Source organism: Lathyrus oleraceus, chromosome 7, assembly GCF_024323335.1.
Source record: "Lathyrus oleraceus cultivar Zhongwan6 chromosome 7, CAAS_Psat_ZW6_1.0, whole genome shotgun sequence".
Taxonomy (NCBI): Eukaryota; Viridiplantae; Streptophyta; class Magnoliopsida; order Fabales; family Fabaceae; genus Lathyrus; species Lathyrus oleraceus.
In genome coordinates this window covers 239,420,309-239,492,397 of record NC_066585.1, presented here as the reverse complement: position 1 = coordinate 239,492,397, position 72,089 = coordinate 239,420,309, and the positions used below count along the sequence as shown (strand labels likewise).

At 37.5% G+C, this 72,089-nt stretch overlaps 2 protein-coding genes across 2 annotated transcripts; both read left to right on the top strand.

Moving 5' to 3' along the window:
• The first annotated feature begins 20,335 nt into the window (after positions 1 to 20,335).
• On the top strand, positions 20,336 to 55,986 carry LOC127107843 (uncharacterized). Its single transcript, XM_051045172.1, has 7 exons — positions 20,336 to 20,457; positions 53,475 to 53,570; positions 53,991 to 54,110; positions 54,233 to 54,311; positions 54,627 to 54,713; positions 54,927 to 54,989; positions 55,787 to 55,986. The coding sequence occupies exons 2-7, from the start codon at positions 53,515 to 53,517 to the stop codon at positions 55,862 to 55,864; spliced, it is 483 nt and encodes a 160-aa protein (XP_050901129.1). The 5' UTR covers positions 20,336 to 20,457; positions 53,475 to 53,514; the 3' UTR covers positions 55,865 to 55,986.
• Positions 20,650 to 21,432, top strand: LOC127103174 (formate dehydrogenase, mitochondrial). Its single transcript, XM_051040452.1, has one exon. The coding sequence runs from the start codon at positions 20,650 to 20,652 to the stop codon at positions 21,430 to 21,432; it is 783 nt and encodes a 260-aa protein (XP_050896409.1).
• Positions 55,987 to 72,089: the final 16,103 nt, after the last annotated feature.

Sequence of the window (72,089 nt, the reverse complement as noted above, 5' to 3'; positions counted from 1 at the left end):
TCTTCTTCAAATATTTATGTGCAGCCTTTTGTTCATCCGTGGCATTCTCCCCAATTGGTGTTACTCCATTCTTCCCAAGATCCCAAACGTCTTAATAACATAAGACAACCTTCACCTGCTTTCACCAATTATCATAATTCTTACCATTCAATATGAGAATATTTATTGGAAAATACTCATTCGGATGAGAAATCATTGTTCTATGCTTACCAAGAATTGCAACCAGTGCTCTAGATGCTAGATGTTGGAATTAAACCTCAATCTTGAAGATAATTTTAATTAATCTTGACGAATAAGAATTAATATTTCTGATTGATCCCGCCTCTCGTTCTTCACTCTTCACTTTAGTGATTCAACCACACCTTTGTTGCAAGATGATTCCGTCACACAAATATTTTAAAGAGGAAGGATTTTGAGAAGAAGAAGACATATATATATATATATATATATATATATATATATATATATATATATATATATATATATATATATATATATATATATATATATATATATATATATTATATATATATATATATATATATATATATATATATATATATATATATATATATATATATATATATATATATATATATATATATATATAGAGAGAGAGAGAGAGAGAGAGAGAGAGAGAGAGAGAGAGAGAGAGAGTTTTTTGGGAGAAGAAGATTCTTTATTGAATTCTAACTAAGTTGCTTTCTCTCTTACTTTACAAATGTATGGTATCTTCCTATTTATAACTCAGATTACTTACGCACTAAGTAATCTCTAACTAACTAACCTTATTTGACTGAGTATAATATGTGTCACACCTCGAAAAATGAGAACACGACGCTTGCGGAGCACAATCGCATGCTCGCGGGATGGACTGAATAGAGTCGTCACCGAACTTTATTTATTCCCAAAGAGGGAAGGGAAAATATCGATAAAACCCCTAAAAGAAAGGATAACATATGATCATCGCAACCAATATCTGGGTTCGGAAGTCGGTTACGCAAGGGGAAGATATTAGCACTCCTTATGTCCGTTGTATTCAACAGGAACCGTTTAGTTAGTTTCGATTTGAGTGTTAGCTTATGTTAGTTTCTAATATTTTACTTATTTGGGATAGAAATAAAAAAATAGAAGAGAAATGTTTTTTGAATTTTTATTAATTAGAAAGGACCTAAAAAGATTTTTACTATTAGGGGGCTTGAAAGAAACTAAACCTAATTTTTTTATTAACGGGTCTGACAAGATTTTGCAATCCTGCTCCTACGTATCTCTGGGTACAATAGATAATTCAAGACTTACGTAGTTCTGGGTAGAAAATGTTTGTTTGTTGGTTGATTTTAGCGAAATCTATCTTGTATTAATTGATGGGAAATATTATTTTACCCAAAACAGACGAGGAGATGACGTATACATCACATCGAATGGATTTACAAATCAACATTAGGAAAAATATCATTTATCTCAACTCAACAATTGTGGATGAAGCATTGTTTTGCATCATCTTAATACAATATGTCTTTCATTTATGAAAAGTTTTTGAGATCGCACGACGGCGAAAAAATAGTTTGATTGGTTGAATATTTTTTATAGGTGAATGATGAACATTTGATGAGAACGAGACATAAGTCTCGGGATCAATCATTTGGGGTTCCATCGGAATGCTAGATTCCAATGGTCCTTTTTCATTCGAATTAATTGAGAAAATTGTTTGATGGACAACGAACGCTTGATAAGAATCAATTGTTCAAAGAGTTGCGCCAGAATGCTTGATCTCAACGGTCCTTATTTTGTCCAAGTTAATTAAAGTGTTTTAGGGACAAAAGAAAAAAATGAACGGTTAACCCAAAACGCGAGGCTTGTGACCGAATATTCGAGGGTTCCCACCAAAATGCTAGATTCCAATGGTCCTCTTCTTTTGAGCTATTTGAAAAAAGATTTTAATATTTTAACTTAAATGATAAAACATTTGAATATTCTTTATGTTGGAAGGAGGAGATGGAGTAATAGAAACGATGTTGGATCGGAGTTTTATGGGTGGTGGGGTTCGCCGGAATGCTATGCTGTAGTGGTGGAGCGGAAACATAAGATGCACGATTGTGGCGGAGGCGTCGAGAAATGAAGGCTAAACATGAAGTGTGACGAAAGGAGTTGAGTTGTTTTTGGAAATGAAGGAGTCTTCTATACTTGATATTGAAGTGTGAAGGTTATAAAGATGAGGAGATGATGTGAGATAATGTAGAGGTTAGACATAAGAGGTTGGTGTTGGTAGTGCATGGAGGGATGGAATGAAGAAGATGGAGTTTGGATTTTTTTTTGCAGTAGATGAAAAGTGTCATTTTTCGTGTGTGGTGGTGAGTGAATAGTAGTGATATGTGAGAGTGAAGAAAAATATTTATGTTTCTATAAGGGAAATGGTTTTTTATGTGAGAGAGGAACAAAGTTCATTCTAACTCATGGTTTTTTCGCATGCGTCTTCCTTCTTTTTTTCTGTCTCCATGAGTTGAATAGTTTTTTTTATGAGAAAAGTTAGCTGAAAATGGGATGTCATGGTAACAAGGTGAGTCGGGTTTTGTTTCAAGAGAAAGAGGGAAGTAATATTCAAGAGGAAATTCTGAATGTTGCTTTTTTACTGAAAGCAAAACAAGAGAATGTTTTCATGTTTTAGAGGATAACATGTTTTACCCCATCCAAAAATCACGTGCGCCACGGACAGCTGTATGGATTTGCTTGGCTCCTCTCTCGTGCAATGCAATACACCATTTTATAAACTAAGATTTCTTAATTAATGAAAAAAATTCCAAAAATACCTCTTTTGATTATTATTTTTTGTGTGAAAATGAGTTATAAATAATTTAAACAACTAAAATTAAAAGAATTATAAATAATTAAAATAAAACGGAATCAAAAGCAAAGATAATCCTATTTATTTTCTATGAACCTTTTGACTAAAAGATAAAAATAAAATAATTTAAATTGAATAAAAAACGGGCACAAAAGTGCTTGAAAAAATAAGATGAATGTATCAAAATGATCAATGCGAAATAAACCTTTGGAAAACATACAGGTTTTGATCAGATTTTGAAATAAAAATGACCGGTTAAAACGCTCATACGAGTCAAAATATGACCGAAAAATTAGCTGAAAAATAAATCTAGCACACCAGGTTAAATTACGTAGATTAATAAAACTGATGTTTGCAAACTTGATTTTGAAATTTTTTCGCCCGCTGTTTTGACACATATTTGACAATTGATTCAATCGGTTTGCCTGTATATCAGAAAATTTATTTCGACTGATATTCTAGGTATTATGTGGTATGAAATGCATGTTATACTATGCAGATATGCAACATCTATGATGAATGTATCGAATTGAAGATTCGGGGTCAAAATCAGGATGTGACAATATGCATTTTGACTACCTATCGAATGCCCACAACTTCGACTCCCACTTAATAAATTCAATTATGTTAGACCATGTGGAAGTAAACTTCTTCTACAACTTCAAATAGATTTCGGCATCATCGAATACAATCATACTTAACACAAAAAAATTACATATTTAACATATAGAAATCTATTTCTCACTATCACTCTTGGATAACTTTTTTTTTAATGAAATGATGAAACTCTTCGCAAAATTTCTTATCAATAGAAAAAAATGTAACTTAGATATTTCAAGAAAGGTAGAAGATAATCAATACTTAGATTTATTAGACTCTGGATAACTTTTTTTTGAATGAAATGATAAAACTCTTCGCAAAATTTCTTATCAATAGAAAAAAAATGTAACTTAGATATTTCAAGAAAGGTAGAAGATAATCAATACTTAGATTTATTAGACTCTATAAATCTCATCTACACATTCCGTTTGAACGTGTAATCTGAAAGTTTAAAAAAAAATTCAAATTTTGAAATATCGCTATTTTCTTTTTCTATATGTTAGAATTATTTTAATGATTTAACTATAGTCTATCACAAATTAAAGAAGAAATACCAATATATTTGAAAATTTAATTTTTAGTATATCAATACAATAGCTAAAGATTTGGTTTATGCTATTTGAGTTCTCAAATATACTAGACAAATAATTTTTATACGATATTCAACTTATTTTAGTTTATTTGTGACATGAATCGTAAACTACTAGTATCATGTTTGTGCAATCTATACAAACAAATAAATTATCTATTCCTCCAATAGCATTTACCACTTTCGCCCTCCAAGCTGTTTGTTTTATTCAGAGATTTTATTGTATGTTTGGAAATATCAATTTGGACGGTGAAATTTTCAATGGCACTAATGCACGAATGAAGCCAAAACTTGAAAGCATGGAGGAAGCTTCTGTAAACGTTGCACCTATCAACATCACTTATCTTATCTACTTGTACAATGTAGAGGAAAAATGTTAAGATTGGTTCATGACGAACACTTTGGCCCATACTACAAGGGAGTAAAGTATAGTGTTTTCTTTTTCATTATTTATTTTATTATAAAAAAACATTCACCCATCATCATTAAAGTTATCCGTTGAAATGAGAATCACCCCAAAAATACACTAAGACAGTCTTTCAACAAAAACAACAATCTCGTCTCACAGTCGATTACATATATTAAATGAGGTCGTAAAATCTCATGTTATATTAATTTAATTTATTAATTTTTATATAGATTTTAAATATTTTTTCTCCATCTCTATAATTTAACTATTCTCTATCAAATATACTCTCTTTACATAGCAATCTTCTACCGTTTCTTTTTAAATAAGTTTAAATCATAAGTTCAAATATATATTTGATTTGTAGTGAAGAGTGCTTGAAATTTGTTCAAGAGGATATTTAGTTTTTCTGAATTCAGAGTGATATATTTATAGGTCATGTATATGTTATTTCACAAGGTTGCGATCCTTGATGAAACAAGACATTAAAACGAGGGCAATAGTGAGTCCTGCCGAAGGCCAGCTGCCTCGTTATAACGTTGTGTCGTGCCTAAGTGCTCAAGTGTCGCCTACAAGCCTCCTCTACGCCAACGCCCTCGGATCCGGTCTCGGAGTCGGGGCTGGTGTCTCCGGTGGCAGGTTGCATAATGCTTAGGACCACCACATTTGTCTATGTGACACTTTATCATTTTTTGTCATTTTGTTGAGTTAATGTTCTTAACTCTTTATAAAGGCTTTGAATGTGAGTAGATTTTTCTATGTGGGATTATTTGCATTAATTAACATTTACTTCATTTCATTTTTCTTATCATTTTGGGACATACACACATGAACATTTAATGTTCATGAATTTATAACAATCTTCCACTTGTTCCAATAATGACAAGACGAATTCCAAAAAAGGAAACAAAGAATGTTAGTACAGTTAGGTATCTTTCTATTTAAAACTTAACATGAGTAAAGACAACGCAAAGTCTACTCGGAATGTTAGGTAGCAATGCTTTTAAACCATTAATCCATGTGAATAGACCGACGTTATCTTAAACACATTCTTTAAGGATTCTTCGCCTATATTTCTTTCCTAGCACTTATGGCCATATGTTTTCCTGATTCATGAATTTTCGTGAGAGAAAGTCCAACTCTCACTTTGAAACAGAACTATCTCGAAATTCACATAGGTGAAGTTCATATTGTGTCATTTTCTATGAGACACATACCCTCAGTATTGAACTTCATTAAGAGTTTAAATAAAAACTCAACCCTCTTTTTTAAAAGTCAACATTATCACGAAATGTTCGACAAACATCCAAATCAACGACTTGTTGTTACCAATTGAATCTTGAGGTTAATATTCTGTTAACGTAAGATTGGGTTTCCGCCTCTGTCGAAACTCTTACTCAAGGAGTTTCAACCACATATGTCTCGAAGTTGTTTTTACTAAGTCTCTGGCTAGTGACTTAGTAAATGAACCAGCCAAATTATAGCTCGTTCGTATATAGGTGAGTGAAATGATTCCATCTTTAATCAGTTTTCTCACAAAAGAATGTCTAAGTCCTATGTGTCTAGACTTTCCATTATACACTTCGTTGAATGCTCTAGCTAAAGTGGCTTGGCTATCGCTGTGTATTAACATCTTTGAAACATTGTCTTTTGCCAATGGAACTTATAACAAAAGGTCCCTCAACCATTCCGCTTCTTGACCGACGAAAGCAAGAGCCAGGAACTCTGATTCCATGGTTAAAAGAGTAATGCACATTTTTTCTTGCTCTTTCGAGAAATTGCTCCTCCATTTAGTGTAAATATTCATCGAATTATGGATTTATGATCTCCAATATTGGATATCCAACTTGCATCGGTATATCCTTCTAGTATGGCGGGAAACCTTCCATAGTGAAGGCTAAGATATTTGGTCTTTTATAGATAGCCAAAAATCCTTGTGATTTCCTTCTAATGTTCTTTATTTGGATTACTAGTAAATCTACTCATTTTACTAGCTGCAAATGATATGTCTGGTCTGGTACTTTACATTAAGTACATAAGACACCCTATTGCACTTGCATACTCCAATTGAGCTACTACTCTTCCATTTTTCTTTTAAAGTTTGACGACATGATCAAAAGGAGTGATCACTTCCTTAAAATTTAGGTGTTTGAACTTATCAAGCATTTTCTCAATATAATATGTTTGACTAAGTTCGTAACCCCCATTATTTCTCCTTACTTTGATCTTTAAAATTGTGTCAACTAATCCAAGATCTTTAATCTTGAATGTCGAAGTTAGAAACCTTTTTGTCTCTAAAATTCCATCCACGTTGCTGCTAGTTATTAACATGTCATCAACGTATAGACAAAGGAATATTACAATATTTTTTTCTTACCTTTGTGTATAAACACTTGTCACACAAGTTAGGAGTAAATCTATTTGAAAGTAGGACATAATCAAATTTTCGATGTCATTGTTTTGATGCTTGTTTTAGTCCATATAGGGATTTGAAAAGTTTACACACCCTTTATTCATTTCCAGGAAGCACGTAGCCTTCTGGTTTTTCCATGTAGATTTCCTCATTGAGATCTCAATTTTAGAATGTTGTTTTAACATCCATGAACTATAAGTTCATTCAAAGAGGCTAAGTCGAACAATACTTGTTGTTGTTCTTGCTACCGGTGCATATGTGTCAAAGTAATCAACACCCTTTTTTTGTCTAAATCCCTTTGCTACTAATCTTGCCTTATATGTCTTTAATGTACCATCACTATGATAATTCCTTTTAAGCACCCACTTATATCTAATGGGTCTTGATCCCTTTGGTAAATCAACAAGTTCCCAAGTGTGATTTGACGTGATTGAATCCATTTCATCTTGGACGGAATCCTCCCAAAAGGAAGAGTCCCTCGAAGCCACTGCTTCCTTCTAAGGTATAGGATCATCGTCTACTTGAAGAATAATAGGAGTATTTTGTACATAATTATCACAGTTTCCTTCAACTAGATAAAGAGAAATAAGTTGAGAATCGATTGCATTTGGTTCTAGATCCTTTGTTTTCCGGAGTCTCTTACTTATCCTAGGCTCGGGTTGTGTTTCAATAATCTGAGAGGTACTTTCGGGTTGTATCTCGATACTCCGAGAAGAATCTTCTTCACGAGATTCTTTGTTTCGGGAGACTCGGATTCTTTATCCTTAGTAATAAGATTTTCAAAGAATTCTACATCTTGGGATTCAACAATTACATTAGACTCCAAGTTTAAAAGTCTATATACTTTACTATTTGGTGGATACCCTATAAAGGCATATTTTATCCCACGAGGACCTAATTTAGTTCTTTTAGGATCCATATTTTTATAGTAGGCTAAACACTCTCACACTCTGAAGTAACCGATATTTGGTGCTCTGCCTTTCCATAACTCATATGGGGAAATACCAGTTTTCTTCAAAGGAATTCTGTTAATTATGTGGCAAGCGGTTAGTAAGGCCTCACCCCACAAATTAAATGGAAATTTGGAATATATTAACATGGCATTCATCATCTCTTGATATGTTCGATTCTTCCTCTCGGCTACACCATTTTGTTGCGGTGTGCGAGGTGCAGAGCATTCGTGTATAATGTCATGTTCTTCACAAAATGTATCAAATTTTGTAGAAAGTATTCACCACCCTTATCACTCCTAAGGACATTGATACTTTTATTTAATTGATTTTCTACTTCTGCTTTGTAAAGTTTAAAAGTATTAAAAGCATCACCTTTATACCTTAAAAGATATACATATGTGAACCTATAAGAATCATCGATGAATATAATGAAATATCTGTTTCCCCCACGGGTTGACATGCCATTAAATTCGCATAAATTTGAATGTACAAGAATAATGAGATGTGTATTTATTTCAACACTTTTGTAAGGTTTCTTAATCATATTAGATTTAACGCATAATTCACATTTTTCGAAATCATTTATATTACATGAGATCAAACCAGATTTAGTTAGTTTCTTCATAGAACTAATACCGGTGTGTGCTAATCTATTATGCCATAAAGAAATAGACTCAAGCATGTAAGTGGAATTAGAAATTTCATTAATAATATTGTCGGTAGTACATAATTTGATCATTCCCTCAGCGGAATATCATTTTCCTATAAATACACCATTACAGATCAATATAAATTGGCATGATGCATATACAATTTTAATTCCCAGTTTACCCAACAAATCCCCACTAACAAGATTCCTATTCATATTGGGGACATGAATCACATTAACATATGTGACTTTATTCCCGGAAGTGAAGTTGAGTTCAACGGGTCTAGTTCCAACAACTTTAGATCCTATTTCATTTCCCATTTGTACTTCTTGTCCATCATTTGCCTCATAATAGGTTTTAAAAGTAACCCTGTCATAAGAGATATGCACTGTAGCACATGTGTCATACCACCACCCTTGCACTTTGTCTTTGATTTCCATTATTTTTCTCACCGTAGCGATTATGTCATCATTTACATGAACAACATTGATCTCATTTTTTTACTTATTGTGTCTGCAATCTTGAACATAGTGTTCGAGTTTTCCACGCACAAAACAACCGCTTTTGGACCTTTAGGACCACCAGAATGTTTGAATTTTTTATGTTCCTTTTTAGGTCCAAGATGACTTTTTATGCCATCTGTCTCCTTTTTTCCTTTGGCGGTCACAACATTGGCTTTGGAAAGACCAGCAAATTTTGAGTTCTCCCTTTCCTTCGATTCCTCATAGATTTGAAGGTGTTTCTGGATTTTCTCAAGAAAGAAGTCCTCAGAACTGTGCATCAATTTCTTTCTATATTATTTCTACGAAGTTGGAAATTTTGCAATGATTTCATCAACTTGAGAGGTTTCAGGAATGTCTATTTTCACGAATTTTATTTTATTCACGGGAACCTGTAACTCGTGCACTTGGGGAAGAATGGGCTTGGAAACTATAAATTTAAAATCAAAGTATTTAGAAATTAAAAACTTCCTCATGCCTTCCTCTTCGGCCTTGAATTTAAACTCGAGTGTCTTCCATATTTCTATTGCAGATCGAGTATTCGTATATAGATCGTAGAGACGATCAAACAACGTATTCAGAATATGTCCACGACATAGAAATTCGCCCTCTTTACGTTTCTTGTACTCTTTCTTTAGTTCATAAGATACATCCTCGGTTGTTTCAGGAGTTGGTGTTAGGTCAGGATCTAAGACATAGTGAACCTTAAGAGCGGTAAATAGGAATGTCATCTTATTTTGCCATCTGGTGAAATTGTTTCCATCAAAGCGATCCAACTTAATGAGGTCTTGGTTCATAACTTTGATGGTTGAAACTGCAGCGTTGAACTCAATTAATAGCGAATAGTGTTTGGAATTTGCTCAAAAGGATATTCGGTTTTTGTGATGTTTTTCTAAATTCAGAGTGATGTATTTATATGTCATGCATGTTTTATTTCACAAGGTTGCAACTCTTTATGAAACAACGTCTTTTAACAGTATTTCCACTGAAAGTTGCATCATTTCCAAGCGTTGCCTATTTTCATTTCGCAATACTTCACGAAGTATTGCTTCTTTTTGAATTAAAAAATCAAACACATGCATCGACCAAAACAAAAGCAATAGTGAGCCGCGAGTAGCCCGGTTGCTCTGATGCATCGTGCCTAAGTGCTCAAGTTCCGCCTACAAGTCGCCACTAACGCCTCTATGTCCACGCCCTCGGACCCGAAGTCGGAGTCGATATCTCCGGTGACAACACCGACGAGGGGTGTATGGAGGAGACAAGTTGCATAATGATTGGGACCACCACATTTATCCATGTGGCACTTTATCCTCTTTTGTCCTTTTATTGAGTTAATGTTCTTAACTATTTATAAAAGCTTTGAATGTGAGTAAATCTTTCTATATAGGACTATTTTCCTTGCATTTATTAGCATTTACTGTGTCCACTTTTCTTATCATTTTAGAAGATACACACATGAATATTTAATGTTCATGAATTTATAACATGAATACTAAAAGTCATCGCACAGTCAAATCCCACACATAAAAGGAATAAGACATTAAATAGCAGTAACTGTGAACATACTGCAATTTGCAAACAAGATTTGGTGTAGACAAAATGAGACCAGGTGGAGGCTTCATGTAAACTTCCTCATTAAGATCACCATGGAGGAAGGCTGTGTTAACATCAAGTTGGAACAGGGGCCAATTGTGAACAGCAGCAACAACTAAGCAAACTCTAACAGTGGTCATTTTAACAACTGGACTGAAAGTGTCAGTATAATCTAATCCTTCAGTTTGAGTGAACCCCTTTGCAACAAGTCGTGCCTTGTATCTCTCAATGGTACCATCAGCATGCATTTTTACTTTAAAAACCCACCTGCAGCCAATGGCTTTCTTGTTTGAAGGTAAGGGCACAAGATCCCATGTTTTAGTTTTAACCAGAGCCTGCAATTCAGTATTGATAGCAGTTCTCCAATTCTCATCACAAATAGCATGCTCATAAGATGTAGGTTCAGGATTGGAAGACAAGTTTAACATGTAATGTTTATGAGGAGATGAAAAAGAATCATAGGAAATAGCAGATGAAATAGGATACTTACAGGTGGTTGAAGATGAAGCCACAGCTGAGTCAGGATGGTGAAGCAGATTACAATGATAATCTTTTAGGTAATTAGGAGGATGAACTTGTCTATGTGATCTTCTTACAGGTATGGGCTCACAGTTACCAGAATGAAGATGATTGGTTTCATTGGTAGGAGAATGTGTAGGATGGTTGGTTTCATTGGAATTGGAATCTGCAGAATGAGAATTATACTCAGTATGACCATTGTCAACTGAATGATTAAATGTAGGATTGGGAACTGGATTAGGCAGAAACACATCATCAAACAAATCATCCAGATGTGTATTAGTGTGTGCAGAAGATGAAGGCATAGAAGGATTATGTTTATATGGAAAGTGAGACTCAAAGAAAACAACATCTCTAGAAATAAACAGTTCCTTATTATGCAGATCAAACAAAAGGTGTCCTTTCACACCAGGTTTATGACCTAGATTAATGCACTTTCTAGATCTTGAATCTAATTTCTTTCTATTGGATTTTAGAGTGGCTGCATAGCACAAAGAACCAAAAACTTTCAGGTTGGTCATGTCGGGTAAAGTGTTGTACAGGATTTGGTAGGGTGACTTGTGTTTTAAGAAAAGTGTGGGAAGTCTATTTATGATATGCACAGCATAACTCACTGCATGAGCCCAAAATAAGGGAGGCAAATGAGCTTGGAATAAAAAAGCTCTAGTGATGCCCAAGATATGTTGATGTTTTCTCTCAACAATACCATTTTGTTGAGGTGTAGCCACACAAGATGTTTGGTGAATGATACCTGATTGATTGTAAAAATCAGGCATAAAAAACTCATTGCCATTATCTGATCTAATGCACTTGACATGACAGTTGAATTGAGTTTTAACCAATGCTACAAAAGACTTGACATGAGAAGTGGTTTCAGATTTTAGTCTCATAAGATACAGCCATGTAAATCTGCTCTTATCATCAACTATAGTTAAAAAATACCTATAGCCCATCATGGATGGTATGGCCAATGGACCCCAAATATCCATATGTAATATGTCAAAAGTGAATTGAGAAGCATGAGAACTAGGAGAAAAAGGCAGTCTTTTCTGTTTTGCATAAAAACATACATCACAAGGCAATTTGATATTGACAGGTTTGATGAAAGAAAAATCTTTATTGAGTTCAATCAATTTGGAATTAGAAGCATGTCCTAATCTGATATGCCATAGGCTACATTCAGGATAATGGCTATTTGAATTATTAACAGAAGAATTGATACAATGTATGGGAGGTGTTTTAGGTAATGTAACTGAAGGAGAGGTCAAGAAATATAATCCACCATGTAACTCAGCTGTGCCAATCATCTTCAGAGAAAACTTGTCCTGTACAGTACATGAATTATGATAAAAAACAAGTTGACAATTGAGTAATTTGGTTAATTTTGTGACAGAAATGAGGTTAAAGGCAAAATTGGGTAAATAAAGAACATCAGTAATGTAAAAGTTGCTGTTAAACTGAATAGTGCCTGAAAAATTAGTGGTAACAAGACTGCCATTTGGGAGTTTGAGGGTAATGGGCTTAATTTGCTTAAGACACTGAAAATATTCACGAGTAAAACAAACATGATCAGTGGCTCCTGTATCTAAAATGAATGATGCAGCATGAAATGAATTTGGGAAAGTACAGATAGTACCTGATTCAAGGTTATTAGGTTGAGAGGTTAACTGGTTAATGGTAAGAGATTGCAAGTGTGATGAGCCTTGAAGTAAGGCTAGCAATGCTTGATGCTGCTCTGGTGTAAAAGCCAAACCATGAGATGCTGGTGCACTTGCTTCAATATCAGATCCTGATGTGTTTTCAGGTCTATCAGATGCAGTATTGCATTGATTGATAGCACCTTCATGCTTCCAATGAGGAGGATAACCATGTTTTTTAAAACAAGTATCAATGGTATGATTAGACATGCCACAGTGTATGCAAACACGATTATTTCTGCCCCTGCCACCAGAGTATCTGCCTCCTCTAGTGCTGCCTCTACCACGCATATTGGAATATGATTTAGACTGATTATCACGATGATGCTGATCAGAAGATGGAGTGACCAAAATCTTGGACTCATCAATGGGAAGATTAGCTTGTCTTTCTTGTTGAACAAGCAAGGAATATACTTTGCAAATGCTAGGGAGAGGATCCATAAGCATTATTTGTGACCTAATAGCAGAGTATTGATCATTCAGCCCTTTCAAGAAACGGATTACTTGATCACTGGCCTTGTAAGCGCGAATCTTGGTAATGGCGAGACAAGTAGTATCACAGTCACATGCAGGAATAGGTCTGAAATTATCTAGTTCTTGCCATAAAATTTTCAGTTTTGTGTAATATGAAGAAACAGAAGCATCACCTTGTTTCAATGTGCAGATTTCTTCTTGGATATCAGAAATTCTAAAAACATCGCCTTGATAAAAACGCTCCTTGAGCTCATTCCACATATCAGCAGCATTTTCCATCCAAAGGATACTTTGAGCAATTTCAACTTCTACAACATTCTTGATCCAAGACATGATCATCGTGTTGCATCTGTCCCAAGCGATGGAATTCGGATCAAGATCAGAAGGTCGTGGTAAAACACCATTGATGAAATGCAGTTTGTTCTTAGAACGAAGAGCCATGGCCATGGAGCGCGACCAAGAGTGATAATTGTTATTGGAGAGTAATGGTGTGACCAGAATCAAAGAAGGATTCTCATTTGGATGCATGAAATAAGGGTTTAGGATATCATTTTGATAACCTTTATTGTTGTTTCTTGAAGATGATTCACCATGATCGCTGCTATTAGAGCTTGAAGATGACATGATGAGAGACAAATAAAGTTGCAGAAACTGCAGAAAAGAAAAAGAATTTGGATCGAAAGAAGAAGATTGAGAAAAATCGCAGCGGAAAGTAGAATCACAGGCTTGTGATACCATGTGAACATACAACAATAATGAGCTGAAACTCCATAACCAAAGGAATAGAAAAACTTGGAGAAAAGTTGTATGTGATCAAAGATGAAAAAGTGATTCTCAATCTCACTTGTTACAATATAGAGGACAACTATATATAGCTAAAGGAGTTAGTTAGATCCTAACTAACTCTTCTCAACAACTTCTAACTAACTCCTAAAGTTAGTTATTACAAAGAGAAAACAGAATTTAATGTTTTATTATTTTCATCATCATTTACAGTAACTTCCAATTTATAAAATGTTGAAATTTTGGAAAATACTTGAATTGATATAGGACAAATGAACTCAACCTCAAGTCATATGGACTAGTTCGCTACAATATACTATGAAAGAACCTAGTAGTTTAATTTAAGTTTGAGGAGAAAGAGTTGATTCATCTATGAGTCACATGACGATTTATTTATGTATGTTATACAAAATTATATGACAATGATGGTCATGAAGATGCAACTGTAGTAATGGATATAAACGGCTATGACAATAAAAACCATTGCACAACCAAATCCTAGACATTAAATGGCAATAACTATAGTTCAGAAGCATGAAGGTCAAAGTAATTTGAAATGATTATATATTCATAAATTAGTGGTTAAAATAGATGATCAATAGTATTATACTTTTTTTCAAATGCATAAAAATAAATAAAAATTATTACTCCAGTGTGATTTATAAAAAAAAAGATATTTTTCACGTTTATTAAGAATGATAGTTAAATGTATTTAATTTTTTTGATTTCATGTAAAAGACATAACATAATTATTAATATACCCTTAATTAAATTTCCATTCATAACATTATAAAGTAAGTAATGCAGGGATAATATTGGGATAAAAGTATTAAATTTAATTAGATTTGATGATATTTGCTTATATTTAAGATCAAATTTTTTTGAAAATTTTTGCTTATAAAAAAGGCCGGAAGGAGTATATAAAAAAGTGGAGAGAGAGAGATTTTATCCCTTTTACTTGGGATAGAATTGTGTAAGTTGGTAGGAAAAAAGACACCATGTCTTTGGATCAACCTAGTCACTCAAATAAATTAGGTGCTTCTAATTAAGCAACATGTCAAATTATTTTACAATAAAAAGATTATAAATATTCAAAAAGAAAAAGGAAGCATATCATTAATCTTCTTCCATGTATCTTATGATGTCGGGCTGGCTAACAACCGTCACTTCTGCACCTTCATGTTGCCCTCTCAAGCTTGAGATCCACTTGTTGATGTTAATTTAGGTGAATCCACAAACTTACTGGTTCAATATTCCAACGCGCTACCCCGCCATGGAGATCGATAACTTAATCAGTATGTCTATTAAAGACCCAAGCCCAGTTAGCACACTCGACCTTGAGCCACTAGCTCTATAGCACGTTGAGTCTAAAAAAACACTTATAAAGCAGTATAGGAGAAATGAAAACAACATCGGATGTTGACCAACTCTTCGTAATATGCTATGTGGGCGAGGTAGCCACTAAGCCGACTCGACTTTAAGACAAGAAACCAACTCAATCACGAGTCAAACAACAATTTCACTATCATGTGTGGATGTTGTTGGTATATGTGTTGTGTTTATTTTAACAAATAATAAATTAGTATACATGGCTCAATATATATTACCAGATTGATAATAAAAATTAGTTGAACCAAAGGCATAGTGTCTTTTCCGCTACAAAATCACATAATCCAACCTCATCTCTCCTCCTATCTTTCTCATCTTTTATGTCACTCTAACATCTTTTTTTTTTAGTATTTATATTCATAAACATTACTCTTCCTCCTCCTCATAAAAAAATATCTCATTTATAGAGTAGATATTAAAAATGTAAAAAATAATTATTTTAAAATAAAAATATAAATGAATAATATTTTATGACAAAACAACAACAACAATCAAGTTTTATCTCACTAAATGAATTCGTCTATATGGACTAATTTTTGCCATAATCTTATATCTAAGATCATGCTTATATCTAAATCGTTAATCTCAGAATCTTTTTTAATAACCTCTCTTATAGTTTTTCTAGGCCTTCCTATTTTTCTATTTGTTTGACTTCTCCTATTTTTCTATTTGTTTGACTTCTCTCCATCCAATTTACTCTACTCACCACAAAATCTACAAGTCTTATCTCTACATGCTCAAACCACCTAATTCTATTTTAAATCATCTTTTTTACAATAGACGCTACCCTAACACTCTCTCTAATATTTTTATTGTTGATTTTACCATGTCTAATCTTACCACACATCCAATGCAACATCGTCATCTTTGTGATACTTACTTTATTCTCGTGTTGATTCTCAACCGCTTAACATTTTATCTCGTAAAACATCGCAAGTTTCACCGCAGTCTGGTAAAAAAATTCCTTCAATTTGAGTGGAAAATTTATGTCACATAAAACACCTGAAGTTGTTCTCCATTTTAGCCACACATCTTGAATTTGATGGTTTACATTCCCTTCTATTTCTCCATCACTTTGTAGTACAGACCAAAGATATTTAAATAGTGAGACTTGAGAGATGATATGGTCTTCAACTTTCACTTTTATATTAGAAACACTTCTTCTTTTGCTGTAATTACATTCCATATACTACGTCTTACTTATGCTTATGAGAAAGCCATGTGATTCTAAAACTCGTCTCTAACCTCTCATTTAAATTCTTCTTTGACTCTCCAAATATGATTATATCATCTATAAAAAAGCATGCATCTCGGTGTTATCTCTTGGATGTTGTGACGTAAGAATTCAAATGATGACAATTAGTTGCAGCATAGGACCCCAAATATTAGAGGGTCCCAAATTTTGAAGTTTTTAATTTTTTTTCATAAATATTAATAAAAATAATTAAAATATTATTTAAAAAACTCAATAATTGAAAGAAATATTATGATAAAAACTCAATACATACAAAAATCAAGATTGATCAAAACTTAAAATAATTATAATTAAATTTATTTTTAATTAATATATAATTGTATTTTTGATCTATTTTTTTAATTATTATAATTGTATTTTTTTTAAAAATTAAGCCCATTGTTGTAATTAGAACGGGACTTCCGATATGATTGGGTCAGTCTTGATGACAATACAATGACTAGGTAAAAATGAGAAAACATTAGTCCTAATGAAATGAACTTCAACTTCAATTTTCAAAATGGTCTATGTAGCAATGCAATGCAAAAAAAAGTGAATGAGATGAAATTTCTCAAAATGGTCTAAGTAGCAATTCAATTTGACATTAACCTAAAAAGTTGTCAAGGATGCAAATGTAAGATAAACTAAAAGACCAGTGATAAAAGGTGGGAAAAAATTAGGGTATGACGACACTTAGCAAGCCTATATATAGATTTTCTCTCTCTTATTAATTCCTAAAGATTGATATAATCCATCAAAAACTTGAGTTCTTACTTCATTTACCGCCTTCTTAGTCTCATTCTTAACTTTCTTGTGTTTTTCTCAAATTTTAATATTTTTACACTTGAATCATTCTTTAAAAGAATCATTTTTTACTCTAACTTTACTCTAAGCAGTTTCATTCCACTGCCACAGTTTTTTACCTCTAGGTCTAAAACCTCTTGATTCACTCAACGCCACTTTAGTCATTTTTTAATCTCTTGGACCATCTTACTTCACATGTCATTTGCACTTTCTTGTAGTTTTCCAAACCTCCCCTCAAGATCTTGAGTTGGAAATTTTCTTATTTTTCACCCTTTAAATGCCACCACTTGATATGTGCCTTCTTCTCTTTGCTCTCCCCTTGATTCTTACATCTTTAACCAAATACTCTATATTGGATAGTCAAAGTGTCCCGGAATGACTTTACTTAACAAATAATCTTTCTATTTAACTTCCTAATAAGAAAGAAATTTATCTGAGAACATGTCACCCCACTTTTATGTGATAAGATGTTTATCAATTTTTTAAACCAGGTATTGTCTATAGTAAAATCCAAAATCGACGAAAAATCCAATATGGATTTACCCTTGTCATACCCCAAAATTCGCCATACCTTTCACAAGTTCATCTAGGTCACTAACCCTAATCATTCACATATCCTGATAGACATTCATCTCATCTACACATCCATAATATCATAGTACATTTCACTTGGATTTGAAAAAGCTCAAAATCATGGATTCAAGGGGCTCGATCACACAAGGCATGGAAGGAAGGTATGCCTTTAAGATTGAGATTCATCTGGTCATTCATGGAGCTTCATTGGTTTATTCAATAATTCATCAGAAATTTACTTGCTCATGTCCCCCATGATTTGATCAAGGGGAATTCATTCAAGGTGTTCTAATCATTTACTTGGTTGTGTTTGTTTGGATTTCAAGTCTAGTATTATGGCACACCTCAGATCGTTTAAAGGCACTGTGTTGTTCAGTCAAGTCCATTTTCATTCTTTCTATCGAGTCATCATTCAAGTTTATTCCATACAAGTCATTACATATCACTCTACACGAAGATACACATTTTTACATAAGTTGACTTTTGGTTAACTGTTGACTTTTTTCTCAACCAATTAACCAAAGTCAACTGACCACCCTAAGACCTAATCTCATCCCATTAGTCTTGATTCACTATGCATAGTCATGTTTTCTTGCCTCTAGTTTGATTTCTTCATTTTAAACCGAATCAATTCCATTTTATGCTTATGTTTTTGTAAAGCCAAGCCGATCCCATTTCATCATTGCATACAATCAATTCTATACATTTGGAATTCCAAACTAAATACTTGCATTTTCATAACACATCCAATTCCAATTTCTATTCATTTTCCAATAATACATCATTACAATTACAATTCAAGTCATACACACTTTACATTTCCACATTACTTGTTTCAACCTAAACCATAAACCTTTCAATCATTAAATCAATCCAAATAACACATTCATGAACCGTTTCTCATTCGATCATAAACCGACTTTCATTTTTATTATGACCATATGTAATTCAAGTCTACAATCCCATAAGATTTTCAATTCCCAAATCACATACAATTCATATTACATACATACATATTCTGAGTTTTACAACATACATTTCTACATAAATCCTAAAACCATTACAACATGAGCAAAATTCCACATGGTGACCTACAAGCTTCAATTCCAAGTAAACCAATCCGTATCTAAAACTCCAAGCAATGCATTCCATAGCATGGTCCAAAGCCTTCTGTGGCAGCCCTGCATAACAAATCGTGCAAAGCATAGTCAGTTTTAGCAGCAAGTCATCATAAACAAAACAGAACCGGTTCAACCCTGCATTTAACTATCCAACCTGCACACCATGACATAAAGCATAAAACCAATTCATTTCAAAGCTTCTAACCAACTGACTTGTAACAAAATTTAACAAAAAAACTAACTAATTTCTAACAACACATAATCGACCTCACATAACAGTGAGATAACCTGTAACAGAATTCAAAGAAAAAAACCTATAACAGAACCGACTTCAAAAATCTCCATCCAACCGACCAATTCTGAACCGGCAGCATGCTAACCTCACCATACTAACACCACCCGTGGAACCTGCTTCCAAAGCTTTACAACCGTCCAACCTGCAAGTGCACAACGAAGGGTTCAAACCATTTCAACTTACACACTCTAATAAATTCACAACAGACTATAAGAAACAATTCGTTCAATAATCACTAACCGACATATCATACCAAAACAAAAACTAAAAAAGGGGCCAATATGAAGAAAAGTTAGAAAACTCCAAAACAGAATTTTAGAACAGAAATAACCGAATCCTAACAAACCATAGACAATAACCAACTGTCATAACCGTTATAATCTAATTGTAACCAACTTCTAACCACCTTTTAATAACCCTCAAGCACACCCTTCAACAGAACTGAGAACTTCTCCATAACCAACTTCTAAACCAACTTCCATATCCAAACCAACTATATAACCGCAGCAAACTGAACCCTTCAATCTTCCATCATCTTCACCATCATTCAACAATTCACAACTTCACCCTCCTTTCAACCACCCACATCTCCAAACCCTTAACCTCAACCTTCCACTTCCAACTTCTGATTTTTTCAACCTCCACTTCTAACCCAACCATTCCTCCCATAACTCATCACCACTCCTCCAAACAGAACCAATAGAACTGCCTCTAAGGGCTCTGTCTTCATACTGGTAACAACTTTTTCGACCCTCACTTCCTTCTAGAGCTGTCAAATAAGCCCTATATTTAAAAGCCCCAATTATTAAGCCTTATTAAAGCCCCAATATATTAAGCCCCTTATCATTGAGATTTATTTTAGGCCCTTTATATAATGCATTTTTTAGGCCCCATTGAGGGACCTTATTTTCTTCCCAAAATTTGGACGTTGAGTTTATCACTCTATTCATGTTCTGTGCAAAGCTTCCGCCACCGTCAACCAATTACACCGCCGTCGACTTTTCTCTATCACAGAAATAAAGGTACTCTTCTATCTCCATTTCTCTTTAATCTCTAGTTTTCTTAATATCAAATTTCATTTTTTATCTCATTTGAATCAACATGTTTATAATACTGCTTAATATGTACACTCACAAGCTGTTTGTGGAAATGCCTCAACAACTTTATACATGATATAAATTTGATTAAAATGCAATTCTGATGGTAAAGTTTCGATGATTAATTTGCCGTGTTTTAATCTTAGTGGTACTTTGAGTCATTCTGCTGCAAATTTAGGTTCTTTAGTTGATATCAGATTGGAGGGTAATCATATCAATGGCGTAGTGCCTAGTAATTGGACCAGTTTGATGAATATGAAATTGTTTGATCTGAGTAGAGCATTTTTAACAAAATTTAAAACACAAACTACCATTCCTGATCTTCATGTTCTGATATCTACACCATTTCACCCTGCCTATGTTACTGCTGAAAGAATTAAGAAAGCTAAGAATTTAGAGCTACTTTTGACTGCCGGAATTGGTTCTGATCGCATTGATCGCAATGTTGCGGCTGCTGCTGGTTTAACCGTCGCAGAGGTCACAGGAAGCAACACAGTATCTGTTGCTGAGGATGAGCTCATGAGAATACTCATTATGGTGAGGAATTTTGTGCCTGGTTACCATCAGTCTATTACAGGAGAATGGGATGTTGCTGGCATTGCACATAGAGCCTATGATCTTGAAGGAAAGACGATAGGAACGGTGGGTGCTGGACGAATCGGGAAGCTTTTACTCCAAAGGCTGAAACCTTTTAACTGTAACCTTTTATATCATGATAGACTTAAGATGGAGCCTGAATTGGAGAAAGAAATTGGAGCTAAGTTTGAAGAGGACCTCGATACAATGCTTCCAAAGTGCGATGTAATTGCTCCAACAAAGTTACCAGATACAGAGAGATGGTTAGAGGGATTTGCAACCTTAGATAGACGCCTTTTGCCTCCAGAAAGCCACTGGCCATAGATTTTGAGTTCAAGTAGAAAATAAGATGCTATGAAAGTGCACCAAATGGCAGGGTGAAGGGTTTGTTGTGGGGCTAGTTTAGAGGGTACAGAGATTGCTAAAAACATGCAGACAACCCAAGGGGCAAAGAAGAAGTTGATACGAACCGGATGGAAATACTCTCTTCTGACTGCTTCAAAGTAGAATATGCATTTCAGAATGTAGGTGATGGAAACAACTATCAACACTGCTAAGGCTAACAACCATATTAGAAAACTGATATTTGGTGTAATATGAAGAAACCTTGTGGCAGGACTTGTTGCCAGATTATGCCATAAAACCGCTCGACTGCTTAGGCCGAGACAGATACCAAAACATCATATAGGAAACCGAAGGAGAAACGGCCACTGCTCATCTGTCGGGAGAAGGATGTCCTCATAGTCCTGTGTCAAATGTATGCACAACATTATAATTGATCATTTATACATATTTAAAAATAAAAATATCTGATTAACTATTCTCTTAAACATCATTTTAAAATCCCATAATTTTTAACTGTGATTGAGTCTTTGGAAAGATATATAGCATATATCTAGCTAACATGCATGCATTCATGCAACTTTGAGGTAAAAATTTAAAACTTAGGTAGCAATTTCTCACCTTGACTTCATCTAACTCAGGTCCTCTAAGAGCAGCAAAGTATCTACCAGCAGGAACACTTGCATTAACAGAATCATCATCCACACTAGAAGTGCCATTAATCTTCTGAGACTCCAATTTCTTCTCGATTTTTCTCGGCAATAAAGAATTCTGTTTACTGAGAGTGGATTTCGTCTTAAAGATACTGAAATCTCTTTTCTGTCCTTCCAAACCAATCTTATTTGCAGGATTCAAACCTCCTAAGCTGGTTCCACTTCTGTGACTCATCTATTGGTCATCAACCACTGTTGTGACTCATCTATTGGTCATCAACCACTGCTATGACTCATCTATCCTGGTCAACACTCTTAACACCAATCATTAATTCATTGATGGGGAAATCCGAACTCAAACCCAGTCAAAACATGTTCCAATTCAGTTTTGGATGATAAGTTTAAAAAGTTCGATCTGATTCGATCAAATTTCACGTGGTTTGATTTAGATCCGTTTTTAGATATCCAAATTACAATTTTTTTATTTATTAATATTATAAAATACTAATAAATAATAAATTTTATATAATATATAACATAAACTATATTTATGAAAAAATAAATATCATTTAAAAATAAATTAACACAATATATCATACTAATAAAAAATAAATAAGTATAAAAATATATACATGCGGTTCGATTTGGTTTAGATCGGTTTTAAAAAATCAATCAGAAATCTGATCTGAACCGAGTAATTTTTATAAAATAACATCCAAACAAATCTGTCATACCCCAAAATTTGCCCATTAATCTTGCAAAACATTTCTCGAAGTACTCCGACTTATTCTGCAAGGCACTAACCTTAAAGGGACAAAATCCCAGCTCACAACAGACCCAATCCAGAAAATGGCCCGAACTAGCTCGCTCGCTAGGCGAGCAATTCCTTCGCCTAGCGAACCCCTCGTTATGACACTCGCCCCAGCGAAGCACCAGATCCAGAAAAAGCCCAAACTAGCTGGCTCGCTAGGCGAGCAATTCCTTCGCCTAGCGAAGCTGGCGAATATCAGAATTTCTGGGCTTCATTATGAGCCCATTAGGTCACAACAAGAGCACTATAAATAGCCAAGCTTCAGTCACGAAAAGGGGGAGGAAAACAGAGGAAGACGGACGGAAACCCTGGCACAGAAACCCTGGAGGCTACTTTAGAGAGTTCCGAGTGAAGAAACCCTGAAGGCCGCTCCTCCGCTCCGAAGCTACCGCCGCCCAACTCCATCCGATACCAAAAGCGATCAGTCTCTTCAACATAGCAGCTTAGTTGCAAGCAGGTTTGCGCATCACTATTGTTTTATGCTTTTAATCGGTAATCTCTATATACATAAAGCATCATGATTGAAGTTTCGAATATGTAATTTGATTTCACATGCGAATTTAAATATGCTTGAATATCATGAATGTTTGTCCATGCTATTCCTGTAATCAAGTGCCATACAAGTTCAGGTTTTCGGAGGTCATGCTGCTGTCAAACTCCAAACCCGTGGCCGCTCGCTAGCACATCGCTAAGCGAGCCTGTAGCGAGCATTCGCTGAGCCTTCGCCAGGCGAAGCAGAGGCGAACGGGACAGTGGCTGCTTTGTTTCTTTTCTATTATGCCTTATGTCTATCTAACCAAGACTTATTATAATTCTGCATCATTTGGCCTGAGATTATGACTGTTGTGTTGTAGTGCAATTTTCAATTGTACTTTACTTTGATGCTCTAACCCGTGTGTTGAATTGTGCAAAGGTTTACATATTCCCGAGGAAACGGCCGGCTAGGTATCCCACTTTATGTGTGGGAGATCCTTATGGAGATTCACCCTGAATTACTCAATTGATTTTAATGTATTCATTTCATGGCGAAGATCCACCCTAATGGCTTAATTGATCTTAATGTATTGATGTTAATATGAACCTAATTACCTAATTGATTACGGCTATCTAAGTAATTACAACACATTGCCTTTAAATAAGTGATCTTGGACCTCTCTTTGTTACCCCACGATTTCGGTATTACGGTCATGTCCCGCGAATATGGGGATACCCTTAGCAAAGACCCTTCGGTTAAATCATCATAGTCCCTCGAATGTTGCCTTTGTCCCGCGATGACCCTTCGGTGTAGCCTACGGTTAAATGATGATAGTCCCTTCGAATGCTAAGGTATCCTCACAACTGTTGCCTTCAATGGCCTATCGATGACCCTACAATGACCCTTTTACATCCAAAGGATAAAACTACTTACTTCTCAATAGTAAGGACAATTTTACCCTCATAAGGATAGGAAATGCCCATAACGACCTTAGGAAGGTATAACTCTCAATTACTGGATCATAACCTAAAACATTTTTCACCCCTCATACTTTGCAAGTCCTAGAAAATCACCACTTGGTATACATTCATACTAGAATCATTACCAAGTTATATTTTTCTAAACTGTTTTTCAAAATCAAACGAGATAAATCCTTTGTATACATTCATACGAGAATCATTACAAAGTTAAACTCTCTTTTCGAAACATTTTTAAACAATTCACCAACACTTTTCAGACAAAAATATAAGTGATCCAGCAATTAAGAGCCCATGGATAACCATGGATACAAAGGGTGCTAATACCTTCCCTTTGTATAATGTACCTCCCGAACCCAAAATCTATTGAGGTCTTTCCTGTTCTTTTCCACCTTTCCTTATTGGATAAAAGAAAAGTCGGTGGCGACTCTTGCTATCCGCGACATTGCGATAAAAAGCAAAATACCCCAAGTCAGTTCACCGTATGACAGAACTGGCGACTCTGCTGGGGACGATTACAAGAGAGGTTACCTTAAAAAACAAGATCACTTATTTAAAATTGTCTGATTTACTTTTAAGGGATTGCTTGGGTATTCTTGAGTGAAAGATCCTACACCCGGATCTAGTGTACCTTAGGTAAGTAGCAATAGATCATCGCGACTATCCGGCGTATACTGGAATGGTTAAAATGATGGCTACGGTTAATGTGACACTTTGGATGTCCTGATGTTCCTCATGTTTACTTGAGGAAAAATTTGGCATCTGCGTGGTGTCATTAAAGCATTAACCAGACCTTTAGAACCCTAATTGACTCATCCTAGCCATTAGAAAGTAGTGAGATAACTGACTTCGGTTCCGACTGGGGTTGGTTGAGACTCGATACTACACTCTTTGAGATTGGACTTTAGGGAAGCTTTGGTCAACCACTTGGCGTTGCACTGAAGTGGACTTAAAGAAAGGTCGATGATCTGAGATCCTTATAGAACCCGGTTACTATTCTAGGACAGGTTGAACCAACCAAACTTCAGTGGGGAGGGTACTTACCTATGGAACTCATGCAAGCCTTAAAACCTAGGAATGATGGTTGTGTGAATTGCTTGTGCTTGTTATTTACATAACATACATAACATCATAACATCATCATAACATCATGGCTTTGAACTAACCATTTCGAGGACTTAGGGATTTAACTTTGCTCTATTTTGTAAAAAAAAAAAAAAAAAAAAAAAGTTTCCGTTTTTGGTAGTTTATGCAAAGTTAAATTCCAAAAGTCCTTGAAAACATTTCATACCTTGCATAGCATAACATTGCATAACAGGTACTCTAAAGGGATCAATGTTCTCACGATTTTCCTCCAAGCAGAAAAATGGACCTCGAACAAACTGTCAAAGATCTCCAGGCTCAGAGTGCTCAACTCCAGGAGATGATCTTGAACTTATCCAAGGGGCAGGAGGAACTGAAGGCTCTCTTGCTCGAGAAAAAGAAAGACAAGAAACCTGTGAGTTACATCAACCCGGGAAGAAGGCTCAAAGGGCAGACTGCCGGAGTCAAGATTAGAGTTCCGAAGGATCAAGAAGAGGAAACAGAGACAGATTCAGAAGATGAGAATGCTGATCCTTGCAACCCTGAGGACGACGATGAAGATTATGAAAATGAACAGTACTCTCCAAAAGATGACAAGTATAAGTCGCTGGAAGAACGCATGCTAGCTATGGAGGGTCAAAAGGCGCCCGGTCTGGATTTCGAAAGCTTGGGACTGGTCTCTGATGTGGTCATTCCTCGCAAATTCAAGATCCCCACTTTCACTATATACGATGGGGCATCTTGTCCTCAGATGCATCTGAGAGCTTATGTGAGAAAGATTCAGCCGTATACCACTAATAGGAAACTATGGATCCATTTCTTCCAAGAGAGTCTGTCTGGCACACAGTTGGAATGGTACTATCAGCTCGAGAGCTCTGACATCCGCACCTGGACTGATTTAGCAACAGCTTTCTACAAGCATTACCAGTATAATTCTGAATTAGCGCCTACTCGGTTACAGTTGCAAAATATGACTATGGGCTCTAAAGAAAGCTTCAAAGAATATGCTCAAAAATGGAGAGATTTGGCTGGCAGAGTCAAACCTCCTCTGACTGACAGAGAGTTAGTAGACATGTTCATGAGCACGCTGACTGGCCCATTCTACAGCCATCTATTGAGGAGTTCCTCATCGGGTTTCACTGAACTTATATTGACAGGTGAACATGTTGAAAACGGCATTCGAAGTGGAAAGATACAGGCGGCTACCTCTGATCCTCCGGAGACTCCTAAGGTCATCACTGCTCCTCTGCCTAACCATGACGAGACTGTCAATGCTGTAGAAGATGCTGATAGCAATTGCAACTTGGATAGCTGGATTTTCCCAATAATTGGTGACGGACTCAATAATTGGAAGGCTGAAGACACTATCCCGATTTCCTTTAGTCAGGAGTAATTGTTATTGCTATTTTTGTGGTTCAAAGCATTGTGTCTATACCCGGGGCACAATAGCTAATTTTTCATGGGTTTTGTCATTTTCATAAGCATATTCATATTCAATAAATCAATGGACCTTTTTGCATTCAAATATTGCGCTCTTTATCTTTCTTGTTATTTTTCAAACAAGCTATGTTTTCTTGCACACACTCACGTAACAAATTGCACATCCATATCCACTCTGGATCCCGTCGATAATAGTTCTGCTACTGTTCATCATGACTTTGAAAATCCACCTACCAAGCCGAGGATGGAAGTGAGGAGGATTGTGAAGTCCCTGGAGAACTTGCCAGACTGGTACTACAAGAAGAAAAGACCATACAGCCGCAAGAGGAGTCAATTGAAATTGTAAATCTGGGTACTGAAATAGACAAGAAAGAAGTCAGAGGTTTCTTGGGACACTTGAATTACATTGCCCGATTCATTCCACACTTGACTGCTACCTGCAAACCCATCTTCAAATTACTAAAAAAGAAAAATCAAGAGATGGTATGGAATGATGAATGTCAAAGTCAAGAAATATCTCCAAGAACCTCCAATTCTGATGCTACCAGTTGAAGGAAGACCTCTAATCATGTATTTGACTGTGTTAGAAAATTCAATAGGGTGTGCTGGGGCAACATGACGAGTCTGGTCGAAAAGAGCATGCCATACACTGCCTTAGCAAAAGGTACCGACTGTGAAACAAGATACTCACAGCTCGAGAAAGCTTGTTGTGCTTTGGCTTGGGCTGCTCGCCGACTAAGACAGTATATGTTGAATCATACCACTTTATTGACTTCTAAGATGGATTCTATCAAATATCTACTTGAGAAACCTGCTGTCTCCTGAGAGAGTTATCACTGATAATGGTACTAAACTGAACTCTGCATGCAGTCCAAAATAAAACACCATAACTCTTCTCCGTACCGGCCAAAGATGAACGGCGCCGTGGAGGCTGCTAACAATATCAAGAAGATCATACAAAAGATAACAGTAACATACAAAGACTGGCATGAGATGTTACCGTTTGCTCTCCATGGTTATCGCACTTCAGTGCGCACTTCGATAGGGGCAACTCCTTTCTCTTTAGTCTACGGAACGGAAGCCGTCTTACCGGTGGAAGTTCAGATTCCCTCTCTAAGGATCATGAAAGAGGCGGGTTTAGACGAGGATGAATAGATTCAAACTCGACTCGATCAGATAAATTTGATTGATGAGAAGAGACTTGCGGCTGTTTGTCATGGGCAGATATATCAGAAGCGCATGACCCAGGCATTTAACAAAAGAGTCAAGAGACAGGTGTATCAAATTGGCGACTTGGTGATCAAGCGTATCATTCTACCACAAGGTGATCCCAGAGGCAAGTGGACTCCCACATACGAAGGGCCATTTGTGGTTAAGAAAGTATTCTCTGGTGGAGCCATGATACTTGCTACAATGGATGGCGAAGACCTCCCGCATCCTGTGAACGCGGACATAGTTAAAAAATACTACGCGTAAAAGAGACCCGCTAGGTCGACGTACCTAGGCAAAAGTAAGGGCATCCCGGCGAACCAAAAGGGTTCGGGCAAAAATTAGGGATAAACATATAAAGACGTACACCCGGCAAGTCGAAAACCTGAAAAGGCGGCTTGGGCAAAAAAGGGCATCCTGGTGGACTGAAAACCTGAAAAGGCGGTCCAGGCAAAAATTAGGGATTAAAGCGTATGACTATGTCCCGTTCTCTGTCAGCTTCAACTAGGTCAAAAGGACTGAACAAGCCAATCACTTCTATCCGACAGCAGGAGATGAGAGGCTTGAAGATATAATGACAGTAGTGGAATTAGAATCGATAGGACTTTTTCTGCATAGCTTTCTCTCTGTTTTCCTGACAATTTCCTCTTACTAGGATTTCTGTCTCCTTGTACACAAATTGCCTATTTATAGGCCCTCTTTCAAAATCAATACAATTTTATTTCGAAAAACGTTGTTGTCTTACTTCCTCTGCTTTGCTTGCATAAACGTCCATTGATTTAATTTGAATTGATTTATGCATTTGAATACGATCAATGTTTACAAAAATGCATGCCTAGAACAGCAATAGCAATTACTACACGACTTCAGGATCGAGGAGAAGGTCTAATCACGCTTCCCAATGAATCCGTTGCTAATTCTATTCCCCAACAAGAACCAGCTATTTCCCAGAAGAGGTTGGCATCGCCAGACAGACTGGTCATCTCTTCCATCCCCAGCCGGGCTCTGTTGAGTGTTTTCCGCCATCAGACAGAAATCAAGTATCCTCAGCTAAGAAGGGGTCATCAATACAAATACCTCCGACCAGAAGACTGAGATTTATTTCCCCAGTAGAGTCCCCTGGAAGAACGTTTCAGACACATAGTGCATTCATTACATCATTCCATATCATATACATGCGTACAATGTTCGCATTTATTTCAGACGCATAATTCATTCATTACGTCATTGCGCAGTACACGCATGCATACAACATTTGCATCTCATGCATCATGACATTGCGTGAAACTAACTTGATTTTTCAGGTTAAGCATCCTCCTGATACGGTCAAATAAAGATCCACTCAGGCGGGCATCTTTATCGATCACAGATATATCTTTCAGATATACTCCATGTCAACATTCATCCTGATATTCTCCTAATGATGGCACCTCTAAGCCCATCCCAGACATTTATTGCAAATACAACATATACAAATATTATCAGATATAGCCTAGCGTACGGTTCATCCTGATTCAGCTCAACATATGACTCCTTCAGCTCAGATACGATCTAGCGTACGATCCATTCTGACCGTCAATGACTCCAATACGGTCTAATGTACGACCCAGTTAGACCTTCATTCCCTCAGATGCTACCTAGTGTACGGTACATTTCTGAAGCGTAGCCTAGCGTATGACTACCCCTTTCATCATCAGATTCAGCCTAACGGACGGCTCGTTCGGCTCAGAGACGGTCTAGTGTACGACCCAGTTAGACCTTCAGCTCCTCGGATGCTACCTAGTGTACGGTACATTCTGACGTGTAGCCTAGCATACGACTACCCCTCTCAGATACTGCCTAATGGACGGCCCATTCTGCAGCTCGGATACAGTCTAGCGTACGATCCAGTCTGGTATTTCATCCCCCAGCGGAGTCACCGGCCTGATGGACAACTCATTCTGCTACTCAGACACGATCTAGCGTACGATCCATTCTGACCTTTACCTCTCCAGATGCAGCCTAATGGACGGCTCATCTTGCAACTCAGATACGATCTAGCGTACGATCCATTCTGATCTTTCATCCCCAGTGAAGTCATCCGCCTAATGAACAACTCACTCTGCCATTCGGATACGGTCTAGCGTATGATCCATTCTGATCCCTTATCCCCAGCAGCGTATAACACACTCTGACTCCCCAGCGAAGTCGACAGCATAATGGAGGACTCACTATACGGTCAAGCGTACGACCCGGTATGACACCCATGTCTTCAGATATCGTCTGACGTACGACACAATCTGAAACTCCCATCATCAAATTTCCTGGATGGCATCGTTAAGCCCATCTCTCGATTGACAAGTGCAAATTTTTGGGGCATTCTAGTGTTCAATAATCTTCCACCTCCAGACCACGAACGGCATACTTGCCATCCTAACTCTCTCGGTTCAAGAATATTGAACAGGGGCAGCTGTCATACCCCAAAATTTGCCCATTAATCTTGCAAAACATTTCTCGAAGTACTCCGACTTATTCTGCAAGGCACTAACCTTAAAGGGACAAAAGCCCAGCTCACAACAGACCCAATCCAGAAAATGGCCCGAACTAGCTCGCTCGCTAGGCGAGCAATTCCTTCGCCTAGCGAACCCCTCGTTATGACACTCGCCCCAGCGAAGCACCAGATCCAGAAAAAGCCCAAACTAGCTGGCTCGCTAGGCGAGCAATTCCTTCGCCTAGCGAAGCTGGCGAATATCAGAATTTCTGGGCTTCATTATGAGCCCATTAGGTCACAACAAGAGCACTATAAATAGCCAAGCTTCAGTCACGAAAAGGGGGAGGAAAACAGAGGAAGACGGACGGAAACCCTGGCACAGAAACCCTGGAGGCTACTTTAGAGAGTTCCTGTCGCATCGCGCGAAAAACCGGCGGGAAAAGAAGAACAACAGAGCCGCCACCGTGCGTTATTTATCCCAAAAGAGGGAAAGGAAACGCTCAGAGTAAACCTGGGAAAAGAACATGGTCTCGCGACCAAAGAGTATGGGTTCGGGAGTCGGTTATGCGAAGGGAAGGTATTAGCACCCCTACGCATCCGTAGTACTCTACGGGATCCACGCACAAAAGGAAGGAATATTGGTTGCTAAACATTGCTCACACTTACACACACTGGCTGAAAAGAGACAAGAGAGACTGACTGAAACTGACTCGGCAGGATGTCGCGTCCTGGGCCTACTTAGTCTATCAGGCATAGACATCAGAGTCGAAGTAGTTCGGACTGGGGAAAACACATGCTCGCTAGGATATCGCATCCTATGCATACGTATCTTCTCGGACGAGAGAAGAATCAGAGCATTCGTAGCTCGGCTGACACGCACACAAACCAAACAAAACACAGGCAAACGCGGAGCCCGACTGCCAATCACTGGACTTATGTCAGCATCCGAACCAAACACACACAAAGAGGCAAACGTGGAGCCCAAATGCCAATCACTGGACTTACATTGACATCCGAACCTAAACACACGCACACTGGAACCCAAATGCCACTCGATGGACTTACATCAGCTTCCAAGCACACAACGACACAACAGGTTAATAGGGAGTCGGGGACTCAGCCTATAACTGTCAAGCACACACAAACAGACAGACAGCAAATGCTAAGGAGTCACAGACTCGAGCCTAGCAAAGGTCAGGCAACACACACAAAAGAAAGAAAAGGCGCCCGGAGAGATCAGCTCAATCTCCTGCCTACATACTTCATCTGGTGTGAAGATCAGGGCGATGTAGTTCCCCTACGCAGGGATAAAGGACTAGCCTAACCAGATAACAGAGGGAGACACAACTAGGGAGACTACGACTCGAGCCTAGATGTTATCATGCAAATTTATCCCTAAGTTAAGGTTTCTAGCTAAACGGCACAAGGGCCAACCTATCCTAAGCATGGCTCACACAGGAAGCAAGCCACACACACTTAACTTGCACAGGAAGCAAGCCAAGCAAAACCTAACTTGCACAGGAAGCAAGTCTAAACTAATCCTAACTTGCACAGGAAGCAAGTCAAACAATCCTATCTTGCACAGGAAGCAAGTCAAACAATCCTATCTTGCACAAGAAGCAAGTCAAACAATCCTACAAGCACAGATAGCACACGCTATACACAAACAAGTGGCTCAAACAAGGGTTAGGTTTTAGTCAAGGGGTCATATCAACCTCAACAAACAAACCTCTGGAACTGGGTGAATGCGCTCTTAACCTTGCCATTGAGGGGCTAAGGTGAAGCAGATGAAAGGTGGGTGAAGATAAGACTTCACTGCTCTTATCCCTGGCCTGGGAGAGCTCAAGACAAGAATGTGTGGGTTCAGAAAGCGGGAACCCTTCTACACATTAAAACTGACTCAACTGTACAGTTTGTACAAGATCTTGGGTTTGTATCTTCAATGCATCAACACAGTGGTGTGAGCAAAGCAGATGACACACTGAATAGTGGGGGATAGATTGCATATCCCTACCTTCCACCAATTGCCTCTTCACTTAGGAGGACTTTGACTCTATGCAAGGACAAAGTTAAACATCCACAAACATTGCCTCTTAAGGAGGACTTCAGACAGTTGCCTGGCCAAGTAACAGGCCAGGTCTTCCAGACTACATGAAGTAAAAGAGACATACCTCAATGCAAATTGCTTATACAAGCAAAGCAAAGCAAAAAGTTCACAAGGAACTAAGCAACTAAAGCACCTGAAACAGTCAAGCACAATTAGTATACAAGTCAAAGTTACATCAAAATGAAAACAGATATCAACCAGTCAACACAAGCAAGTGAATGTGCAAGGCACAAGGCTTAAGGCATGTGAGCCAAGCAACCTACAAAACAGACATGTTAGTCAATGATATCTAAGCAAGCTCAATCAGAAAGAATTGGTCTCATTGGCCATTTGGTGTTTAACCTGAAAACATAAGCTCAAAAGTGAGTACCAAGACCACTAGGGCAAGCCTAGGGTCAAAAGAGAATAAGAAAGTTAAAACAGCAAAGGGCAAGTATCCAAAATCATTTTCAAACAATCAAGAAACAAAACCAATTGGGTTCACACTCATATCAATCACTATCATCATTTCATGAACCAATTAGGTCGAAACATGGCATTTAGAAGCTCACAGAAGTCAACAGCAAGACTTAACTCAAAAGCAATCTTAAACATTCCCAAAAATCATCAAATAAATCATGATAAACCAAAACCCATAGCATGGTAAGCATGTCAAATTTCATCTCATTTGGACAAGTGGAAGGCAGTCAATGAAAATCAGAAAGTCAAAGCAATTTTGAACATGCTCAAGGAAGTCAACCAAACATGCATCAACTTAGAAAAATCATAAGTCAGAGATGGTGTATGATAAATGAATGGGATCAAAACCATGGCAAAGATGAGGATGTCTAGTTATCTCATGTAAAATTTCATGTCCATCTAATGAAGTATGAGAATTTCACAAATGAAGTGGGAACATGTGTCACACAAAGTCAACAATTGACTAGGCAGGGGATAAAATCTCAAACAATTAGGAAAATAGTTCAAATAAATCCAAGAAAATTCACAAGTCAACTAGACATACAAGAGTAGGCTCATGCAAAATTTCAATCCATTTAGAGGTCAAGAAGCATGGTAATGAAAATCATGAAGTTGGACATCAATGGTGTGACACAAATTGTCACACCCTAATTCAAAAAATCATATCTCACAAACTACAAATGATAAATTCACAAACTCTACACCAAAATCACCATGAGTGTGTCTAGTTTAAGAACAAAAAATTTGGGAGCCATTGGATACATTCTCATCATTTCACAATTGATTTGGCAAAGTGTACAAAATTTGGTCACATGTCAGAAACCCTAGCACCATTTAAAATTCGACCATGAAAAAATTCTGGAAAATATATGACAAAAAACTAGAGATCAAGATGGACACAACACAAAAAATCCCATTAAATTTGGATTAAAAATGAACAAGTTATGATTTTTGTAAGTTTGAGTGATTAAATGAAATAAAAATTGAAAATTAAATGGATTAATGGAATAAATAAAGAAACAATGGGGGGGGGGGGGGGTCAACGCCCCGGTCAACGCGCCCAGTAGCAGCGTTCCTTTTTAAATATATATTTTAGAAGGCATTTAATAATTGAATTGGCATCGCGCCCCAGTGGTAAAACACTTGGTATTTGAAGCAGGGGTCTGGGGTTCGAATCCCCCTCGCCCCAGGCCTTTTGACATTTAGGCAAGGCAATTTACACACACCAGTAAACATATTACAGTAAACACATTGCAGGAAAAAAAATACTTACAGTATGTCATCCAAGAAAAAAAGAAAAAATACTTACAGTAAACAAGATTTTTTTTTTTTGTTAACCAAATTCAACAAACAACATATCAATGCGTTCCTCTTGCCTTGCTCATCAACATTATGTCATCCATTTTCATCAAATCAAGTTAAACAAAGAGAAATAATCAAAAACAAGTTTGGATGTGAAACTTCAACTCAACATAACTTGCAAAATACCAAACCATTTTTAGTGATCTAAAGCTCTTTGAACTCAGCATTAAGAGACCTTTTTAAAGCATGTATTTATTTCACAAAATAGGGAGATCGAATTTTTACCAAATTTGATGGACAGTTGTGGTACAGTTGTTGTTTGATGTTGTTGGCCTAAAACAGATGCTCCATAAGCCTTCCAATGATGAATGAATGAAAGAGTTTGGCTTGAAACGACTTGAAAAGGTCTAGAACTCGGACTGCCATTGTTGAGTTCATGTAGAAAACAGTCGGGAATGAAGCTTTACAGTTGAAGAAACCATGTTTGAATGAGCTCCATATGTTGTTTTGATGATGTTTCATGCAAGGCCAAGTTTTGTTCTTTGGAGTTCTTTGACTGTTTTGTAAAAATGCTAAGAGTGTGATTTTTGAGAGAATGAGAGAACAATGGTTTTTTTTTTTTTTGCTATCCAAAGTGTGGCTGCTATTAGTGGTTTTCAAATGATGAATGGATAGTCAAAATAACAATGCAAGGCTTTGTTCTCTTTGAGTTCTTGGACAGAAAATTGGAAAATGCAAGAATGAAGTGTTTTTTTGAGAATGAGAGCACACTGGTTTTTTTTGCTGTGTTAGAGGCTCTAATTCTGGTTCACAATGACAGAAAATCATGTAAAAATCTTCTGTTTTGATGTACAAGGTATGGCCCATGGATTTGTGGAGAGATATGGTTGCAAAGTGTACTTTTTCTCCAAAATCAAGCAAGCAAGCATGGCCTTTTTTTACTGGTTTTTTAGGCTGCAAATGAGGCTCTAAATGACAGAGAATGGCCTCTAAAAACTCTGTTTTGATGAGTACAAGGCATGGCTAAAATGCAAGTATGGATGGCATGGTGTAATTGTACTTTTATCCAAATTTCAAGCAAGTTGAAGAATGGCTTCATGTACTGCATAATTGAGCTTGCAAACACACTTAAAATGATATTTATGAGCTGTCCCAATTGGCCAAATGTTGAAAAAATGTTTAAATCAAAAAGTCAACTCTTGGTCAAACTTTCATTTAAATGAAAAAGGTCAAAATATGCCATTTTGATTGGTGAAGTTTTGGCTCATGAAATTTATATTTTTGGAAAGAGGGGATCAAATGTGACTTGTAGGAAAAAACCCCATCAAAATTGGCCAAACGGTTTGGGAGATATGGCCCTTTGAAGTTCAAGATTTTCTGAAATCGATTCGATCATAACTTGCCAACCACACATGGGAATTGAGAGTTCTAGGACTTTTTGGAAATGGGAGAACAAGATCTTCAACTTTCATGTTGGGCAAAAATTCATTTGAGGCTTGTATCACAATGTAAGTTTGAGGATCAAGACTTTCCATTTATGGCAGGTTTCAGTTACAGGCCCAGTTTCCATTTTGGGAAATTTTGATCTGGCTTCAAATTCTTCCATGATGGTGTTTGGCATGATGTATGATGACTATTTGGACATGAATGAACTCTCACAAACCCATTCCAGTCACCCAGTCATTGATTAAATGGACAGTTGACCAACAGTCGACTTTTAGGGTTTTTGACTGTCTGTGCATTGACTGATGACTTCAAAACCCTAATTCCTTGAGAACTTGACTTCAAATGATGTCCCAAGTTATATGAACTCTTGATTATTGACCATGGTGCCCTAATTCCACAAGAATGACCACCATCCACTGCTTTGACTGACAGTTGACCTTTTTTAGGATTTTTGACTGTCTGGGCATGAACTGCTGACCTCTGAGTCTTCAACCCTTGTACAAAACACTTCAAATAGACCTCCAAGCCATGTGAACTTGTTGGACAAACCCCAAGGCCTTGATTCAATGAGAAATTCCTTTGCTTGCTTGGTTGACTGATCAGGAGATTAGTTTGACCTAATTCTTGATTGCTTGCTCTTGAGGCAACTGAGGGACAATGCAATGCTATGCAATGGACTATGATATGCCATGACCTAACATGAAAATGTATGTATAATGACAGGTGCAAATTTGAGGTGCTACAGCTGCCCCTATTCAATCAGCTGGGAACCCGAATGGATGAGAGCAACGGCTGTCAGACTTTCAGGGTAAACAGGGATTGAATACCAAGAACCGTAGAATTTGCACAATACAGGGATCCACCAATGGAAACGTCCACTGGGATTTGATATTTATTACTGGGTATTTTGTTTTGTTTTTTTGGTTTTCAAAGGGTATGGCCACATCCAGACATCACAACGATGGTGAATGGGAACAACAAATCACAACTAGATGCCAACGGACAACTAGGAAAAACTCGACGTTTATCGGGACCAACGGAGAGGTAACCAGACGCTATTGAATAACTGGGAGGGATACAACCATACGTCAACGGACGAAATGGGAAAAACTCAACGTTTACCAAGACCAACGGAGAGGTAACCAAACATTAATGAATGAATGGAAGGGATACAACCATACGTCAACGGACGAAATGGGAAAAACTCAACGTTTACCAAGACCAACGGAGAGGTAACCGAACATTAATGAATGAATGGAAGGGATACAACCATACGTCAACGGACGAAATGGGAAAAACTCAACGTTTACCAAGACCAACGGAGAGGTAAATCCACATGGGGACAGGTACAACTAGACGTCATAGGACGAATAGGAAAAACTCGACGTTTATCGACACCAACGGAGAGGAGAAAACTCTACTGGGGAGAGTGAACACAACCAAATCATCAACGGATGATCGGGAAAAACTCGACGTTTATCGACACCAACGGAGAGGAGGATACTTCTTCGGTCTGAATACCGGTAAATTGGCCTTGTGCCATGAGTACATCGACCTGATCGTCGGAAACTCCTTCGGTCTGAATACCGGTAAATTGGCCTTGTGCCATGAGTACATCGACCTGATCGTCGGAAACTCCTTCGGTCTGAATACCGGAAAATTGGCCTTGTGCCATGAGTACATCGACCTGATCGTCGGAAACTCCTTCGGTCTGAATACCGGAAAATTGGCCTTGTGCCATGAGTACATCGACCTGATCGTCGGAAACTCCTTCGGTCTGAATACCGGAAAATCATAAGTACATATTATCTATAGCCGTCAAAACGTAGATAATACACTCGCATGGAAGATTATCCATAACCGGGTTGTAGGTTGTTAAATGAATAATCGACCGAAAAGAAAGGCATCTGGGTACCAGACTAGGTATGCAAAAGATGACCAATCAAAAGGGGATAAAGCTGCTTACTCGGAGCAAATATCCAAAAAGAAGGGGAAGACCCAATGGGGACAATACTGCTTGATCAAGACAAGTATCCAGAGGGGAAAAGAATATCAACACCGCAAACCGGATACTGATAACTGCAAAGAGGGGATTACATCTACCGGTTAGTAGGCAGAAAACCACAGAAAGGTAACCAGTCATCGATAGGATGAGCACAAACGGTTAACTTCAACAAGGGGTGAAAGTGGGATTTTACAACTACCGATTAGTAGGTAGAAAACCACAAAGATAGGACTTACAACTACCGGTTTGGTGGTAGAGGCCAAACAAATTCCGCTGAGGATAAGATGAATGAGTGTCGGTTAGTGAGCGACTATTCATTTATGCCCCAGGGAAGTATAGGAGACAGCCAACAGGAAGCCAATTTAGGATCGATCCAAAAAGGCAGACTGAAACAAGACTCATCCTAATGAGGAAAGAACTCAATAGGGAAAACCCATCCCAATGTGTGTTGGGAGGGAACGGAAGCAACCGTCATCCACGAGGACGTATCTCAGTGGGGAAATGGCAGGAAAAGATTGACACTTTCTGCTTAAGGGGTAGACTCTACATGGAGAGATCGGACACACCCATATCTGCTTAAGGAAAAAAGACCCAAGCTGGCAAGATGCCAACAATTGGGGAGTAACATTGCTGGGGATACCCACTCGACTGAGGAGTCACTCGTTGGGAAAACACCAACCTCTCAACCATGCTGATGAACCCGATTCTGAAGCCGATCCAGTGGCGCGATGCTAAACTCTTTCCAACAACCCAACCTCGGCTGGTCACCACGGCCTAGGGCTAATGGATATGCTTGCTATGTTGATGCATGAGTTTTTCCTTGTTTTACACAATGCCCCATGATCATGGAACTGCTATGCACTAATGATGCAATATGCTATGCTTATCTAAATGATGAATGCATAAACACACGTCTCCTTCAGAGACAACACCGGGGAATTCCAGGAACTGTGCTGGGGAATGGTAAAGCGACTTCACTGGGAGGAAGACTCAACCAATCTTCAGATAGGATAAACCCTGCTTTGGAGAATGTCTGTTACTCCGCTAGGGATAACCCACGCGATCCATGGGTAGAATCAACTCAGCTGGGGATGCAGATATCAGTCTTTTACAGAAACTCATCCAATCCACTGGTAGGATGACCTCTGCTGGAGAAATAAATGCTACTCCATTAGGGACGACCCAACCAATCCATATGTAGGAGAATCACTGCTGGAGATGTATTTCATGATACCCGCTCCACTCGGGGAACTTGCTGAGGAAAAACCACGCCATTCTGCTGAGGAGAACAAACCTAGTGGAGAGGACAACCATAGAGTAACAACTCTGTTGAGGATGATGGCACGTCATATCATACTGGAGATGAATTCCCACAAACCTGCTTGGGATAAGCACTCACGGCCACACTGGAGATGATAACATCACAAAACCATTTGTTGGGGAACACACCAACGGTCTACAGATAAACTCCACTGGGGTGCTCCTGAGTAAAATAACTGCCAGGCGCTCAGCGGGGGCTCTTAACTGGGGAAATCTGCAAGCATAGGCCTGCTGGGGGGAAGCAATCCTTAGATCTGCTGAGGAAAGAAGGTACTGTCTACAGGCATCTCTGCAGGGGAAATAACTCTGATAACTTCAATACTGACTTGGGCTGGGGACGTGATAACCTTCAGGCTTGCTGAGGAGACAACGATCTCGAATCTGCCAGGGAGATCACACTTTTAATCCTCTGGGGAGATACAGCTTGTTTGACAGGGATATCGGTCGACTCGTCGAACACTGGTATCCATCATCCACCCACAGTGTTGACTCTCCACTTTTAAGAACTCCCAGACTCTTCTGGATTTTTCTGCTCCACCATCTTGTATTTCCAACTCGTCCGTACTTCACGGAGGTTGAACCCTTGGGATTTATACATACTTTCCAATCACCAGACTTTGAAGAGTCTTCTTGATTAACTTTCCAGGATCGTTGTCGTAACTTTCATCGTCTTTTCACCGCTCAACTATCCGTTGCCCCTAATCAGGCTCTGCACAAGAGATCGTCAGATAAAAACGTGCCCCAGGTATGCCCCAGGTGTTCTGATATTTCAACACTTAGGTCACTCAGACTTCCAAGTAAGATTTCCAGATTTCAATCTCACAAGCATGCATCAGAAGGGACCTCTATGTTTCAAAAATGCAAATATTCTTATCAAAATGAATAGATGTTTTCGTAATCAAAACAGTAATGACACAAAAACGAAATTTATTTGACCGAACACACGCTTTATTTGACTGGAATAAAAGATGGCTCACAATTGAGCAACACACGGGAAGCAAACCCTGGAAAGAGGTGATTGCACATAAAAGAAAAAAATCTATCCTAATGGCAACGTGAAACTGTGATCTCATCGGGTTCCAACTCAGTTACACCTCATATGTCCTCAGGACTTTCCGCACCTTCTGTCTTCTGAACAAGACGCTTCCGATCGGTCTCTGTCGGAGATTATCCAAGTCATCATGTGCACAAATGATCATGCTAGACGCAGTTGTTCGTTTCATTCCCTCTTTTGCCTGGACCGCCCTTTCGGGTTTCAGTCCACCGGGATACCCTTTTTTGCCCAAGTCGCCCTTGCGGGTTTTCAACTTGCCGGGTGTACAGTTCTTTTCTTTTATTTTTATCCCTAACTTTTGCCCGAACCTTTCTCTTTTTCTTGGTTCGCCGGGATGCCCATTTTTTGCCTGGACTCCTTATTCTTTTTTTTTTTGTCCAGCGGGTTTCTTTCACGAAGTATTTTCTAACTGCGTCCGCATTCACAGGGAATGGAAAATCGTCGTCATCCGTGGTCATAAACAACAAGGTTCTGTCAGATGGGACCCTCTTGACCACGAATGGACATTCATAACTGTTTGTCCATTTGCCCCACAATCGTCTTGAGGAGGAAGGATCCTTTTCAACCAATTTTCTCATATAGTATGCACGAGGTCACACTTCTCGGTCAACAACACGTTTCATTCCCTGGGTACAACCGTCCCATAGCAAGTAATTGTCAGCCCTCTTCCTCAGTTGGACTCAACGTGTCATTCTGAGTCCTTATCCATTCAGGCTTCTCTGATTTCTCATATTTCTCGAGGAAGACACTGCCCCAGGTAGATACACATCCCTAGGTTCAATATCCAGGATACAGACTTTATGTTCAGCCACCATTGTTGGTGCAACCAACTGTGATCCGGGAAGCACTACCTTGTTCACCTCATCTCCTTCCCCCTCAGACATCGGAATCCGTTCGGATTCGGGGTCAAACCCCTCCTCCGGGATCAGTCACTCTTAATCTTTCGATTTGAGTACCTCGAGATGTCCTCATCGGGGACCTCAAACTTCCTTGGTTGATAACCTTTCCATGGGTTGTTACTAGCTTCTTAAACACATATCTGATCAGATCCGTTTTGGACATCCACAAAGTGGTATGAATCAGCATACACTGTCTCAGTCGGCGAGCAGCCTATGCCAAAGTACATCAAGTTTTTTCGAACAGTGAGTGTATTGTTTCACAGTCGATAAACTTTTTGCTTAGGTAAATTGCATACTCTTTTCGACAAGACTAGCCATGCTGACTCAATACGCACCTCGTAGACCCCTCGAGGGTTATCAAGTACCGGATTAACAGTTATCTCTTTCACTGAGGTATCAGAATCAGAGGTTCCTGCAATTTATCTCTTCTTCTTCTTTTTTTTTTTTTTTTTTTTTTTTTTTTTTTATAGCAGGATTGACCTCGATTCCTCTGATTCGCTCACAACAAGCCTCGGTAGCTTGATGGACAACACTCCATAAGTGCACTGATTCAGACTTAAAAGTATGAGTTATCTCAACTGGTCAAACAACTTGCCCCAAGTCTACCGGATGCCCCTGTTCTGCTTGGGACTTTGCCATCATGTCATCAACATGGCTTTTGCTTTCACGATGAATCATCTCATGAAACGAAGTCACCGTAGATCTCTGATACGTGGCACCGGCCTCATGTGACGGAACGACATTAACTTAGAACAAGAAGGTGCCCCTTGTGTGATGGACCTGGTTTACTTCATATCATCTGGCAACAATTCAATCTGGTCTTGGCCAAGAAGTCATCCATGAAGATAAACACTGAGACCTGAGCCATATGATCAACCAATACCTCATTGTGATGTACCGGGAATCCATCTTTCAGATTAGCTCTGCTCGCATCTTGATAATCTATTCACACCTTCTCTCTTTCTCATCCTTTGTCGGCCTCAGCTTTTGCTTTCTAACCTCGGCGGAGCTTGGAGTAACAATCTTGAATCGCTCCTCGTGTAGTTGAATCACCTTCTCCTCTTGTTTCAATGACCTGGCTAATTCCAGCAAATCACAACCTTCTGCGCCTTCTTCCTCGGCATGATAGCTTGGATCGTCGAAGTCATATAGAGGTGTAACCAAATCGTTATCGGTGAGATCAGGAGAGTAATCACTTTGGAACGAGACAAAATCAAAAGGAAAGAGAATAAAAAACGTTTTTTTTTTTTTTTTTTTTTTTTTTTTTTTTTAAATTGCAAAATTAAATGAAAAACAGGGAACACCGCTTTTAACTACAAAAACATCCATTCATTACTGATGCAAAATGTTGCATAATGAAACACATGAGATGGCCCTTACAATGGACCATTACGTTTCGGGCAAAACGTATGGCTTTCATGCAAACAAAAATTGAAAAACAGAAATACTACTCTTCAGAATGAGTGGCAATGATGCTTTTGGAGGCCTTCCAGTTGCCTGGTACGCACGACTTTATCCACGCCTCAAGCTCGCGGTTGCTGTCAACATCTTCACCCACTGAACGGGCATGACCAGGATCCAACATCCCTGCACTGACGAAGGTGTATGGTGGGCGACATCCTCTATTTGGTCTAGACGACTCTTGACCCGGCTGATAACCGACCCCAAACATGTCTGCTTTTATCACGATGTCAATAACCCTTCCCCAGCCTTGCGCACCTTTGTTTTTCACCACTTCCAGAGCTTGTTTATAAGAAGAAATGGACAACTTCTTCTCTTTCTCAGCAACAAGGGCCTTCTCTACCTGGGCGGTTCCAACTGCCAGACGGGGTACTTTGCATTTTTCATTGTCCATTTCTGCTTTCTTCATCTTCTGGGTCGTGTCTTTCATCAACACACGCTCTTCTGTAGTGACAGTCGCACAAGCATTATCAACAGCAGGGAAGGCTCCATCCCGTAGCAGAAGTTTTGGGACCACGGGCATTGGAACCTTTAGCCGATCCTCCTCAGTCATCTCCAATCCTTTCTTGGCCTTCTTCACCATCTTGACTTTTACAGGACCCCTTCTGGGCGCAGGGTTGACATCCCCCTTCATAATCTGGGCCAAGTTAATGGTCTCGGAGTCCACCATGTCCTGGACGACATGCTTAAAAGCTCTACAGCCCTCAATGTTGTGTCCGGGTGCCCCAGAGTGAAACTCGCACTTGGCATTCTCATCATAGTTTGGTGGCCTCTTCTGCTGTTCTATGGGAATCAATATCCTTGGCCGTACTAAAGCAAGATCCATCAACCTTTGGAACAGAAGGGCGTAAGTCACGGGTGGTTCCTCAAACCGACGATCCTCTTTCTTCTTCTTCACCTGGCTCTTAACTCCCGGTGGCTTCTGTTGAGGTGGCAGTTGTTGCTGTTGAGCAGGTGGATTGCTGACAGGAGTGGTTACAGTGGCAGCATAAGGATGATAACGATCTTTGCTACGTTCTTTCTTTGCGGGCACACCAACTGGCTCAACCTTCTTCTTGAATGGACCACTGTCGGAGGGTTTCTCTGCTACAGTACCAGAAGGTTTGTTCACTTCGGAGGACGGAGCCTTCCCCTGGACTTTCTCCACTATCAGCCATTTCTCGATCCTTTCCAATCTTTCAGACATGGCTTTCTGCCCCAAGGCAAGTCCTTGCACAACACTGAACAACTCCCTCATCATCTCTTTCAGTTCGAGGATATCGGCGTTAAGAAGATCCATCAGCCTGGATTTGTTGACCCCTAGCAGGTTATCCGAACAGACAAGCTATGCGCACCGGTTGAATACTGAAACCTACAAAACAGCAAACGGGTTAGTATGACTCACACATGCAATGTTTTTCCGTACTAGGAATATTCAGTCCTCTTTTTTTTTGGTTTCATTGAGACAGATAAAATTTAATCAACAACATTTTGACATCTGGATGTCTCTCAACCGGGGTTTTTATTTAAAAATAATGGACCCTGAGTACGGACAGACATGAGTTGAATGTAGATGAATGCGAGATGATATGATGCAAATGCATGAATGCAGGCCCTTGTGCCACCAAGTCAACTGTAGGCCCTCTGCTTTTCTGAATCAGTCAATCTGTGGGATCAAGTCACCATAAATCCAACTTGGGGGGTTCCGAAATAAACGGAACCGGAGATTATATCACTTATTTTCACAGGAACAACCACTGAAACGGGTGACAAACGGATCCTCTGAACAAGTACTCTCAACTCAGCCCGGGGGTCCGAAATAAACGGAACCCGCTGATAAACCAACGGACAGAACTCTGGCGTCCCAGAAATAAATGCCCATAATCCATAGTCACCATTAGTACCAGGAGTCACCAACAAAACACCAACCAATCAGCAACTGTACCTGTAATGATCAAACCCTCCCCACTCACGGGTGTTATCTAGGCCAGGGTAAAGTCGAAGAGAAACGCAGCATAAATAACCTTTCGCAGAATACCATCATATACACACCTGAAGTATGTAACGACAATATCCCACCAGGGTCTGAACTGCTCGTGATATCAATGTTCCGCTAAGTGGCGCCATACCACCCGCTTCCCATGAATCACTCTATTCCTAGGTTTCCTAGATTTCACTCATGGTCTGGGTATTGGACCTTTTACCTCAACTGACTCCCCCCCCACACAGAGAAAAACAGACAGCCAGCCAGTAATGAATAATGAATATGAATGAAATGCAAACATTAATGCAAATAATAAATGCAAGCAATAAATGCACATATATACAAATGAATGCAATAAATACAACAGCAAACAGCAACCAAAACCCTAACCTAGAGAGCGCTAGGAGAGACTCGCTCAGGGAAGATGGACCAGCATAGGTCAACTTCTTTTATCCCCAGCAGAGTCGCCAGCTGTCGCATCGCGCGAAAAACCGGCGGGAAAAGAAGAACAACAGAGCCGCCACCGTGCGTTATTTATCCCAAAAGAGGGAAAGGAAACGCTCAGAGTAAACCTGGGAAAAGAACATGGTCTCGCGACCAAAGAGTATGGGTTCGGGAGTCGGTTATGCGAAGGGAAGGTATTAGCACCCCTACGCATCCGTAGTACTCTACGGGATCCACGCACAAAAGGAAGGAATATTGGTTGCTAAACATTGCTCACACTTACACACACTGGCTGAAAAGAGACAAGAGAGACTGACTGAAACTGACTCGGCAGGATGTCGCGTCCTGGGCCTACTTAGTCTATCAGGCATAGACATCAGAGTCGAAGTAGTTTGGACTGGGGAAAACACATGCTCGCTAGGATATCGCATCCTATGCATACGTATCTTCTCGGACGAGAGAAGAATCAGAGCATTCGTAGCTCGGCTGACACGCACACAAACCAAACAAAACACAGGCAAACGCGGAGCCCGACTGCCAATCACTGGACTTATGTCAGCATCCGAACCAAACACACACAAAGAGGCAAACGTGGAGCCCAAATGCCAATCACTGGACTTACATTGACATCCGAACCTAAACACACGCACACTGGAACCCAAATGCCACTCGATGGACTTACATCAGCTTCCAAGCACACAACGACACAACAGGTTAATAGGGAGTCGGGGACTCAGCCTATAACTGTCAAGCACACACAAACAGACAGACAGCAAATGCTAAGGAGTCACAGACTCGAGCCTAGCAAAGGTCAGGCAACACACACAAAAGAAAGAAAAGGCGCCCGGAGAGATCAGCTCAATCTCCTGCCTACATACTTCATCTGGTGTGAAGATCAGGGCGATGTAGTTCCCCTACGCAGGGATAAAGGACTAGCCTAACCAGATAACAGAGGGAGACACAACTAGGGAGACTACGACTCGAGCCTAGATGTTATCATGCAAATTTATCCCTAAGTTAAGGTTTCTAGCTAAACGGCACAAGGGCCAACCTATCCTAAGCATGGCTCACACAGGAAGCAAGCCACACACACTTAACTTGCACAGGAAGCAAGCCAAGCAAAACCTAACTTGCACAGGAAGCAAGTCTAAACTAATCCTAACTTGCACAGGAAGCAAGTCAAACAATCCTATCTTGCACAGGAAGCAAGTCAAACAATCCTATCTTGCACAAGAAGCAAGTCAAACAATCCTACAAGCACAGATAGCACACGCTATACACAAACAAGTGGCTCAAACAAGGGTTAGGTTTTAGTCAAGGGGTCATATCAACCTCAACAAACAAACCTCTGGAACTGGGTGAATGCGCTCTTAACCTTGCCATTGAGGGGCTAAGGTGAAGCAGATGAAAGGTGGGTGAAGATAAGACTTCACTGCTCTTATCCCTGGCCTGGGAGAGCTCAAGACAAGAATGTGTGGGTTCAGAAAGCGGGAACCCTTCTACACATTAAAACTGACTCAACTGTACAGTTTGTACAAGATCTTGGGTTTGTATCTTCAATGCATCAACACAGTGGTGTGAGCAAAGCAGATGACACACTGAATAGTGGGGGATAGATTGCATATCCCTACCTTCCACCAATTGCCTCTTCACTTAGGAGGACTTTGACTCTATGCAAGGACAAAGTTAAACATCCACAAACATTGCCTCTTAAGGAGGACTTCAGACAGTTGCCTGGCCAAGTAACAGGCCAGGTCTTCCAGACTACATGAAGTAAAAGAGACATACCTCAATGCAAATTGCTTATACAAGCAAAGCAAAGCAAAAAGTTCACAAGGAACTAAGCAACTAAAGCACCTGAAACAGTCAAGCACAATTAGTATACAAGTCAAAGTTACATCAAAATGAAAACAGATATCAACCAGTCAACACAAGCAAGTGAATGTGCAAGGCACAAGGCTTAAGGCATGTGAGCCAAGCAACCTACAAAACAGACATGTTAGTCAATGATATCTAAGCAAGCTCAATCAGAAAGAATTGGTCTCATTGGCCATTTGGTGTTTAACCTGAAAACATAAGCTCAAAAGTGAGTACCAAGACCACTAGGGCAAGCCTAGGGTCAAAAGAGAATAAGAAAGTTAAAACAGCAAAGGGCAAGTATCCAAAATCATTTTCAAACAATCAAGAAACAAAACCAATTGGGTTCACACTCATATCAATCACTATCATCATTTCATGAACCAATTAGGTCGAAACATGGCATTTAGAAGCTCACAGAAGTCAACAGCAAGACTTAACTCAAAAGCAATCTTAAACATTCCCAAAAATCATCAAATAAATCATGATAAACCAAAACCCATAGCATGGTAAGCATGTCAAATTTCATCTCATTTGGACAAGTGGAAGGCAGTCAATGAAAATCAGAAAGTCAAAGCAATTTTGAACATGCTCAAGGAAGTCAACCAAACATGCATCAACTTAGAAAAATCATAAGTCAGAGATGGTGTATGATAAATGAATGGGATCAAAACCATGGCAAAGATGAGGATGTCTAGTTATCTCATGTAAAATTTCATGTCCATCTAATGAAGTATGAGAATTTCACAAATGAAGTGGGAACATGTGTCACACAAAGTCAACAATTGACTAGGCAGGGGATAAAATCTCAAACAATTAGGAAAATAGTTCAAATAAATCCAAGAAAATTCACAAGTCAACTAGACATACAAGAGTAGGCTCATGCAAAATTTCAATCCATTTAGAGGTCAAGAAGCATGGTAATGAAAATCATGAAGTTGGACATCAATGGTGTGACACAAATTGTCACACCCTAATTCAAAAAATCATATCTCACAAACTACAAATGATAAATTCACAAACTCTACACCAAAATCACCATGAGTGTGTCTAGTTTAAGAACAAAAAATTTGGGAGCCATTGGATACATTCTCATCATTTCACAATTGATTTGGCAAAGTGTACAAAATTTGGTCACATGTCAGAAACCCTAGCACCATTTAAAATTCGACCATGAAAAAATTCTGGAAAATATATGACAAAAAACTAGAGATCAAGATGGACACAACACAAAAAATCCCATTAAATTTGGATTAAAAATGAACAAGTTATGATTTTTGTAAGTTTGAGTGATTAAATGAAATAAAAATTGAAAATTAAATGGATTAATGGAATAAATAAAGAAACAATGGGGGGGGGGGGGGGGTCAACGCCCCGGTCAACGCGCCCAGTAGCAGCGTTCCTTTTTAAATATATATTTTAGAAGGCATTTAATAATTGAATTGGCATCGCGCCCCAGTGGTAAAACACTTGGTATTTGAAGCAGGGGTCTGGGGTTCGAATCCCCCTCGCCCCAGGCCTTTTGACATTTAGGCAAGGCAATTTACACACACCAGTAAACACATTGCAGGAAAAAAAATACTTACAGTATGTCATCCAAGAAAAAAAGAAAAAATACTTACAGTAAACAAGATTTTTTTTTTTTGTTAACCAAATTCAACAAACAACATATCAATGCGTTCCTCTTGCCTTGCTCATCAACATTATGTCATCCATTTTCATCAAATCAAGTTAAACAAAGAGAAATAATCAAAAACAAGTTTGGATGTGAAACTTCAACTCAACATAACTTGCAAAATACCAAACCATTTTTAGTGATCTAAAGCTCTTTGAACTCAGCATTAAGAGACCTTTTTAAAGCATGTATTTATTTCACAAAATAGGGAGATCGAATTTTTACCAAATTTGATGGACAGTTGTGGTACAGTTGTTGTTTGATGTTGTTGGCCTAAAACAGATGCTCCATAAGCCTTCCAATGATGAATGAATGAAAGAGTTTGGCTTGAAACGACTTGAAAAGGTCTAGAACTCGGACTGCCATTGTTGAGTTCATGTAGAAAACAGTCGGGAATGAAGCTTTACAGTTGAAGAAACCATGTTTGAATGAGCTCCATATGTTGTTTTGATGATGTTTCATGCAAGGCCAAGTTTTGTTCTTTGGAGTTCTTTGACTGTTTTGTAAAAATGCTAAGAGTGTGATTTTTGAGAGAATGAGAGAACAATGGTTTTTTTTTTTTTTTGCTATCCAAAGTGTGGCTGCTATTAGTGGTTTTCAAATGATGAATGGATAGTCAAAATAACAATGCAAGGCTTTGTTCTCTTTGAGTTCTTGGACAGAAAATTGGAAAATGCAAGAATGAAGTGTTTTTTGAGAATGAGAGCACACTGGTTTTTTTTGCTGTGTTAGAGGCTCTAATTCTGGTTCACAATGACAGAAAATCATGTAAAAATCTTCTGTTTTGATGTACAAGGTATGGCCCATGGATTTGTGGAGAGATATGGTTGCAAAGTGTACTTTTTCTCCAAAATCAAGCAAGCAAGCATGGCCTTTTTTTACTGGTTTTTTAGGCTGCAAATGAGGCTCTAAATGACAGAGAATGGCCTCTAAAAACTCTGTTTTGATGAGTACAAGGCATGGCTAAAATGCAAGTATGGATGGCATGGTGTAATTGTACTTTTATCCAAATTTCAAGCAAGTTGAAGAATGGCTTCATGTACTGCATAATTGAGCTTGCAAACACACTTAAAATGATATTTATGAGCTGTCCCAATTGGCCAAATGTTGAAAAAATGTTTAAATCAAAAAGTCAACTCTTGGTCAAACTTTCATTTAAATGAAAAAGGTCAAAATATGCCATTTTGATTGGTGAAGTTTTGGCTCATGAAATTTATATTTTTGGAAAGAGGGGATCAAATGTGACTTGTAGGAAAAAACCCCATCAAAATTGGCCAAACGGTTTGGGAGATATGGCCCTTTGAAGTTCAAGATTTTCTGAAATCGATTCGATCATAACTTGCCAACCACACATGGGAATTGAGAGTTCTAGGACTTTTTGGAAATGGGAGAACAAGATCTTCAACTTTCATGTTGGGCAAAAATTCATTTGAGGCTTGTATCACAATGTAAGTTTGAGGATCAAGACTTTCCATTTATGGCAGGTTTCAGTTACAGGCCCAGTTTCCATTTTGGGAAATTTTGATCTGGCTTCAAATTCTTCCATGATGGTGTTTGGCATGATGTATGATGACTATTTGGACATGAATGAACTCTCACAAACCCATTCCAGTCACCCAGTCATTGATTAAATGGACAGTTGACCAACAGTCGACTTTTAGGGTTTTTGACTGTCTGTGCATTGACTGATGACTTCAAAACCCTAATTCCTTGAGAACTTGACTTCAAATGATGTCCCAAGTTATATGAACTCTTGATTATTGACCATGGTGCCCTAATTCCACAAGAATGACCACCATCCACTGCTTTGACTGACAGTTGACCTTTTTTAGGATTTTTGACTGTCTGGGCATGAACTGCTGACCTCTGAGTCTTCAACCCTTGTACAAAACACTTCAAATAGACCTCCAAGCCATGTGAACTTGTTGGACAAACCCCAAGGCCTTGATTCAATGAGAAATTCCTTTGCTTGCTTGGTTGACTGATCAGGAGATTAGTTTGACCTAATTCTTGATTGCTTGCTCTTGAGGCAACTGAGGGACAATGCAATGCTATGCAATGGACTATGATATGCCATGACCTAACATGAAAATGTATGTATAATGACAGGTGCAAATTTGAGGTGCTACAGTTCCGAGTGAAGAAACCCTGAAGGCCGCTCCTCCGCTCCGAAGCTACCGCCGCCCAACTCCATCCGATACCAAAAGCGATCAGTCTCTTCAACATAGCAGCTTAGTTGCAAGCAGGTTTGCGCATCACTATTGTTTTATGCTTTTAATCGGTAATCTCTATATACATAAAGCATCATGATTGAAGTTTCGAATATGTAATTTGATTTCACATGCGAATTTAAATATGCTTGAATATCATGAATGTTTGTCCATGCTATTCCTGTAATCAAGTGCCATACAAGTTCAGGTTTTCGGAGGTCATGCTGCTGTCAAACTCCAAACCCGTGGCCGCTCGCTAGCACATCGCTAAGCGAGCCTGTAGCGAGCATTCGCTGAGCCTTCGCCAGGCGAAGCAGAGGCGAACGGGACAGTGGCTGCTTTGTTTCTTTTCTATTATGCCTTATGTCTATCTAACCAAGACTTATTATAATTCTGCATCATTTGGCCTGAGATTATGACTGTTGTGTTGTAGTGCAATTTTCAATTGTACTTTACTTTGATGCTCTAACCCGTGTGTTGAATTGTGCAAAGGTTTACATATTCCCGAGGAAACGGCCGGCTAGGTATCCCACTTTATGTGTGGGAGATCCTTATGGAGATTCACCCTGAATTACTCAATTGATTTTAATGTATTCATTTCATGGCGAAGATCCACCCTAATGGCTTAATTGATCTTAATGTATTAATGTTAATATGGACCTAATTACCTAATTGATTACGGCTATCTAAGTAATTACAACACATTGCCTTTAAATAAGTGATCTTGGACCTCTCTTTGTTACCCCACGATTTCGGTATTACGGTCATGTCCCGCGAATATGGGGATACCCTTAGCAAAGACCCTTCGGTTAAATCATCATAGTCCCTCGAATGTTGCCTTTGTCCCGCGATGACCCTTCGGTGTAGCCTACGGTTAAATGATGATAGTCCCTTCGAATGCTAAGGTATCCTCACAACTGTTGCCTTCAATGACCTATCGATGACCCTACAATGACCCTTTTACATCCAAAGGATAAAACTACTTACTTCTCAATAGTAAGGATAGTTTTACCCTCATAAGGATAGGAAATGCCCATAACGACCTTAGGAAGGTATAACTCTCAATTACTGGATCATAACCTAAAACATTTTTCACCCCTCATACTTTGCAAGTCCTAGAAAATCACCACTTGGTATACATTCATACTAGAATCATTACCAAGTTATATTTTTCTAAACTGTTTTTCAAAATCAAACGAGATAAATCCTTTGTATACATTCATACGAGAATCATTACAAAGTTAAACTCTCTTTTCGAAACATTTTTAAACAATTCACCAACACTTTTCAGACAAAAATATAAGTGATCCAGCAATTAAGAGCCCATGGATAACCATGGATACAAAGGGTGCTAATACCTTCCCTTTGTATAATGTACCTCCCGAACCCAAAATCTATTGAGGCCTTTCCTGTTCTTTTCCACCTTTCCTTATTGGATAAAAGAAAAGTCGGTGGCGACTCTTGCTATCCGCGACATTGCGATAAAAAGCAAAATACCCCAAGTCAGTTCACCGTATGACAACATCCAATATTATTAATTTTTTTTGCGGTTTTCAGTTTTTTTTTATCGATTTGCAGTTTAAAATTTGGATCGGTTTGAATTTGAACACCCCTAGTACCCACCTTGAACTCGTCTTCGAACCGACTTTGTTTATTTTATTATGTACTTTATTATTTTAGTTTTGATAATTTAGAATATTAAATATTATTAATGTTTTGATATTTTGATTTGTATTTATTATTTAAAATATTTGAAATATATGTATGAAATTTTATTTTTATTATTTATAATGTAATTTAATTTTAAATAAATAATTTTATTAAATAAATGATGTCGGAGCGGAAATACCCAACCTCAATTTGTTTGAGTTTTAATTCTCTATTTTTGATGAAATTGGGACAAAAATATAGATTATTTTAGAATTTGAATTTGAATTTGGGGAGTTAAAAATAGTGAACCGTTAATCATGCTTACTCCTAATCACAAAGTAAACCGAGAGAAAATAGAACAAACCGGTTCAAACGAACTAATTCAATCGAACCACAAACCCGGTATTGGGTATTGAAAACCGTCTTGTTCACTCTCGTATGCAATTCCTTTCCACTTTCCTTTTCTCATAAAACACAGAATCCATTCTTCTTCCTTTTCTGTTTTCCCTCCGCCATTGAAGCTCGGTTCCAAGGCTTAAGGGTAATTTAATTTCCCCACAGTGGGTTTCAATCCTCATTATGATAATGAAGCTTTTATTTGTCTTATTTCCATTTGAGTTCTCATTTGTTTTAGTTTGTTGCCATGAAGTGTTCAACCAAGTGCTTCTCATTTGTCTTGATAATGCATTAGTAACAAAGCTTTGATTTGAATTCTTCCATTGTTAAGATGTTTCCATTGATAAAACTGAATGATTTTGCTGCTGTTGTGTCTCATGGTGTAATGCTTGTTTTGTGTTTGATAAAATGCTTCAACCGAACTTTGTGAATAAGAAACACTTGTCATAGATGAAATGAACCAAGATAAGTTTTAGTGACATTGATAGTGCAGTGTCATAACTATTGCCTGCTTAATTGGTTATTTGATTTTGAGCTAGTGATGCAAAGTAAATTGTGAGATTTTTACCTGCTGTTTAGTTGGTTATTATCTATGTATGAGAGAGTAGATGAGATTATCGTAATCAACTCCTAGAAGTAAAATTTGTTCATGATGCAGGTACTAGATATACGGTTCACCTATTGAAGTACTCTGTGGAATGGAAGAATCGTCATTTTTGGACCGAATGATTGGTCATCTTCGGGGAACTTGCAAGTATGTCCATGTTAACTACTGGTGTCATTTTCTCTGAATTGTAGATTTATTAATCTTTACTACTGATTCTATTTTCTATCATTCTGTAGTAACTACAATAATTCTTTGTACTGCAATACTTATTTTTCTCTAGGCATTTTTTTCGTTAATTAAATATTAGAAACTAATTATTGTCATTTGATTGAAGAATTGTTTAGTCATATCGATAAGTCTATGGAATCTCATTTCAAATAATTGAATATTAACGACAAAGTTTAGTAACCCGTACTATGGTAGCATACTTTGCAATTTGCATGATATAATTTAGATGATAGATACTTTGCACAATTCCCTGGTGCATTATTCTTGGAAATTCACCTCATCCCATGCTGTCTATTAATGGGAAATATCAATTTGTTGGAATTGTTTTGATAATATTAGGTACTATACTGGTTATTCAAAGGATCTTGGACCATCACGGGTTGTTCATTTCACCTCCGAGCGTGAGTTTGTCAATCTCCTTCATGAAGGGTTTCCCGTGGTTGTTGCTTTTACTATCAGGTGATCCGGTTGGAGTCAGCTCTTGAATACTCTTACTCTGAAGCTTATTTAGGTGTGAATGAAAAAGAAAAGAAATAAAATGAATTAATTTAGGAATGACTTCTTATTATTCTATAATGCAGGGGGAATTACACAGAACATCTTGACAAAGTATTAGAAGAAGTTGCTTCTGAGTTTTATCCACATGTAAAATTTATGCGTGTAAGTTATTTTATTAATGATCTCTTACTACTTGTTTGTGTTGGCACTTGGGAGTCATACCTATGTATATTTTTACTCACGATGAAGCATTGCAATCGTCTAGTCTGATAGAGTCACAAAAGCATACACAAATGTGCTCATTACTTTGCAATGAGTTGGAGTTTACTAATAGGAAAGTAGGCACTAGGCTTACAGTAGAATTTATCTTTTATCGTGTTCCTTTTTCTGTACCTTTATTGCTTGTTATTGTCTACGCACTCTGCAGCGTTTCTATTCCACATTGATGATGACATGATAATTTTTTGTGCTTTGCAGGTTGAGTGTCCAAAGTATCCTGGGTTTTGTATAAGTCGGCAGAAAAAGGAGTACCCATTCATGGAAATATTTCATAGTCCAACACATGTATGGTATTCCTTTCTGTTTGCTAAGCCTCTTAACCTCAGTGCCTAAATTGCTAATAGGATAAAATTATAATAAATTTTCTTCTGATGGCATGTTTAAGTAAACCCAAGAAGCACAAATTCTATGACAATAATTTGGTTTTTAGTAATTGGTTGATCTTTTCATTGACTCAATGGAAATGTAGTTACTTGAGACATGTGTTTCTTTTTACAGGTGGCTAACCAGGGTAGGGTAGCTGATCCAAATATTACTAAATACAATGTGAAAGTCATGCCTGTAAGTATCCCTCCTCCTGCTTTTCAGGAAAATTGTAAAGCATGTAATATCGGCCATGATTATTTGTATTTTGAACAATCCCCCTTAAGAAAATATCAAATACTGAAAATGTACCCTTCCCAGGTATTAAATATAGTAATCAACCACTAAGATCAACTTAAGCACATGTTTCTTTTGGATCAAGCGCTAACCACTAGGCTAAAAGCAATTGCTGTTAATGAGGGCGCACCTTTATTTTCTTATAGCATAGAGCCCTCAGGGGGCTGCGCCCAGCCCATACTAAACGCCATGGGTTGGGATGTTAAACCCATCGAATCCCTAAGGATGATGTTGGATTAATAAATCCAACAGTTTCTTGATATGAAGCCATTTAAGTTTTTACCAATGAAATTTGTCTACTTGCCATGGAGGGTTCCTCAAAGTTAAGATTTCTTCCATTCCATGTACAAGGAGCCATTTCCTATCATTTGAAAATAAATTTTCTTACTTAAAATTGATATTTCATTTTGAAACAAAATTAATTAATAATTAGAAAGTATAAAAGTGTAGATTGCAAGATTGCTTAAAGATTACTATATCAATGGAGCAAAATGTATATTGAGTTGCTTAAATATTATGTGGCATAGTTGAAATTGAGAAGCTCTTAATAGCTGCTAAACAACTAAAAGTTTTGTAATCAGTAAAAGTGGCTGTAAAACCTATCAAACATTTTTGAACTTCTATGACATATGTCAAAGGCTTTGGCTTTGAATATTTTTAATAATCTCATACTTCCATTTGCTTGTGTGCAATTGCAGTTCAACTACGATATCAGTGTTTACGGGCTTAGAGAAATCTTCAAGCGCTATGGGATCCGGGCATCAGATATGAAGTAAGGCTCTAGTAGGAAGGTTTTATCTTTCAAATAATAAGGAGCCACACCAAATTATACTACCTATTTTATCAAATTGTAATTGTATATCATCATAAGTTACAACTTCAGGCTAGTAGATGGCAAATTATAATTACCTGTTTTGTTGATGTCTCAACCCTTAAATATAATTTGGTTCAGTCCAGTCATGGAAATGTTCTCTTCATTTCTTCATTTTGGTTGTTTAAGTTGTATACTAAAGTTAATTGATGTAGCTTTTAGGTTATTTTTCTCTTAATGTTGTGGTATTTCAACTATTGGCCCGATTGGCTTTTCATTTTGATATGTTTTTGAAGAAAATTAATGTTAATAGAACGGGGAATTTTTAAACAAATCAGCTCTATATCTCTCTAGATGTTTGCAATAGTGATATTTTGTTATTGGAATTGAACCGGAATGTCTTGCCTTAATCAGATCTCCTTCTAGACTTCGTGCTGAGAGGATCGTGAAATTGAGATGTTTTACCTTGGTCACACCGTCCTTCCAAGTCTCTTGTTTGAGAGATTGTGAACTCAAATAATTTTAGTTGGACCTCAAATAGCTTGGCCAACCAATTATTTACTCCTCAATCATGGATCATGGGAGAATGTGTCTGACCTTATATTACGAGAATAATTGAAGTCATCATAAGTAGAGGGGTCAAAGAACCCCTAAATGAGAAAACCCTAAATGAGAAAGCCCTAACAATTAGGTTCCCTATTTGGCCTCATTTTTTTTAGGCCCCATACTAAATCAATAACTGTTTGGCCTCTTATTTTTAAGCCCCTTCATATTTTTGTTTTTTAAAGGGCCTAAATGAGGGGCTCAAAATATAATTTATTTGAAACAACATATTTTATTTTTTTAAATATATATTTTTAAATAATAAATATTTTTGAAAACTATCTTTTTTAAATATTAATTTTTTTTTCAGAAAAAAAAAGAAACGTTGATTTTTTTTCGAAAATAAACCTTACTTTTTTAAAATAAAAAAATTAATTTTTTAAAAAAATAAACATAATCCATTTTTTTGAAAGTATTAAAATTTTTAGTTTTTTTTAAAAAAATTGATATTTTTGAAAAAAAAAGTATTTTTCAAAATAAAAAATAAAAAAGTCAGTTTAATCAAAAATAAAAAAATTCATTTTTTTCCAAAAAATTAAATCGATTTTTTTAAATAAAAAAGTTTAATTTTATTTGAAACAAAATCAAATTTTTCCTAAAATAAAAAAGTTGATATTTTTCGAAAAAAATAGTTTTTATAAAAATAAAAAAATGAAATAATTTTTTCTTTAAAAAAAAAGTCAATTTTTTTTCTTTAAAAAATGATAGGGCTTTAGAACTTTACTTGAATTTTATGGGGCTTTAGTTTATAGGAACTATATATTTTAGGGCTCATTTATTTTTTAAATTTTGGGCTCCTATATTTTGGGCCCTTAAAAGTTAGGCCTCGATCCCCTAAATTCACACACTCTTAGCTGTAGGGTCACAACCCAAACCGGCAGCACCATCGAGACACCTCCACTCCGGTTCACGGTCAGCGAATATCATTATCATGGTATGGAAAGCTTCCAACGCCCACGCGAGACTCGTCAGGACGAAATGTTTCAGCTGCCACCGCCCAAACTCTCCGCAGTAACTCTGAAGCATCTCGTCGACGCATAGTTTCTCCGGTAGGGATTCATCGCCCGGCGGCAAGAGCGGAGACTGGAACTCCTTGTCCACGGTGTTGGAAACAGAGGACAACGTGGCTGGCATTTTTGTGTCTAAATGTTGAAACTCGTCTTTGTATTTGATTTAGTGTGTGAGTTTTGTTTCGGTTTTCTCAAAGAGAGATAATCATTGGATTTTTTTATTCACTACATTTGAATCTCATGAGAATAAAATAAAATGAGAGATACGCTCAAATATGGATATAATTCAAATGCATTGAATTCAAAATCATCCACATCTTTGCCTTAAATATTCGACATTTTTAAAATGATAAGAATTTAATTGAATAATAAAGGTATTTTTCTTAAAATAATGTTTTATAAATTAGTTAAAAAATCTTAGTTTAAGAAAAAATTATTCTCCAGCATGTGTTTGGTGCAACGAACTTACAAGTACCCGCCCTTAAAGTAAAGTTCATTTCGATTGTTTCTATTGTTGTGCCTCGGATCCGGTTGAAAGTGATATTTAAATTATATTTTTTCCGTTTCAAAATCATTTAGTTTAAATTTTTTCACAAATATTAAAGAATACAATAATATTGTCGCAAGATATTATATTTTTATTAAATTAATCCTATTAAAATATTGAAAGTAATATATATAATAATAATTATAGAATATAATTGAAAAAATTGTAATTATTGCTATATTAAAAAAATAAAAATGATAATTATTTTAACATAAATTTTATTTGTTAAAACGATAATTATTTTAAAATGGAAGGAGTATACAATCTAACTTATTTTTAAACTACATTTTTCTTAAGAAATATTTTTAAATTAACATTTAAAAAATAAATATAAATGTTACATTATTATATATAAATAATTAAACCTACATTTTATCTTTAAAACTTATATTAATTTATTCTTAAAATTAATAATGATTTAAATAATAAATTTAAAAAATTAATACATACATATTAATATTATAAAATTACATTTAATACTTAATAGTCGCACACTACAAGGAAAATATATGCAAGTCAGAGTTTATGTAGGGGTAAAACTCCTTGTAAAAATAGTAAAGTTGTCAGAGGCTTTATCATTCGCAATGCATATTTATTAAAAAATATATATTTTATCAGGGTGTTTACTGTTGTTTTTAGTAAATTAAATCACAAGTTTTAATTCACTTATAGGATTAAACTCGAAAAAATCCTAAGGACATATTGTACATAAATGTTGAGAAAGTGTGTTCATGCTTGATAACTTCAAGTTTGAAAGTAGAATATTTGGATAAAATTACAAGAAATAAAGTGCAAAATTATTTGAAAAGATAAAGTAAATGAAGAAAAATCATAAAAGGGAATCAAGTAAAATGCTTAGATTAAAAGCTGAGGCGCAGATTCATACATTTCTCACAAATTCTATGATCTATGTAACTTGAATGTTTGAATTCTTTAGAGAACAACAATGACAAATATGAACCCTTGATACAAAGACTAAATCGACTTATATACACATACATCAGTAACTGTCGACAACGGATAACTCTCTAGAAAATGATATGTACACTACTATGCGACCTTTTGTCCTCTCCATTGCTTCCATGTGTCTTCAATCCTTGAACTACTACAAAACTGCTACTTCTGTCGAAAATATCTTTAAGTCTTCCAAATGCCTTATCGAGAATCCTCTATGTCGAAACTTGTGATTTTGATGTCAAAAATATTATTTAGCTATATATACTTAGCCTGAATTTCATCTCACCTCCACATACTGGGTTAAAAGTCTCAGTCTAACAGATGCCCCCCAAAAATACCACTTTCGATCATGCTTGCAATATGGAAGAAATTTTGTGTTTTTAGTACACTCTCGACACTGTTCAAAATAGTTTGCATACGTCATTCTCATCATGATCTCTACCACTTAGTTGTCACATCAACATACATGCGTGTACCCACCATCATGATTTCAACTTCCAAGGCCGTTGTAGGCCACAAAACTAATCGTTTTATAAGAAAACCATTTAATTAATTTTAATCCAAAATTTAAAATGTTAGTGGATTTTTAGAGAAAATATGAAGAGTCTGGTTCCACAACTATATATACGCTCGAATTGTCTCATTTTTCCTTTTCGCAACTTCTTCTTCTCTGAACCAACTTTCATTTTTCTGTTCTCCTACAACTTTTCATCATTCTTCCTTCTATTCACATTCTAAGAATGATGTTTGCCTCTTCTTGCATGACAAAGCAACTTCAAATTCTTTCTACTGCTGATCTTTAAGGACTCATCCTCATTAACAATCGAAGATATGTTCCAAAGCCTCCAATGGAGAAAGAGAAAAATGTTATTTGGGCATCCTAGGTATTAATCCCATTCTCTCTTACAATTATGTTCATGCATTTCTAGGCCCTTTACCCAGATGTTTTATGAAACTAAACAAACTGGAAATCTTTTTCACCTGCTCATCATCAACCAAACCTTGTGCATTTTAAGATAAAAGCTTTAAATTGGAGTTCAAGGAATATCCCAACCGTGTGTTCTATTCTTCTCCTTCCATCAACAATGATGCTTATCTTAGTTGGTTTCAGATAGTAGAAAAGAAGAAAGCACAAACTTGTAAGGTATTTATGAATTAATTCAACTGTTGAAGGCCAGATCTAGGTATAACCCTTATATGCTTATAGATTCCATCTATTTTTTGGAGTCTTCGACCAACACTTTACATTTACCATGTAGAATGGTTACTTCCACAACTACTGCTCCAAGTCAAAAGAAGACAAGGAAAAAGAAACCAAATGCCGCTCCCGACAGCGAAAAGACACATGTTTAGACTAAACTCCAACCTTTATTTCTATCTTCACTCCTTTAAACGCATTATTCATTGTACTCATAATTATAAATATCTAGTATGATTTGAGAAGTAAAGACAAAGGCAATGAAGACGAAGAAAGTGATGAAAGTGAAAGTCGAAAGTAATGGAAACACGAGAAAGGGGGGGGGGGGGGGGGGGGGGTGAATTGGGTTTCAAGAATGAAAACTTTTGTTACAAAAAAATAAAAACAGAGAACTTAGAACAAAAATAATAAACACAAATATTTTTATCCTGGTTCGTTGTTAACGAAGCTACCTCCAGTCCATCCGCCAATGTGATTTCACTTTATCACAAGGACTTAATCCACTATAACCTAACTTGATTACAATCACAAAGACTAATTGTCAATGTCTTCTTGAGTAATTCTGACTAAACATTAGTCACTCAAGGAAATGCAATCACAAAGATTGAGATACAAAGTGTGTTACAAAATTCTTCTAAGAAAGCAGAATACACAAATGAATTACAAAGTATTTCACACAAAATATATTCTATGAACAATATGAACAAAAATTCCTTGTGTGTTTGTTTCTCTTTCTCTAAAAAATATTCATAACATCCAATATTCACGTAAATGATATTCTCTTAGCGTTGACACTTAGTTAGTGTTCCATTCTTCCAAGACTCCTTTATATAGGTAATAAAAAAACCGTTAGAGGGTAGAAATGGAATACGCAGATGTAATTCTATTCTTGCATAACGGTATGTGAAAATTGGAGACACAATTATACAATAGTACAATCCATTCTCTATAAAATCAGTGTAGTGGAAAGAATATTTGATCTTGTACTATGTACTATTTTCTCACGTAAAACCTTTTTTTTATCTTATCTTCAAATATTTAGGGGCTTTAAATAGAGAGTTGATGAATCATGCATAGAAGAATAATTAGAGTCAATATAAGAGACACTTCAGAAACATGGTCTTCAGAGTCTTGATCCAGTTCATCAGAACTTGGTCTTCAGAGTCTGGTGACATAGTTCATCAGAGTTGTTTGAGTGCAAGACTTTAGAGCTTGACAATGCCAGAAGATTTAGTGTTATAAAGCTTTGGATAAGCAATGTTCAAAAGCGTCGAGTATTCCAAAGCTTGATTATCTTGTAGAACACACATCTCAGAGTCAGAGTGCACTAGGTTCAGAATCTGATGGCGTCACACATTATTCTTTCAGAGTCAGAATTTATATCTAGTATTTGCACACTTAACAAAACCATTAGGGTAAAAAACTGTTCTCTAAGAGTCTATGTATTGTTATCATGAAAACATAAGGCCAAATGCAAAACTAAATCATGCTCTTACAATCTCCCCCTTTTTGAAGATGACAAAACCATATATTTTGATGAACAATATTTACTTGGTTTAATCACATAAAAACATGTCACAATGAGGTTTGTAACCTCCCACTGAGTTTTATACTATTAAAAAATATTTCTCAACTTAAAACTTAAGAGTTAGGTTTGCAAGCTCCCCCTGATTTTAAGACTCAAAATGATTTTAATATATAAAACATTTCAATCAGAATGAAAGTAATAACTTCCTTGTATGAGAAGGCCTGGTTAAAATTTCTTCTGAATTGAACTTCCTTGAATTCATGTATCAGAGTGTGTTGCATCAGAAAGTATGGTTATCAAGAACCTGTCTTATATCAGAGTCTTGGTTATTTAGATCTTGATGAAGCATATTTCTTGTGCCAGAGCTTGGTTAGAAATTATTGATTCCTTGTATTAGATCCTGATTAGACATTGGCTTGTATCAGAGCTTGGTTAAAGGTCATATCATCCTGGTTAATGTCTGGTCAATTATGAAGCTAAAAACTGGATAACCTGATTAACTAAACTTCTGGATAGTCTGATTAACTTGACTGAAGAGGATATTCTCAGTAACATTGGTGAAATTTATCAAAGTTTCCAAATTAGTAATCAGAGTTAGATGTTAGAAAGAAGTATCATAGTCAGAAATGTTTGGGATTAGAAGGGAAATAAATATATCAAAATCGTATCCATTCTTATCCCCTTCATCATCAATCAAAAAGATAAAGACAGAGGAAATTTCATTTAGCTCAGAAGGATAAAGGTACAAAATCAAAAGATAGAAATAAAAAACAAAGGAAAATAACATTTTAAAAAAATGGTTTCTAGGTTAGGGGTGGCAGTCTTGACAAGATAACTTGAAGTAATCCTTCAATATTCATGTTAGTATGAGCCTGTTTCTTGAACATGTCTTCTTGCTTGTCCAGGTGAGACCTAACATCTTCATTCTCTTTCTTGAGTTCTTCCAAGGTCTTCAGCACAATAGGAATGGGTTTAGATTCTTCCACGAACTTCATTCCAGATACATTTCCAGTCTTAATTTCTAGGGGAGGAGTGACTACTATTTCTTCTTCAACTTTTTGTGTAGTTGGAGGTTTTGGAATGAACATCTCTAGAAGTGGCTCTACGACCCCATAAGTTATTTCTCAGATTCTTGTCATGAAATCTTTTCCCAGCAACTTTGTAACAGAGTTCTCTCAGCTCCTAAGAACGAGAATTCATCCATCTTTTGAAGTTAGCCCAGACTGAATCACTCTCAGTGGGATTTACATAATTTGTGCAGTCTTACGTCACAGAATGGAGACACTTATTTGCTTCAGATTCAAACTTCCTAACTAATTCACCAACTTCCTTACAGTTAATGACAAGTTCAGGTTTAGGTTCTTTTTCTTAGTATTAGAAGAAATGTTAATGGTTTGATATGAGGAATCGGAAGTTGAGGGTTCATTATTTTGGATATGTTCCATAAAGGTGTCAACAATAGGTTCATCTATGTTGTTAGGTTGAGGGAATGGTGTTTATGTGTCTTCTGGAAAGGCACGGGCTTCTGGAATAACAATGTTGAAGGATGTATAGATTGAATGGATAGTTTCAGAAGGGGGATTTTCTTGTTGATTTGGTTGAGGTTCTGTAGGGACTGTTTTAGTAACTTAAGGTTGTTTAGGTTCAGTTGGTTTTTCAATGGTTGTAATGGTGGGATGTTCAAATAATGTATTTCCAAGTTGGTTTAGAATTTGTGAGAGAAGTGTTTTTGGAATTTGTCGTGGTGCAGATATAATGGTTTCATATGGTTTAGGGTTAGATGGTTGTTTGTCTGGTTCAGGTACATCAGTTGTAGTTTTCTCAACTTCAGAAGACTATTTTTGTTTGGGGGTGGAGATGGTTCCAAATGGTATGGATTCAGAAGGTCTTGTGGTAGGTTGGAGAGGAGTAGATGAAGTAGTATTAACAAGTTTATTAGAATTAAAATAGGTCTCAACTATATAAGACTTCCCATGTGGTTTATTTTGAGCAGTCGATACTTCAACTGGCTTAGAAATCCCAGAGCCTACAACTTATGATTCTAGTATTGGTCCCAGAGTACTTCTCAAGATATCAGAAGTCTTGGCCACCTTGGTGTCATACCCCAATTTTGTCCGGGCATTTTAATTTCTTTTATAAATTTGATTTTTAATTCCAGTTTGCATCATATGTATAGCATGACATGCATTTCATTATTAATAACATCTAAAATATTAGTCGGAATAAATTCTTGAAAATACAGACAATTTGGTTAAATCATTCCTCAAGTACGTGCAAAATCAACGGATAAAAAGTTTCGAAATTAAACTTACAGACACCAGTATTATTAATCTACGATCCGCGTAGTTCAGCCTGGTGTGCTCGTTATATTTTTCGACGACTTTTTCAGCTGCATTTTAAACCGTTTGAGCCTTTTAATCGGTGAAAATTTATTTCAAAATTTAAAGAAATGTTGTATTTTTTCAATAAGTATATTTCGCACTGATCATTTTCATGCATCCGATTTAATTTTTCGAGCAAATTTTTGCCCGACTTTTATTCATTTTTAGTCGTTTTAATTGTGTTCTTTCGTCAAAATAGTCAGATTAAATAAATAGAATTTTCCATGTGATTATTTTAATTTTATCATGATTATTTAAAAAGTTGTGAATTTTATTTGATTCAATTGATTAAAATTATTTTAAATCGATTACTTCATCTAAAAGAAGGCATTATATGCATTTTGATTTATTTATAAAGTGCGTGTTTCTTGGTGTGTTTCTTTAATTCAATCCAAGCCATCGGTTCAAATTAATCAGTGGCTATTATTAGCAATCAACACTCCCTTCTCTCTCTAAAAATACGGAGGAAAATAAAAAACGATTTTTTTTCTTGACTCTTCTTCTTTCCAACACCAAACCTCTCACCATACTACCTCTGTTCTTCACCTCCATTAAAACAACTCACCACAACCTTCCTCCACGCTCACCGTATAACCTTCCTCCGTTCTCCTTCTCCAACCTTCCATAAATTCATTCCGCGCCAACGCCGACATCACTATCACCCCTCCGCCGCTCGCCGTGAAACCACCGCGAACCACCCATAAACAAAGACCTCGCTACACTCACACGGCGACGACCCTCCGTCCAGCCCACTGTGACTCCGCCGTTCATCTCCCCCAAAACACAAACCAAATCCTCACAGTCGAACATCCATGATTCTGATCCTCCATCGCTCTTCATTGCTACATCCCAGATCTGATCTCCTTCCGTGTCAACACCACAAATCCATTTCCATCTTCATAACAACTCCGACCACGACACAACTTCACCGCCACGAAGCCACGGCAAACAGCCGTGTTCGTCCTCATCTTCAACCTTCGAAAAAACCCCAACGCCGCACCTACCGCCGGCCGAATCTCCATTTCCGACAGCGCCTTCACCATCGACTAGCCAAACATCTCACGAAGCGAAACATTGCGTCAAAACATCACTACCAAATCCAATAATTATTTTTGGTCATCCTCACCACAGGAAAAACGCATACGCCATCGGTGTTTCAAACAGTAGCGCAGCTTTGTTCTTCCAGATTCGATTTATTCGACACGCGATCCGGTTATTCTGTTTGGAGCTTGATTTCCTATTTCGGTACAATTTTTAAGTTTATGCATATACATACTAAGTGGTGTCTGGCTGTTCAAATTATTTTTTTCTTCCATTTCGGATATCGTTTCAAGGTGTTGTGTTTATTGTTTTGCTATTGTAAATTGTTCGAAGATTTTGGTCATTTTTGGGACGGCGCCGGATGCACGTTTGTTGTTGCAGATAAGCAACCATTTGTTTCGTTTTCAAAGTCTGATTTGTTTTCTATCAGGACTTGTTACCTGGCTATTAATCTTTGGTATTTGGATTGCTTGTGTTTGTTCCTGGTTGCTTTCTGTTTGTAGAATTTTCCATCACTAAAATTATGCTTTTTGGTGTTAGTGTTTATTTTGTGGCTGAGTCGATTCAGTAGTGTGATGTTCAGGTCCATGTTCAAAATTCTTCATGAAATTGAAGTAGGATTATTCTTATGCTACCTCTCGGTCGGATGAATAATTGATTAAGATTGTGAAAAAGAGCATAAAATAATGAAGCATTCATGACTATTGACGTGAATTTTATGGAACGTGAATCTAATATAGGGAGTTAGAAAAGTCAAAAAGGTGTAAATATTATTTCCATATTTTCATTCTTGAATATTGTTCGAATTAAGCATTAAGTCTCACTTTGTTTTTTATTATGTGTTTAGGTGCCTATTCAATTGTTGCATGTTGGTATTTTAGTAAACATTGTAAATAGAATATAATTGTGATCCTTTACTATTTCATTGTGCCGCATTAGGTAAATCAAATTCTTTCTATTCACAGATTCAACAATAATGTGCCGATATACCGTCAAAATATTACAATACATAAATGGAATATTTCACCGAGTTATGAGTTCGCGAATAACATTAATCGTTGTTATTTTGTACAAACCGGTTTGAGCACACCGATTCAATTAAGTAAATCAACATTGTCACTTATTTTCATAGTTGATTAATTGAACTTTGTTTCCACCCATCTAAGCACAATCAAATCGAAACACTCTTATAATAAGCTAAATGAAAAGGGAGATGACTTTGAGCCTTCAACTTTTCTCCTCAATTGTTTGAATACGAGTTCTCTTACTCGGTCAGTCGAACAATTGTCATTTTTCCGCAAATTAATAAATTAATCAAATCATTTCATAATGAAAAGGGAGATGGTCTTTAGCCTTCGATTCCTCTCCTCAAATGCTTGGATATGAGTTGTCTTACTCAGCCATTCGAGCACTTGTCGTTCATTCTAAAATACATCAATCGTACATAAACCTGTTTTCATAATCACTCAGATGAAAAAGAAAGTGGTCTAGAGTCTTCTACTCCCTTTCCCGATTATTAGGATACGAGTTGTCTTACTCGACTATCAGAGTATTCATCATCCATTCAAAACACCTTAATCATCATTAAAATCCTTTTACAATTAAGGAGGAAAAAGAAAGTGGTCTAGAGTCTTCTATTCCCTTTCCCGATTATTAGGATACGAGTTGTCTTACTCGATTATCCGAGTAATCGTCATCCATTCAAAATACCTTAATTATTACTAAACCCTTTTATAATTAAGGATGAAAAAGAATGTGGTCTAGAGTCTTCTATTCCCTTTCTCGACTATTAGGATACGAGTTGTCTTACTCGACTATCCGAGTAATCGTCATCCAACCAAAAATATCTCAACATATCAAATCTATATGTCCTCGCCCCGTGCGATTGAAACCAATCCAACAAAACATCAAACACAATAACTCTACTTGTCACCCCCGTGTGACCAAAACTCTTTTCAGAAAGAACATTGTTTAATCCTTTCTAATACGCACAACAAACTAGTGCTTAAGGCTCCGCCGAGAGTAGACAAGGCAACGTTTAGCCTTTAGAACGCGATCTAAACAGCTGTTCGGTAAAAGACACCAACCAACCGTACTTCCCTGAACTACGAATGCTCTGATTTCCTTATTATATCATAAGGATACGTAGGCAGGAGATAGTTGTATCTTCGAGAGCACACTAATAAACCCCCCCCCCTTCTCCTTTCTGAGGTTCTCATCCATTTCTACTTTCAATATTTTATAACCCAAAGATAACAAACAAACATAAATTAGCACTTGAAACGCACATTAGAACTAAAAGGTTCCCGTTGAGTATAACGGACGTAAGGGGTGCTAATACCTTCCCCTTACGTAATCCACTCCCGAACCCGAATATGGTTGCGGCGACCATTATTCCATTTCCTAAAGGTTTTATTGATATTTCCCTATCCCTTTATTGGGACAAATAAAATTCAGTGGCGACTCTGTTCAAACATAATTTTTTCCGCGACCATCGCGAGGAATCGTATTTTTCGAGATGCGACAGATGGCGACTCTGCTGGGGATTAGCTCCAAGCAAAAAAGAGTGAAGCCTAATTTAGTTAAGTTTCTGTATTGTGTGTTAATCTTGTTTGTTTGATTGTTATTTTTGTTCTGTTATTATTATTCTATCATAATTATTGTATTGTCATTTATTGACTATGTCTTATTTGGGGCTTTCTGTTAATGGTGCTTTGTGAGATAGGCTCTCTACCCGAGTCTGAGAAAAACCATAAGTTTAAGTTGGTGGTTGCATAGTGGACGCCCACAAGGAGTCTTCCTTGTCGGGAAGATACGAAGACCCCGCCTAGAGGAGATTCTCTTGAGATATTATTGTCCGACGAGTCTTCGTCACGACGATAGTATTTTCAAGTTGGATCAATGACTCTAGGGACCTTTTAACCCACTCTATCCGGCGGTTATGTAGTATTAACCTACGAAGTTTCAGACTTGTTGGGTTAATACGAAAGCCCCAATCAGATGAGATCCCTTGGACGTATAACTATCTTACAGTAATATTCCCAACCTCGATTTATGACTCTGAGAACCTTGTTAGAACCTTGGACTCGAGAGTCGTGTAGAAGAATCCCCATGGAGCCTTCCTTGTTGGGACAATACAAAGACCTCACCTAGACGAGATCTTCTTAAGGATATTATTGTCCGGCGAGTCTTCGTCACGACAATGATGTTCTCAAGAAATATCCGTGACTCTAGGAGCCTACCAACTGTAGAGCCTACCCATGGGGTTCCATTAATCAGAGATACATGTCGTTTACCCGTTATGCTGATCCATCTGAGAACACTTTGAACCTGTGATCCTAAACATGTCACTACATTCATACACATATCATTGCATTTTCATTCATCATCATACATTCCATATCATTTTTCACCAAAAAAAATAAATACCAAAAAACTCATCCATCCTTCGTCCATAACCTGCAGTTGATTTCCCGATACTAATACCATACTTGAAGTAGCTCTTGAAAGATCATGGATCTGTTGGAGCAAAGCCATATTGCATTAGAGGAGATGTGGACTCGATGAAAAATCAGCTAGACCAACTTGTGGAAGCTATGATAGTTTTAGCAAAGAAGGAAGACATCATTCAGCAGACTGCAGTTGTTGAGAATGTTATGCTAGCTACCCAACCTCAGCTTATGCAAACCCCAGTTGATAACTCTACTGTACAAGAACGTCATGTTGTTCAAGATTCCTCACGTCATGATGCTGTTGAGTATCACAGTTTTGCACTCTCCGTGCCAGATTCCCATGGAACAAGCCTAGTGGTTAATGTTGAACAACCACAATATGATGAGATTGCTAAAAGATGCCGCGTGCTAGAGAAAAGACTCAAGGACATAAAAGGAAAAGATATTGTTGAACTTAATGCCTTAGACATGTGTTTGGTACCTGGCTTGGTTGTACCCGCAAAATTCAAAGTACCAGAATTTGAGATGTACAAAGGGGATAGCTGTCCAAAGCACCATTTGGTGATGTTTTGCCGAAAAATGACCTCTCATGCCCACGATGATAAGTTGATGATTCACTGTTTCCAGGACAGTTTGACTGGGGCATCATTAAGTTGGTACATGAAGTTAGAAAGGAATCATGTTCAATCATGGTTGGACCTGGCTAACGCATTCTTTAAGAAATACAAATATAATATGGACATAGCTCCCGACCGCATGCAGCTAAGAGCCATATCTAGGGAAGACAATGAATCCTTCAGAGGGTATGCCCAAAGATGGAGAGAGTTAGCGGCTTGCATTGAGCCACCACTCTTAGACAAAGAATTGATGGAATTATTCAGGGACACCCTGCAAAGTCCATACTTCGAAAGGATGATTAGTAGCGCAACATCAGACTTCGCTCACTTAGTGACAATTGGAGAACGCGTCGAGAGTGCCCTAAAAAGTGGAAGAATCCAAGGTGCCTCGAGCAACCAAGCTAGCGAGACAGAATCCCTCAGCGATTCCCAAAAGGAAGAGGATGATGAAATAAATGCAGTCATGGTAGATGTTGGGTATTCTCACGATGCACCGGCCAGACCTTATAGTTCTTCACCTTCTCAGCAATCACCATTTCCAACACCATGTTATCCTTATAGGCAACCGGCAAGGCCTAGAGCACCATTCAAGCAACCATGGACTATTCCTCATACAAATCAAAGATCTCGTGGTCAAGGATATCAGAATCAGCATCTGAACCAGCATAGGCCTCGAAACAATCTAGAAAGAAGGAATGCTCCTCTCGATCCAATCCCTATGTCATACAGTCAACTTTTGCCATGTCTGATTCAAAGCTCGCTAGTGGAGCCCAAGTCTCTCAGGCCATTGTCAGAACCATACCCACCTGGATATGATCCTGATGTGCAATGTGGATATCATGTCGGAACAATAGGGCATTCAACTGAAGACTACAATGCTTTCAAGGCTAAAGTGCAACAATTGATCGACACAAGGTACATATCCTTTTCAGAAGGAAGCCTGTTGGTGCATGTTAACCTCTCGTCAGAATGAGTTCAAAGATTTCATAGAGTATCTCCTAATGCCAGTAGTTCAGACAGGAAGACATCCTCAACACTGGCAATCGTTGGATTGATTTGTTTCTATTTTTGCATTTGTAGTTTCTTTGTTGTTAAAAGCTGCTTGTGTTTAAACATTGTTGTTTTTAATGGTAATATTGATGAAGTAATGATGCATGTTTTGAATTAATTATCTCGCATTCGCTCATTTTTCTTCTCTTATATCAAAAACAAAGTACATAAGTGTTTCTCCCATTCACTTTTCTTTACCATAACTTTTGTTTTAGCAAAGATTTGAGGGAGGATGACGAAAACAAGATACCCATAATTGCTGACTATATGCTTTCAGATAAAATCCTGCTGATGATGTACAGGCATTGTTTCAAATTCCCAAACACTGGAGAGATAAGGAGTTAATCCCTAGTCAACCACTTCGAGCCTAAAAGTAGGAGCTTCTTTCGGATCTAAAAAAACCTTACATTAAACCTGGGGCAGGGTAGTGTTCAGTTAATCTGACTACACATTCAAATTACAAGACGAAGCATCCCGTCTGTAGATCAACCACATGATATTATTTGCACAATCCCGAAGCATAGAAGGAACCATGCAAAATCCAAAGGTTATGTTGGATTTTTCTTCAAATGACCAATGACTTGGCAGCCATAATTCTAAAAAATAAAATAAAAAAGCCCTCTAAGTCGAACACCCAAAGATATGACTTAGGAAAAAATAGGGGCAACCCGATGGACTAAAGCTTCAAAAAAGCGGTCCATGCAAAAGTTAGGGATCAAAACAAAAATCAAAAAGAGGTCATGAAAACCCTCAACAGAAGAAGACTCAGTGACCACCATATCAAGAATCAAAGGGTCACCGACATCCAGAAAATGAAATAAGGTGACTGCCATTTCAAGAGACCTTGAATCATCATCTTTATCCTTACACCTTCGAAAAAGACGAATGTGTATGTTGAATTAACTGAGCATAGGATTGGAGATCATCGTGAAGAACGGGTGGGTTAAAACAGAATTTGAGCCTTACATCCTTTGTTTCAATGACCATGAACCAAGCCATGTTACAACCCTTAAAAGACCTAATTGAAGTAAGGTTTATTCCGAAAGCATACTACAGCAAGGTTGCGTAAACTGACTCCTAAAGATTTGCTAATCTTCAACATCGATGTCATTATTCTCGTTGTGTCTTTCACACTTTAAATTGCTAAATCAACATTACATTTGGACTCATGGTCCACTCGTCACACACTATCACATCATTCCAATAAATGATTCTTTTTCAAAACTTGCATGAATATCGCATTAAAATTACCATTTATAAGTGAACAATTTTAATTGCAATTCAGTACTCGACATCATTGAAATTTAAACAAAGAGCAACCAGTGGAACTTGACTGTTCACCGGAATCAAGATTACCTCATAACCCACGAATCAGGTGCATGCCACCCAAAACATCAAGTTGATCATAGGAAAATTGCTCAAAGAATTGGTCAGTCTTAAACAGTCTCCAACATTTGTTAATAAATGTGCAAATCATTTCAAGAATCAGTTGATCCAGAGCAAATCATCTCAGGACTCCATTAATTAGGGGAAGATCACCTAGAGGTTTTGGTGGCCAGGGGCAGACCCCTTCAATGTTCAGTTAGGGTGAGTTAAGTCGCTTCAACGCTCATACCGGGGAAAGCTACCTCAAGAGCACAGAAAGTCAACCACTCCAAGAGTCGGTTAACCAAGGATAAATCCTTTCATGGATCAAAATTCTGGGGCAATCCATTTCCAAATTATGGTGCAATTGCTTTCAAAATCCTTTCGAGGTAAACATTTTGCATAGACCCATCACATTGGGGCAAGATGAGCCATACAGGA

Bases quoted from the DNA above. Each gene is read 5' to 3' on its own strand.
- LOC127103174 (XM_051040452.1), top strand. From the start codon at position 20,650: ATGATTAATTTGCCGTGTTTTAATCTTAGTGGTACTTTGAGTCATTCT.
- LOC127107843 (XM_051045172.1), top strand. From the start codon at position 53,515: ATGGAAGAATCGTCATTTTTGGACCGAATGATTGGTCATCTTCGGGGA. The intron at 54,111-54,232 runs GTGATCCGGTTG...TCTATAATGCAG, and splicing joins GTTGTTGCTTTTACTATCAG to GGGGAATTACACAGAACATC. The intron at 54,312-54,626 runs GTAAGTTATTTT...TGTGCTTTGCAG, and splicing joins CACATGTAAAATTTATGCGT to GTTGAGTGTCCAAAGTATCC.